We start from the raw sequence: 72,089 nt of genomic DNA, 5'->3' as shown, positions 1-72,089 counted from the left end.
TCTTCAGTTCCAAGATCAAGAATTGGTGTTGTTGGTATCTTAGCCTGGAAAATTGGAGAAGTAACAGAAGTTGGCTGTTTGGTAGTTGGAGCTTCCAGATATAGAACAGTAGGTATATTCAAATCATGAATATCTATTTCAGGACTTGTCTCTTGTTCTTCAACATTATTTGTAGCTTTGATTGGAGAGTGAGGTGGAGAAATCACAGATTCTTTTACAGGTTCTGATCTGTGGACTTCAGGAATTTCAAATTCCTGAATCAGAACTTCTTCAGGTGCTGGCAGGGCTTCAATCACAATAGGTTATGATGAGATCAGAGATTCCTGATCCCCTTCCTCAGCATCTTTAGCTTGAATTTGTGCAAGATGCACACCTACTCTTGTCGTCTTCAATTTTGATTTTCTAGATGGAGGGGTGACATGATCTGTATCAAAATATGAAGACCTCTTTCTTTTCTGAATGCTAGAAGCTTCAGCTGCTTTCTTCTTCTGAAGAGTTGACTCTTCAGCTTCTTCTGTCACAGGTTATGATGCAGGAACCTGGACATGTTCTTCCTCATCTGATTCATCTCTCAGAATCAGCCTTCTCCTTCTCCTTGGGGAAGATTGAGGAATATATTTAACTCTTGAGGTTTTGGGTCTGGAGGATGTGTCAGATTTTATAACTGGCACCTTTTGAGAAGTACCAGAGGTTGGTTTGGTTTTAGATTTGGGTCTGAACTGTGAAGTGCTGACAACAGGTGCTGAAGTTGGTGGTTGTGAGGTAGACTGTGGTTGTTGAGTAGTGTATGGTTGTGATGGTGCTACATCAGGGAATATGGTTGTGTAAGTGTTTGGGATAGTGTTGACTAAGAAATGTTTGACAGATTGGGGTATTTGGAGAGGTCTTAATACTTCCTTCTTGTTATTAGAAGATAACAAGTCAATAAATGCCCTTTTATGTAACTTAAAAGGTTCCATTAGGTCACTGAACACTTGTGGCTTATCTGAACAATAATAACTATAAATTAATTGACAGAACCTAGCAAAATATACTACATTTGCATCTTCCTTCATTCTGTCACCAATATAGCCTAACACAGCAGATGCATAATCAAAATGAATTTGATTAAGAAGTGCATACCCTATTTGTTGACTCATGATTGGAATGGCATCAAAATTTGAGCATTTGTTAGAAAAAGTCTTTATGATGTAATCAAAGAAGAAGCTCCATTCCTTCCTGATGTAAGGCCTCTTCAACTGTCCTAGCTTGGACAAGCTTTTATCATATCCCAAGCTTGCCATCATGTTCTAAAGAACATATTCTCCAGGTGCTGAGTTGTAAGTGCAATTTTCAGGCAGATGAAGAGCCTGCCTCACTGTAGTAACAGTTACCATATGCTCATCTTCTCCTGATGAGAAGATGATGCTTGGAGATCCAGTTGCACCTCCACCATCATAGATTCCAGTCTTCTAGAACTCCAGCACTTGTTTACCAGAGATTACTTGAGGTTGGGTCAGAGCATACCCAATCTCACTATGAGCCAAGAAATCCTAAACAAAGTGAAGTTCTGAAGGAGCTTCATCTATGTTCAAGATAACAGAGTAGTTGTTGGGACAAACTTAGCTCCATCAAAAATAACATCCTTTGGTGCCAATTCTGTTGAAAAATCAAGTGAAAATTTTATGTTTGCAAAGTGTTTGATAAAATGCCTGTAAGAGAACGTCATAAAATAAGAGAGTAAGAAAATAAGAGAGAGAGAGAGAATAGAGTAAAAGAGCCACTAATAAATGATTATGACTGTTTTTATCTCATCTAATTATTTTTCTGAGAAATATAACCGTTACACTAAATACAAAAAATAAGTCAAGTAAATAAATAATGCCACGTATGCATCAGGATTTGCATCAGAACTTGACTATTATCAGAATTTAACGGTCATCAGAACATGGCTTCTGTACTAAAAAAGTGAATGAGTGTTTCTGTGTTTCTTCACAAAAATACTGACTGGTTTTCTTCAGAGTTTAATCATCAGAACATAATCAGAACTTGTCCTAAGAATTTATGCAAATAATACTTAACTGTTTATCAGAAACAACTTAATCACCACAATAATTTTCATCATTTATATGGAGTGATAGTGTGTGAATGTGCAAATGATTAGATAGAGATTAAAGTCTGATAAACTTCAGTATATCCTATAAATAAGGCATAACTAAGAAAAATGCTTAAAATCTGTCTTGAATTGTGAAGTCTACTGTAGAATAAAGTTATGCAAGAATCCACCTCAACTGTTTGTGCTTATTTTATGCATCTTTTGAAATTCTTTTGACAAGGGCTTCTCAGTGTAAATGAGTTACAACTGCCATCAGAATTAATTCTGTTATTAGAATATTTCTCCAGTAATCAGAGAATGTGAAGTCACCAAGAAAAATAAATTTGCTTTTCTAATGCATATAACTTAATACCAGCAATGCACTTGGATCTTCCTTTTCACATAAATTACTCTAGATCTCAAAGGAGTACCTGATTTCAATTTTTTTCTTTTCTTTTATTTTCTTCAGATAAGTGAGGCTTATCAAGCATGTAGTTCATCCTTAAGATTTACTGACATCAAAATTTGACAGATAAGTAGCAATAATCTAGTTTGTGACTTAGTAATAAGATACAGGAAGTAATGACTAAGATCAAAATCAAAATTTGTTTGTGTTATTGATTTCCACATAAATAACTAATTCAAACATTGGATATATATTTTGTTAAAGACTACTAAGTCACCATCTAACAATATAATCCTCATTGGATTGAATAGTCACAGAACATTCAAAACACTTTCAGAGTTTATAGAATCACATCAGATAATAGGCAATGTTTAATATGTTAAAATTTAAGCACATATTATATTGAGATAAGAAAATATGTAAACACTGATCATAAAGTCTGATGTATGAGAACAAAAACTAAACAGATTTTGAGAAAGAACCTGAAACCATTCCAAGTTCATTTACCAGTCTTGTAATAGTAGCTTCACATAGTGGTTTTGTGAAGATATCTGCTAGTTGTTGATCTGTTGGAACAAAATATAATTACAGTGTACCTTCCATCACATGTTCCCTTATGAAATGGTACCTAATGCTGATGTGCTTTGTCATTGAGTGTTGAACTGGATTTTATGTCATAGCAATAGCACTGGGTATTTTAGAAAATTCTAAACCATAGTCCGGTAACTGATTCTTCATCCACAGAATATGTGCACAACAGCTTCCTGCAACAATATATTCTGCTTCTGTAGTTGATGTGGGAATTGATTTCTGTTTCTTACTAAACCAAGAAACCAATCTACCTCCAAGAAATTGGCAGCTTCCACTAGTACTTTTCCGGTCTATTTTGCATCCTGCAAAATCTGCATCTGAGTAACCTATTAGCTTAAAATCTGATTCCCTAGGATACCACAATCCTAGATCAGCTGTACCCTTGAGGTACTTGAAAATTCTTTTCACAGCTATTAGATAAGGTATCATACATAATATATGGTCTACTTACAATTAAATAGAGTAAAGAGCCAATTATACATCTGTAGTTAGTAATATATACTAATGCTCCATTATCTTTATCTAACTTGGTGGCAGTGGCCATAGGAGTTGTGCAGTAGAACTGTCTTGGATTCCAAATTTCTTGAGTAGATTTCTGGTGTACTTGAATTGACTGATAAAAGTGCCTTCTTCAGTTTGTTTGACTTGAGGTCCCAGAAAATAACTCAACTCTCCCATTATACTCATTTGATATCTTGACTGCATTAACTTGGAAAATCTTTCATAAAGTTTTGTATTTGTAGAGCCAAAGATGATATCATCAACATATATCTGTACAAAAGTAAATCCTTTCCATGGTTGAGGTAGATTAAAGTCTTGTCAATTGTGCCTATGTAAAATCCACTTTCCAGAAGGAATTGAGCCAAAGTCTCATACCATGCTCTAGGAGCTTGCTTAAGGCCATAAAGTGCTTTGTCAAGCCTGTAGACATGATTTGGAAATATTGGATCTACAAAGCCTGGAGGTTGTTCAACATATACCTCTTCTTCCAATTCTCCATTAAGAATAACACTTTTCACTTTCATTTGAAAGAATTTAAACTTCTTGTGAGCAACATAAGCCAAAAAGATTCTTATGGCTTCAAATCTAGCAACTGGAGTAAATGTTTCATCATAGTCAATACCCTCCTGGTGAGAGTAACCTTTAACAATCAGCCTTGCTTTGTTTCTTGTACTTATGCCATCACTGTCAGTTTTATTTCTGAACACCCATTTTGTACCAACCATTGATCTGTCCTTTGGTCTTGGTACTAGGGTCCAGACTTTATTTCTTTTAAATTCATTTAACTCTTCCTGCATTGCTTGCACCCAATCAGCATCTTGAAGAGCTTCTTCCACTTTCTTTGGTTCAGTTTGAGATAGAAAGGAATGATAGAGACATTCATTTGTTGTTGCTATTCTAGTTCTGACACCTGCGTCAGGATCTCCAATTATTAAGTCAGGTGTGCGTGATTTAGTCCACTTCCTTGCAGATGGAAGTTGATCTCTAGAACTGGATCCTCCCCCATGATCCATGCTATCTCCATCAGAATTTTCTAATGCTCCCCCTGAAGTTATGCTCTCTGAGATTCCAGAATTTGAGTTAGATCCTTCAGGAATTGAAGAATTAGAGTTTTCAGAATTGTCAGAATTTGGCTCATCAGAACTTGAAGAGCCAGTGACTGGTTCTGATTCTTCTTGAGAGTCTTAAGATGTGGTATGATCATCAGCTTGCTCCCCCCGAACAGGTGCATTTTCCTTTGGAGCAGTTACCAAAGTTTCAATGATATCAGAATTTAACCCGTCAAAACTTACAGGATCAGGATTTAGGTCATCAGAATTTACAAAATCAGAATTTACATCATCATTTTCAAATCTCAGCTGGTCATGATCATTGAAATCTTCAAGTCCAGTAATCTTTTTATCATCAAAAGATACATTGATCGATTCCATGACAACCATTGTTCTTAAATTGTAGACTCTGAAGGGTTTTGTGGAAAGCGGATATCCAACAAAAATTCCTTTATCAGCTTTTAGATCAAATTTTGACAGCTATTCAGGTTGAGTCTTAAGAACAAAACACTTGCATCAAAATACATGAAAGTATTTCAGATTTGGCTTCTTTTTCTTCACCATCTCATATGGTATTTTTCCATGCTTGTTTATGAGTGTAGCATTCTGTGTAAAACAAGCAGTCTGCACAGCTTCATCCGAAAAATAGGTTGGTAGCTTTGCTCCATCAAGCATAGTTCGTGCAGCTTCAATCAGAGTCATGTTCTTTCTTTCTACAACTCCATTCTGCTGTGGAGTTCCAGGTGCAGAAAATTTCTGCTTTATTCCTTGCTCTTTGCAGAATTCTTCCATGATTGAATTCTTGAACTCAGTGCCATTATCACTTCTTATTATTTTAACAGAATCTTTGACTAACTTATTCAGATGTCTGACATGATCAGTTAGAGTAGATGCAGTTTCATTCTTCTTTTGCAAAAAATACACCCAAGTGTATTTTGTGAACTCATCCACTATAACCATAGCATATTTCTTCTTTGCAATAGACATGACATTGACTGGACCAAATAGATCAACATGCAGTTAGTGATAAGGCTCAAGAATTGAGGATTCAGTTTTGCTCTTGAATGAAGATTTTCTTTGTTTTTCCTTTTGACATGAGTCATAAAGACCATCAGGAGCAAATATTGATTTTGGTAGTCCTCTCACAAGATCTTTCTTTACTAGCTCATTTATGTTGTTGAAATTTAAATGAGAGAGTCTCTTGTGCCAATTCCAGCTTTTTTCAATTGATGCTCTACTTAACAGACAGATTGCAGAACCGTCAGAATTTGTTGAAAGTCTGGCTTCATATATGTTACCATGTCTGTAACCTTTCAGAACCACTTTGCCTGTAAAATTACTTACAACTTCATAGTGTTCTTCAAAGAAATCCACATGATAACCTCTGTCACAGATTTGACTCACACTTAGCAGATTGTGTTTAAGTCCTGAGACAAGAGCTACTGTTTTAATTATGACATTCCCAAGATTGATATTTCCATATCCAAGAGTCTTTCCTATGTTTCCATCTCCAGAAGAAACTCCTGGGCCAGCTTTCTCCACAAAGTCTGATAGCAGGGCTTTATTTCCAGTCATATGTCCTGAACATCCACTGTCCAGAACCAGGATGTTTTTCCTGTTGCCCTGCAATCACAAAGACCACTATTGATTAGTTTTAAGGACCCAGACTTGCTTGGATCCTTTTGAAGGATTTTTAGCACATAAACGCAGCGAAAACGTAAATTTAATCTTAAATAAAAAAACCGAAACCCTCCGCAGGATCCATGCGAAAAATAATATTTAATTCGTAGTTCAGTATGTTTACCTTAAGAAACTTTACGTTAATGGAAAGATGGAGGTCTTTAATAGCGATCCAAGAACGATGAACAGAGATCTATAGCAGCTGCTCCTCAAGTGTGAAGCACTCCACCGGTATCCACCAAGAAAACGATGTAATGAAGAAGGAGGAGATGGAGAGAATTAGGGTTTTGTAAATCTTTTTGGTTGAGGCAAAAATAGGGTTTATAATAATATATTTATAGGCAAAATTTTCAGCTGAAAATTTTCCCATAAAATATTATTATTATTAACCCTGTATTATTCTCACTAATAATTAAAACACCTTTTAATTATTAATCCTTTTTCTAAACTCTTTAGAAATAATTCTCTCACTTGATTTAATTTCCAAAAATTAAATTCTTAATTAATAATATTAAGAACCTTTTTTTTATTAATTTATAATCAATTAAATCTCATTTAATCAATTATTAAATTTTCCAATTAATTATTTATTTCATAAATAAATAATTATTAGCCATTATTAATTAATTCCTCCACCATTAAATCATTCTCTTTTATGGTGTGACCCTGTAGGTTCAATATTAAGCCGGTAGTAGAAATAAATAATAATAAAACTATTTAATCATTATTTATATAAATTCTCTAATTCATTAAATATACTCATTCTACATCGTGAGGGATACTTCTCAGTATATCGCGTTATCCGGATAATACGAATTCACTGCTTAGAATACCAAGAACCTATTCAGTGAGTAGTTACCATACAATTAATTCCTTCTACCCTGCAATGTCATGATTAAATACAAGGCATGGAACTTGTGTCAAGCCTGTCTTATTTAATCACTTGCTTTCCCATTCACTATGCTTAGTTCTATTTAATGTAAATTAGAAACTCCTTTCTAATTTCATTCACTTTGGCCAGTGATTCCTGAACTAACATAAGTGGATCAGCATTGAACATTTTCTTCCTACACTGGAAGGGGTAGATCCTTTATTGATCATACACTATCTTCGTGTACAAATTCCTATACCCAGTAGAGCCCTTATAATTGTCCCTTGAGACTAAGAACTAAACCAAAGCATAGTTCAGTGTACACAAGATGACTATGATGACCTCAAGTCTAAGGATACTTGTACAACTATCACTATATGAACAACTGCTGACACGTGAGTGAACTCCATCAGTTGTTCAGCTCTGTGAGTCATGTTCAGTGAACTTATTCTATAATAAACACCTACATACTAGCTATAGTGTCACCACACAAATGTCTATGAGAACAGACATCCTTCATAATGAAGCAAGCATAGTATGTACTGATCTTTACGGATTATTAATTACCACTTAGCAATCCTATGACCATGAACTATTTAAGTTTAAAGTTATCATCTTTTAGGTCTCATTATTATGATCTCATCACAATCCATAAAAAGCTTTACTCTAAACTGTGGTATATCTTATTTAAACATTTAAATAGATAGAGCCCGCAATAAAACCAAAACAAGCCTTTTATTAATATCAATGAAATCAAAACAGATTACATAAAAGTTATTCCTAAATCCTCATACATGATTGGACTTAGGACATATCTATTTCAATCTCCCACTTGTACTAAAGCCAATCACTCTGATTGAAAACTAGAGTCAGTATAACCCTCTATTTTCAACTCAGATTCACCACCAAAAACAAGAAAAATGTCTTGAGTCCTTCGCAAGTACTTAAGTATGTTTTTCACTGCTTTTCAGTGGTCTTCACCTGGATTGGACTGATATCTGCTCGTCACACTAATTGAATAAGCAACATCAGGCCTTGTACACAACATCGCGTACATGATAGATCCTATTGCTAAAGTATAGGGAATCTTACTCATACGCTCTCTTTCCTCAGCTGTCTTAGGATATATTTTTTCGGAAAGGGACACTCCATGGCTCATCGGTATGAGACCTCTTTTGGAGTTTTCCATGCTAAACCTTTTAAGCACTTTCTGGATGTATGTACCCTGGGTAAGACCTATCATTCTTCAAGATCTATCTCTATAGATCTTCATACCGAGAATGTAGGATGCTTCTCCCAAGTCCTTCATGGTGAAGTTCTTTGATAGCCATACTTTGACTAATTGTAGTATCGGTATATCATTTCCTATAAGAAGTATGTCATCCACATACAATACAAGAAATGTTACCGCGCTCCCACTAACCTTCTTGTAGACACATGGTTCATCTCTATTTTTGATAAAACCAAACTCTTTGGTTGTCTCATTAAAACGGATGTTCCATCTACGAGAAGCTTGCCTTAAACCATATATGGTTCGCAGCAGCTTACACACTAGGTGTTCATTTCCCTTGGAAAGAAAACCCTCTGGCTGTGTCATATACACTTCCTCCTCAAGTTCCCCATTGAGGAAGGCCGTTTTCACGTCCATTTGCCAGATCTCATAGTCGTAGTAAGCAGCAATCGCAAGCAAAATCCGAATTGATTTTAACAGCACTACAGGCAAAAAAGTTTCATCAAAGTCAATCCCTTGGCTTTGTTTGAATCCTTTTGCCACGAGCCTGGCCTTATAGGTCTCCACCTGGCCATCTGCTCCAATCTTTCTTTTGTATACCCACTTGCACCCAATAGGCTTAACACCTTCAGGCGCCTCAACCAGAGTCCATACTTGGTTGGTATACATAGATTCCATTTTGGATTTCATGGTACTATGCCATTTCTCTGAGTCAACACTACTCATAGCCTCATTATAGGTTACAGGGTTGTCATCATCAATGATTGACAACTCCTTGTCATTCTCAATGATAAGGCCATAATACCTCTCAGGTTGGCGAGACACTCTCCCTGTCCAATGAATGGGATGTTCCACAGAAGGTTGTTCAGTCTGAACAGGTGTTTCCACTTGATCCGTAGTAGTTTGTGCTTCTTGAACTGCATCAAGTTCAATTTTGCTCCCACTATTTCCTTCAAGCATAAACTCCTTTTCCAAGAAGGTAGCATGTCTGGAGACAAACACCCGATGATCAGTGTAAAAGTAATACCCCAAAGTCTCTTTAGGATATCCCACAAAATTACATTTTATGGATCAAGATTCTAGCTTATCTGGGTCAACTTTCTTGACATAAGCTGGACATCCCCAAATCTTAACGTGTTTAAGACTCAGTTTCCTTTCTTTCCATATCTCATATGGTGTTTGAGGAACAGATTTGAAAGGCACCTTATTCAGTAAATATGCTGAGGTTTCCAATGCATAACCCCATAGGAATACTGGAAGATTTGCATAGCTCATCATGGACCGAACCATGTCTAACAAAGTTCGATTTCTCCTTTCAAATACCCCATTTAACTGTGGAGTATATGGAGGAGTCCACTGGGAGACTATACCATTTTCTTTGAGATAATCTAAAAACTCTACATTCAAGTATTCACCACCTCGATCTGATCGAAGAGTTATAATACTGTGTTTGGTTTGTTTCTCCACTTCATGTTTATATTCTTTGAACTTTTCAAAGGCTTCAGACTTGTGTTTCATCAAATACACATATCCGAATCTAGATCTATCATCTATGAAAGTAATGAAGTACGAAAATCCACCCATGGCTTACATAGACATTGGTCCACATACATCTGTATGTACCAATCATAGCAAATCTGCAGCCCTCTCTCCATGTCCACTGAATGGAGATTTGGTCATTTTACCCAATAGACAAGACTCGTATGTAGGATATGATTCAAAATCAAAGGGGTCAAGTAACCCTTCCTTATGCAATGTCCGCAGTCTATTTTCACTAATATGACCTAGCCTACAGTGCCATAAATAGGTCAGATTTTCATCATCTCATTTTCTTTTATTAGTTTGTTCAATCTGAAGTAAATCATGCTCTACGTCACATACATACAGACCATTATTTAAAATGCCACGTCCAAAAATGACATTATCTCTAAGGATAGAACATTCATTATTCTTAATAATAAATGAAAAACCATCCACATCCAACATAGGAATAAAAACAATATTCCTCACAATAGAGGGAACGTAATAACAATTATTCAAAATAATAGTCTTGCCCGTAGGCATACGTAAACTAAATGATCCTACAGATATGGCCGCAACCCTTGCTCCATTGCCCATATGTAGGATCACCTCATCTTTTTCAAGAGTCCTACTTTCCTTTAGTCCTTGCAACGAATTGCAAATATGAGAACCACAGGAGGTATCTAATACCCAAGTAGAAATTTGACCTAGGACATATTAACTTTGATCATGAACATGCCTGAATCAGAAGCGGTAGTCTCACTACCCTTCTTCTTCAATTCTGCAAAGTAAACCTTGTAGTTCCTCTTCCAGTGCCCCAACTTGTTACAGTGAAAAGAAACAGCTAAATTAGGACCAGTCAACTTGTGAGCATCAAGTATGCTCCGGAGTGATAGTGTAGAAGACATGACGAATATAGTAAATCTGAAAATGATAAACACATAACAACACCTAGGAAATATTCAATTTCATTTTAAAACACTATATGAATCGGGTCTTTATTCATAAGTGTCTCCCACTAGTTTATCTAATTTTTTTCAACCCCCTAAGTGAAAATTAAGCATTCATAATGCTAGTGGGAATATGGATCCTACATTCCATCACAGAACCTCGGCTGTGGCACGAAACGTCATGTGATGTTCAATTGACAGACAACTCTTGTCAATTACATCTTATGGTATTCCCTAATATAAGTTTAGCATCTTTAATAATTGAGTCAGGGATGTGGCACGACAAACTCAATATTCTAAGTCAAGTCTAACCCAACATTTGGTACAATTGAATCAGTCTCCAACGGCCCACGGCTGTAGCACGTACCGACCTTTAGATTCTAATTTAATGTACACATCTCTATGTAATAGAAAAGTATTTCTTATTTCGAAATCAAAGCCCTCGGCTGTAGCACGAAATGACAATGATTTAAAAATAAGAACCACTTTCTACCATGTTGGAAGGCTATGACCGACACAAGCCCGTTGTGTCATTGGCCAATTACTACTTGATATTATTTAATTTTAGAGGGATTATATTACGTTACAATCATAATCATATTATAAAGAGATTCTTCCTTTTAAATTAAATATTTCAAATCAATAATCGATAATCAGATGATTCCCAGATCGGGTGGAGCATTGTCAAGAGGCATCACTTAATAACCCTTTCTTACAGATAGAAATTTGTTGTTGACAGAATCATCCTTTCTCTCAATATTGAAAATTCATATTCAATTACGTGTTTCATAAACACAAGAATCTCATGATCGTATTCATAATATTTATTGTTAAGGAAAGAAATGATTCATATTCTAGATTTTCTAGAGCACGCCTTATATTGATTTAAGTTCACCTAAATCTATCATCGCATGGTAAACATAAACATATATCTCATATATAAAATTAAATAAACAAGTAAATGTAAAGTGCAATAAAGTAAATATGTTTGGTTATGGCCCCATCCTATGTGATCTTTATCAAGCTCATGATAAAGATCAAGGTCAATATAATATGGTGATGGAAATAAATACAACTACTTATTACATAAGTCTTCTTCTTTGTTTAGACTTCTTGTATGCCTCATCTTCTTCTTTGTATCACCTCTATTGGATAGCCTTCTTGAGTCTTCAATTACATTACATGATTGAAAGTAAAACTAATCTAATAAACCTACAAGAATAAATCGAGTTACATTCGAGATTTATGATTACAAAGATTGACGACATGCAAGTCGTATTTAAAACCAAAACCAAAACCATTACACTAAGGTCGAAAGGCCATAACCATCCACCACGCTCATACAACACATAAAAGCATGTTAAAACACATAATCTGATATTAACATATCATATTATCCATGATCTAATCATAAAAAGAAAATATGACAAAAATCAGAAAAATCAGAATCAAATCAGAAAAACAAGAATCACTGTTTACGGGCAGTAAACTACGTCAAACGACTTACAAATGAGTCGTTGATAGCTTTTGCTATCAGTTTTGTTCAGACGTTTGTTTACCTATGGAATAGGGTATTCGTTTGCGTAAATCAGACACCAGACCCAGATTTCAGCAAATCTGCAGCAGCCAATTTACAATCCGTATCTAAGATGATTCTCATAATTAGAACAAACATAAATCATGTATATATCAGTATATATACAGATTACATAATCATCTTATGATTATACAACTCACATGAATATCATATATTTAAAACCATACATATATAAGCATATTATATCAACATCAAATCATGGCGAATCACGTACATGCTCATATATCAGAAATAGTTAAACACATAAACGAATTAAAAACTTTTCGCAAGTAGCTCTGATGCCATTGGAGGGTTTTTAGCACATAAACGCAGCGAAAATGTAAATTTAATCTTAAATAAAAAAACTGAAACCCTCTGCAGGATCCATGCAAAAAATAATATTTAATTCATAGTTCAGTATGTTTACCTTAAGAAACTTTACGTTAATGGAAAGATGGAGGTCTTTAATAGAGATCCAAGAACGATGAACGGAGATCCATAGCAGCTGCTCCTCAAGTGTGAAGCACTCCACCGGTATCCACCAAGAAAACGATGTAATGAAGGAGGAGGAGATGAAGAGAATTAGGGTTTTGTAAATCTTTTTGGTTGAGGCAAAAATAGGGTTTATAATAGTATATTTATAGGAAAAAATTTCAGCTGAAAATTTTCCTATAAAATATTATTATTATTAACCCTTTATTGTTCTCACTAATAATTAAAACACCTTTTTAATTATTAATCATTTTTCTAAACGCTTTAGAAATAATTCTCTCACTTGATTTAATTTCCAAAAATTAAATTCTTAATTAATAATATTAAAAACATTTTCTTAATTAATTTATAATCAATTAAATCTCATTTAATCAATTATTCAATTTGCGAATTAATTATTTATTTCATAAATAAATAATTATCAGCCATTATTAATTAATTCCTCCACCATTAAATCATTCTCTTTTATGGTGTGACCCTGTAGGTTCAATATTAATCCGGTAGTAGAAATAAATAATAATAAAACTATTTTATCATTATTTATATAAATTCTCTAATTCATTAAATATGATTAATTAATTAATCATATTTATTCTACATCGTGAGGGATAATTCTCAGCATATCGCGACTATCCGGATAATATGAATTCACTGCTTAAAATACCAAGAACCTATTCAGTGAGTAGTTACCGTACAATTAATTCCTTCTACCCTGCAATGTCACGATTAAATACAAGGCATGGAACTTGTGCCAAGCCTATCTTATTTAATCACTTGCTTTCCCATTCACTATGCTTAGTTCTATTTAATGTAAATTAGAAACTCCTTTCTAATTTCATTCACTTTGGCCAGAGATTCCTGAACTAACATAAGTGGATCAGCATTGAACATTCTCTTCCTACACTGGAAGGGGTAGATCCTTTATTGATCATACACTATCTTCGTGTACAAATTCCTATACCCAGTAGAGCCCTTATAATTGTCCCTTGAGACTAAGAACTAAACCAAAGCATAGTTCAGTGTACACAAGATGACTATGATGACCTCAAGTCTAAGGATACTTGTACAACTATCACTATGTGAACAACTGCTGACACGTGAGTGAACTCCATCAGTTGTTCAGCTGTGTGAGTCATGTTCAGTGAACTTATTCTATAATAAGAACCTACATACTAGCTATAGTGTCACCACACAAATGTCTATGAGAACAGACATCCTTCATAATGAAGCAAGCATAGTATGTACCGATCTTTGCGGATTATTAATTACCAGTTAGTAATCCTACGACCAGGAACTATTTAAGTTTAGAGTTATCATCTTTTAGGTCTCATTATTATGATCTCATCACAATCCATAAAAAGCTTTACTCTAAATTGTGGTATATCTTATTTAAACATTTAAATAGATAGAGCCTGCAATAAAAACAAAACAAGCCTTTTATTAATATCAATGAAATCAAAACAGATTACATAAAAGTTATTCCTAAATCCTCATACATGATTGAACTTAGGACATATCTCTTTCACCTTTGGCCTTGTTAAGTTTGTTAGCATTTGCGGCAGATTTAGTTTCAGAGTTTATGCTAACATGCTTTTTATCAGACTTTATATCAGACTTCGCATCAGAATTTACACTAGAAGGAATTACACTAACTTTCTTTAAAGAAGGTTTTATTTCATAATAATCATAGTACAAACTATGATATTCCTTACAAGTATAAATAGTATGCCATAAACTACCACAATGAAAACAAGGATTTTGTGGTTTAAACCTAACATACTGACTCTTAACTCCTGATCTAGGAGGTAAAGAGTTTATATCTTTATTTTTCCTGCAAAAAAGCAAGATGGTTAGAGTTTCCACAATTATAGCATTTTTTTCTAGGAGCATTAGGAACAGGCATATAATTATTACTTTTATTCACACCTTCCTTTCCACAAATTTAACATGATTTACCTTTGGCTTTATAATCTGTTTGATAGCCTTTGGCTTAATTGGCAAAGTCTCTTTCTCACTTTTACCATCTTTATAACCTAACCCCTTCTTCCAGTTTCCACTACTTAGAATATTCTGAGTTAGTCCAAGTCCTGATGATTTCTCTTTTTTTTTCTAATTTAGTTTTTAGATAATCATTCTGTTTAAGCAATTCATTCTTAACATACACAACATTATCTCTTTCTGTCTGAATAGTGTTCATCTTGACTAACTCTTCTTCAAGTTAGCTATTTCTGTTTTTGTAATTTAGATTTTCATATTTTAATCTTTCATTCTCTAAAGTCTGATCTCTATAGCTAATATAAATGTTTTTCAGAAATAATCTCAACTCAGTAATATCTTCTATATCAAAAGCAAGAGTTGATAGAGGTACCTTTAGTTCATCAGCATCAGAACTGCTATTAGCATTTGCCATTAAGACATAGTTTACCTCTTCTTCATATTCTGAAGTGTCTACCCAGTTTTTCTTCTTTGTGATAAGTGCCTGGCCTTTATCACCTTTTCCTTTCTTGCAATCAGGAGAGATGTGGCCTCTTTCACCACAGTTGTAGCATTTGACATTTGAGTTGTCTCCTCTGTCAGACTTTCCTCCTTTGCCTTCAGTCTTTCTGAACCCTTTCTTGTCAGAACTTCCACCTTTCCTGGAAAACTTCTTACCCTTTCTGAATTTCTTGTAGGCTATCTATGTGATACCCTTCACCATAAGAGCACACAGTTGCATCATCTCTACATCAATATCCACTTCAGATAAATTTTCAGGTTATGAATTATCATCAATAGAATCTGATGACTCTGAATCAGACTGTATAATGAGAGCCTTTCCTTTTGCCTTCCTAGAGATAATTGGCTTTTCTTCAGTCTTTAAAGCAACTGTCTTAGACTTCCCTCCATGTTTCTTCTTTCTTAGCTCCATCTCAAGTTCATGAGTCTTGAGCATCCCATAGATTTCATCAAGAGACATATCAGCAAGTTCATAATTGTCTCTTATTGTAGTAGCTTTTAAATCCCACTTTTCAGGAAGAGCTAGTAGGAATTTCAGATTTGAATCTTCTTGATCATATTCCTTATCCACTAGTGACAGATCATTCAACAGCTTTGTAAATATGTCATATGTATCAGTTAGTGATTCATCAGATTTTGAGTCAAAGTGCTCATACTCTTGTGTGAGTTTTATCTTCCGGTTCTTTTTGATGGCATTGGTTCCTTGACATCTTACTTCCAATGTATCCCAGATTTCTTTTACAGTCTTGCATCCAATCACCCTATTTGACATGACATTGTCAAGTGCACTATGAAGCAAGTGCCTTACTTTTGCATCCTTGCCTAGTGAAGAGATATCTTCAGTAGTGATTTCTCTCTTTTCTTTGGGAATCATCTTCTGTGGCTCATTCCCAACTGCAACAGAAAGCTTTGTGGGCTTGTGTGGACCATCATAAATTCTGTCTAAATATTCTGGATCTGTACTTCCAGAAACATGGCCATCTTCACACTCCATACAGGGTACTCAAATACCCTGAGCAGAGGAACCCTGATGGTTTCATATCTACTGGTGTTTTGAATGGGTTGAACCTTTACAGGTTCTTGAGGTTCTTGTGTTTTTGATTGATCAGACATGATTGATTGTTTGTTTGGATCTTAACTATTTGTAAGCTTAACAGATTGGCTCTGATACCACTTGTTAGGCCTCAATGATACTATAGAAGGGGGTTGAATATAGTATCTACAATCAATTCGATTATAAACACAAGTATGTAACAAAAAACAAGTTTATTCAATATATCAAACTCTGTTACAGTAGGTTTAATCTACTCTCTCAGTGATGTATGATATCACTAAGAGCTGCTAGGGTTACAATGAATAATATTCTCGTGAATGATAACACTTATAGTGTAAACCCTAATATATGTTTATATACTACACAGTTACAAGATATCTCCTAATTGATATGATATGTTCTGTTTCCTAAAATACATCAATCAGAGATTATTTACTATAGTTCTTTAGCTGTATAACTCTCGAAGCATATCTTCTTTTATTTAATCCAGATCATCTCCTGTAAATCAGCTGCTTTTCATCCCTGAAGTGTATATGTACTTAAGTCCTGATGTAAGTCCTGATGGCTTAAGTTCTGATAACTTCCTGTCTTCAGTAAGTTCTGATTTCCAATTAAGTTCTGATAATAAGTTCTGAAACTAAACAAATCAGATTAGACATGACATTACAAATATATTTAACATACTTGTTCAAATTTATGTAGAAGATATTATATTTGGCTCTACAGATGAAAAACTTTGCAAAAAGTTTGCCAAATTGATGCAAAGTAAGTATGAAATGAGCATGATGAGAGAACTAACTTACTTTCTTGGTTTGCAAATTAAGCAAGTTAGTGAAGGAATATTCATTAGTCAAACCAAATATATTTATGATCATTTAAAGAAGTTTGATCTAATGGATTGCACATCTGCAAAAACTCCCATGGCCACTGCAACTAAACTTGAATTAAACACTGCTAAAAAGTCTGTGGATATTTCAATCTATAGAGGCATGGTTGGCTCACTTTTGTATTTAACATCTAGTAGGCCAGATATAATATTTTCTACTTGTCTTTTTGCTAGATTTCAGGCTGATCCTAGAGAGTCTCATTTAATAGCTATAAAGAGAATTTTCAGATATCTCAAGAGAACACCAAAACTTGGCATTTGGTACCCTAGAGATTCTGGTTTTGATCTAATTGGTTATTCAGATGCAGACTATGCAGGGTGCAAGATCGATAGAAAAAGCACTACAGGAACCTGCCATTTTTTTGGAAACAAGCTAGTATCCAGGTTCAGTAAAAAGCAAAATTCAGTTATACTTCTACAGCTGAAGCTGAATATATTGCTACTGGCAATTGCTGTGCATAGATTCTATCGATGAAAAACCAATTGTTGGACTATGGTCTGCAAGTTGACAGAATTCCTATTTTCTATGATAACAAAAGTGCAATTACCATCACTGAAAATCCAGTACAATATTCAATAACAAAGCACATAGATATCAAGTACCACTTCATTAGGGAACATGTGATGAATGGTACTGTGGAACTGCATTTTGTTCCAAGTGAGAAGCAGCTTGCAGATATCTTTACCAAGCCACTTGATGAATCCACCTTTACTAGGTTGGTACATGAGTTATGTATGCTTAATTATCCTTAATTATTTCTGATAATTTTGCAAGTTGTAATGCAGCCGAAAACTTAATTGATTTTTCTGTTTTAGATGAAATTTTGGCTAAGTCAAAAATTACATCTCGACGGATGTTCATTATCCATCGAATTTGATCATCCGTCAAAATAGAATAGTTTGGTAAAAATCAATTACTTTTCTAGGATTATTTTAAACCCGACGGATAATTGCTTTATTCTCATCCGTCGAATTGTCTACATCTTAGCCGTTAAAGTTCTGAACATTATCCATCGGATATACTTACAGTCTATAAGTATATCACGACGGATAATTGACAGAATTTTGACAGTTTATTTTATTTTTAAACGGCTATTTTGGGCAATTCTCATTGGGTCTTTAATTTTTACCTTTAATTTTTATCCCTTTTTTATCTGAGATACATAAAAGCCTTACTTTAAGTTTATTTTAGCTTTTATCTTTCTATATTGCAATTAACTGCTCTCTTCTTCTTCAAAGCAAAATTCTCATTCTCTCTGCAAATTTCCTTGCTTTAACAATGGCACCGGCAGTAAAGATCATGTCTCAGTCAGGATTCATACATGAGAAGAACAACTTTGTAGCACTATTGAACAAAGAGATTCCAACATCTGAGGATTATCAAAAAATGATGGATTTTGTGAAGGGATGCAAGCTTAGCTATGCCATGCTGGAATCACCCATAATCTACTGTGAAGTTGTGGAAGAGATGTAGACTACTGCTGTATATCAGTCTAATGACAAAACCATCACTCTCTCCATTAAAGGTAAAGAACATTGCATGAACAATGATATTATCAAAGCATGCTTTGAAATTCCTGATAACACTACTACTAAGCCACACACATATGCTGATATAGTTAATTTGCTTAATTCTATGGGCTATGCACTTCCTACCACTAAGTTAAGTGAAATTAGGAGGCTAGGTCTTAGGAAATAGTGGAGTTATCTTTGTGATGTAGTTACCAAGGTGTTTTCTGGTTAAATAAGTAACTTTGATTCTGTCAACACTATAATGCTTAACATGCTTTACATGTTTCTTGTTGATAAGTACTACAATTTCTGTGATGCAATCATGTTTGAGTTAGGATACAATTTAGGGGATATCAAAAAGAGATCTAAAAATGTTTATTATGCTAGATTCTTCATGATTATTCCTAACCATATTTGTGAGAATCTTGTAATTGAGAACCCAACCAACATACTGAATTGTTGGGTTCAAGAAAGAAGAGTAACTGCAGATTTAAACAAGGCTGATCATCACAAGGAAGTACCCCTTGTTTATTTGCCTATCATGGATGGCCCTCAGGTAAGTGAGGTAAATTTTTCTGTCTCTACTCCTACTACCTCCCAAATTTCTTTGTCATTGACTGTGGCTATGGAATCTGTGTCAATGACCCAACAGATGTCTACTCAAGCCACAAAATCCAAAGTTTTAAAATCAAAATCAAAGAAACCACACTCCGGTGTCTCTCAAAAGATGTCAGTTTTAAAATATACCAATACCAAAGAGGGGAGTGTGAAGGGTGGTAAAGTTGGTGAGGGACAGGGTGAACATAAAAGAAACCCTAAGTATAATAATGGAGAGGTGAGTGTACCCAAACCAAGCCACACCACACTTTTCCAACAAACTGTAGTGCTTAATAAGGAAATTAGCACATCTCTAGTTTCATCCTCCCAAAAGGATACTACTATTGAAATAAGCTCCCAACCAGGAGCACAGGCCAAAAGGGTTAGGGACACTGATTCACCCCAAACTTATACAAGAAAGAAGAAAGCTAGAAAACTTGGGGATGCACATGGATCACACACAGTGCAAACTGCAGCTAAAGGCTCAGTCACTGTACCATCTCAAATTCAGTTTGACGTGGCTCCAATAAATGTGGAGTCACAACCAAAATCTTTAACAATTGAAGCACCAAACACACAAAACTCTCCCACCAATTCTCTGGATATGGATATGATATACAAATCAATCCCTGATTCTCCTTCTTTAACTCTGTTGGAGAAGCTAAAATTTAATGCAAGTGAGCATCATCTTCTAGATGATTTGTTGGCTCACTTGCCAATTCTTTCAGGAACTGTTGAGACTTTCGTGCCTAAATTATCATCAATCTGCACAGTCCACAGTAGTTTCAAATCCCAACTCTATCATTTCCTATATTCCGGTGGATATTGTTCATCTGTCGGCTAGTTATTGTATCCCGACGGATGAGCCTAACGGCAGTCATCCGTCGGCTATCCTAACTACTACCTCGATGGATGTTCCTCATCTGTTGGTACTCTCTACACAAGCTAATTTTTCAACTACTGTTACAAGTGTAGATGAGTTAGTAGTTGTACAATCACTCCTAGGTTTGAGGGAAGAGAGTGAACAGAGTGAGAGGCTGAGTTGCTCTCAGGCAAAAGGAGAGGAAACGAGAGAAAATATGCAGGCTATTTCTTCCATCCTGGCAAAAGTGAGTGAGGGGAGTCCCCCTTAGTAGGTGAAGGTGAGGGTGTGAGGGTGGTGAGCCAGGGGGAGCCCTTGATACAAAAAGAGAGAGAAAATGAGAGAAAAGCAGGTACATGAGAGATAAGGATGAAATCCATTGCTAATGAGTCAATGAATGTCAGTGATGCAGAAAAAGAGAAACTATTTTAGCAAGAATATCAAGCTATAATAGATTCTATCTCTTTGGATGCTGAGACATTTACTCATCCTGTTACAGCATATCAAATTTTGGATGGACAAGGAAATGAGGAGGCTGAGAAGCTACTAAACTTGGTGCATACTACAGCTTCAATGCAGAGGGCTAAAGATGCCATCACATCCATGCCAACCCTAGCTAGTGATGATGTTGACTATTGAATTGGTGGTTCTGAAGATCTTTTTAGGGATGAAGATGGTGATGAAGAAGAGTTTATGGACATAGGGGGAGAAGCAGGCCCTAGCTCCAGTTCAAACACTCCATCTTGAGTGTTTTCCAAGGAATGTGATGATCAACACTTCAAGTCTACCCTCTTCCACATCATTCAACAAACACAGACAACTCTTCAAGCCACCACCCATGCAACAACCAAGAAACTTCTACAAGCACATCTCAACTCTCTCCAACTGCACAAAATCCAGTCTCTTCAACATAATAAGGATGTCAATGCCATTAAAACTGAAATAGATCAAGTCAAGCTGGCTGTTTCTGACAGATTGGATTCCAAGTTTCCAAACATAACCATGCTTGACATACAGAGACAACTCAGGAAAAATACTGATCTAACTATAGAGGTAGACTCCCTGGATACAAGATTAAAAGATGTGGAAGCTTCTCTCACTGCAATTCATTTACATTAAGCTCAACAAACTCAGTTGCTTCAAAAGATGGTGGCTGCACAGACTTCTACCTCTACTCAACTTGATGCTAACAAAAAGGGGGAGAAAGACTCAATTGTTCAAGTTAGCCAAGAGGAGCCAACAAGTGAGGGGGAGAATATGCTAAACATACAAGTCAGTCAAGTAATTGTTCCAGAAATTACTTTTACTAAGCCACCGGTCTTGGACAACATTGATCTGATCCATATAGCAACTGCTAAGTTGAATTCAAAGTCAAATTTCATAAATCTTGATGTTGCAGCAGCTGAAAAGGAATTAGATGATAAATGGAAGAAGATTGATGAAACTATTCAGAAGAAATTTGGTCCCATTGAGAAACCTAACAAGATCTTACATCACTTCTCTCAAGTCCAGCAAATTATTGTGGATGAAATAAGTCTAGGATATATGGAAAAATGGCCAACCTTCATGCATAAAGTCTCCAAAAGCCAACATGGTTTTGTAGCCCAAAAGAAATTATCTAAAGTCATTTGACAAAAATCCCTTGGATCTTATGTTTGAGACTCCAAAGCCAGATGAAAAGAAACCGGTAACAACGTCCATTGCATTCTTCAAAGATCCAACTGACTCAGTACAAAAGAAAAGAATTGCCAAAATCTACAGAAATGGGAAAGAAATTTGTGTGGTGGCTGAACACCCTCAGTTTGCAGAAGCTAAAAAGAAGGAAAAATGAAGAATCAATTAAGAAAAGAAGCAAGCTGCTTTAGAGGCTAAGAAGCTTAAACAGAAGAAAGAGCAAGCTGCTATAGTAGCCAAACTTCATGCTGTGAAAACTGCAACTGAGATTTCTGAGAAACCACCTATAGTAGCTGAAGATCATGATCAGAAAATGCACAACGAACCTTAATAGATTAGGAAGTTCAGATACAAGCTCCATTCCAAAAGAAGATTGGATTTCAATGCTGAAGAGATGAAAGATTACATTCCCAAACAGTCTACAACTTCAACTCAAACATCCAAGCCTTCAGAAGTGCAGGATGAATTTAAGGTGGATCATACAAAGAACTTTCATGGTGAGCCAATAGTTCCCAAGGATGAGCCTATAGACTGGGAAAGTTTTCCTGTACTTGAACTTAATTTACCGATCTTCAACAAGCTAAAGAAGACAAAGACAAGAGCATCAAGAAGGTCAAGCCTGTGAAACTTAAAACCAAAACCTTAACCAAAGCTAAAACAATTGTCAATAAGGGAGATCTTCTATACATCTGTGATATCAAGGAATTTTCAGACATCAATCTCTACATGGATGAATTAGAAGAAGTGAGAGAAATTGATGCTCACAAAAATCTCCCTGAAAGACTGGTGTTCAAATACAAGGGAGGGAAAGAGTTCACATGGCCCCTTCACAGAATTCTTCAAGAGAGTTGTTCTGTATTGATAAATATCTTCTCATCCTTCAAGAAAAAATTTAGATTCAATGTGATAGCCAATAAATTGGTTCTAAAGAAGATAGAAGAACTCAGGAGTAATAGAGCCTAAAATGCACTTCCAAGAACTCTATCCATTCCCTTCACATGAAATAAAGTGCACTTGAGACCTTATTGGCTGATGGAATTCATGGATGACAAAGGTGTTAGAAGATTATTCAGATTGGAGGACCAATTAAGCATCTCAAGCAATGAGACTCTGTTGGAAATGCAAGAAAAGTTGGATCTATCAAATGCTGAAGAATTTGAATTTCACAGACAACTCCAAAATCAAATAGAAAAAAACAACTGGAAGCTTGGGAAGAAATCAAGATAATCAAGGAAATAGAAAACATCTGCTCAGACTAGAGGAGCACCTTGATAATGATTGTGAGAATTCTTTGTACACTTTACTTTGTTCAATTTTCAAATAAACTATAGCACTTACTAGTTTTATCTACTATAATTCAATCTGTATATTTAGGGTGTTTTGTTATCATCAAGTTTCTCTTAATTTATGGCTACAATTCCAGTAGACATAAATTGGGGGAGATTGTTAGTAATATGTTGTAAACTTGATGATAAGTTGAACAAAACACCTTAGTATACTTAACTTAGTGTTTTTGTAGCTCTCGACGGATGTTTTAATATAGTCCCGACGGATGAACTTTATAGTCCTGACAAATGACAATTTAACATCCATCGAGAGTGTAGCTTATGTAACAATAAGTATTGTAACACATTTCTGAAAACAATAATGTATTAATTAAGCAGACACTGTAGGATTCTTTAAGTCATGTTGACTTCTAGATTGATATGCAGAATAGGTTGGCTAATTGTATATATAAGATGTCTTGTAATTCTGCATAAGTAAAATAGAATCAAGTGACAGAAAAACTCCCGACGGATGATCTACAAAGGCTTCCGACGGATAATTAACAAGGCTCCCAATGGATGATCAACATAATCCCGACGGATGATAATATTCAAATTATCAGTTGATAGTGACAACACAGTCACATGCGTCGAGTGTTTGCAAATGGAATGTGGCAGCCTAATTGCAGGATTTAGAGAACAAAGAAGCATTACCATTTCCATGCAAATATGAAGATATTCAAAGATGCTGGATAGAGTAATGTAGCAGCATGAAGTTAGACTAGATATAATTTTATTTTATTGTCTTGTCTTACTATCATGTAACTTGGTGATATATAAACCAAGAGTAACAAGTAGAACAACTAACTGAGTAAGCATTATTTTCAGAGAGATAGATGCAGCTGTTTCTGTTAAGCATTTCTCTATAATTTTGTAAGTTCTCTTGTAAGCAGCCTTGTGCTATTCAAGCATCACAGAGTTCTCAACTTTATATATATCTCTGGTGGATAAGTTCAAATCCATCAGAAATTTTTAAAGCCTTGTGTTTTATTGCTTTATGTTTTGATTTCTATTATTCTTTCATTCCGGACTACTACAAATCAAACACAGTTATATACTAAGTAAGAACATTCTTATAATCAAGAAAAAGGTGCCAGAATTACATTCAACCCCCCTTCTGTAATTCTTGTTGCATTGTTTGGGATTAACATGGCTTTTTCCGACTTAATTTCATAAGATGAAAAACGGTTAAATTTAGCTCCTTTGAGGTTATCACTAGTTGCAAGAAACTTGCTTTTAGTAAGGCAGCCTGAGACTTATGGTTTGCTTAACAGCCAGAATGCTAAGCTGCAGGAAATCACCATCGGTAGCCTCCTATAGTTCACCCCAGCACAACAACTCAAACTTAAATCCAAACACAAACTCAACCACCAAAACAATCTCAAACAGAAGCTACCTCGGGTGTATCCCAAAAGACACTTGTTGTAAAAAGAAATAAAGAATTGACTAAAAGAGCTACAAATCATGCTATAGCTAAGTCAAAAGATGAAGCATCTCCAGTTCATCATTTTTCAAAACCTTCAAAAATTGTAAAGAGGAAACTTGTACTTGCTGGATTAGAATTAGATTCAGATGAGGACAATGTTACTTTATCTTCCAGATTTCCAAACCTTTTGTCTAATTCTTCTCCAAAACTTGTTGTTCCATCAACTGAAAAAGACACAGTTGCTGATACTGGTGCAAATCCCAGACCAAAGAAAAGGAGATTGGTCAAGGCATATTACAATCAGCACTTGCTCCAGATTAAACAGAAAATTGTTGAGGAGACACAGAATATATTAAATCCAAATTCCGACATCCAGTCTACTATTGAGGCGCTTGTAGAACTATCTGACACTCCAGTCACACAATATCACAAGAGAGCGAGGGTAGTCTCTCATGAGCAAGTAGAAGCTAGTGTCAAGAGGCTATAAGGGAAAGGACTTTTTCCTAGATCAAGCACACAAGAACCTGTATCTCAAAGGGGTACATCAGCTACATCTCATGATCCAATCCCACAAGAACCTACACCTCAAAGTGGTGCAACAAGTATTGAAGAATAAGAGCCTCTAATTGAAACTGCTCAAGAGTCTATTACTGTAATTTTGGAGAAGAGTACACAAGAACCTGGTTGTCAAAGTCATCCAGCAACTCCTGATTCTCCAGCTACACAAGAACCATTGCATCAAAGTTATAATGCAAGCCTTAATCCTGATACAGTGACTCTTATTATTGATGCTGAAGGCAGAGTTCATCCGTCTTAACTGTCTACTAATATTTTGTCAGTACCACAACTGAATGTTCGCACGGAATCTGCATCTTCAGATTCACAAGGTATACATAATGTCATTACTTTATCAACATTTATTCTAAATACTGATGTAGTTCTTTCAGCATTTATTATATTTTTCATTATATAAATCATGTTGGTATGATTACTTCTAGACCTTATTTAAGGACTACCTCTAGTTGATGACCACAGATCACCCTTCTTTAGTCACCTCTTATTTCTGTAGGAAAATTTTTCTGAGATTTTTTTGTGAGATGTGTGAAAAGATTGAGAGAAAAACAAAATTTAAGAGAGGTAGGATCCTTCCTGGCAAAAGGAAAGGTAGATGAGAGATAGGATTTAGTAATCCTTGTGAGGAAGCTCTGACTATTGAAAGTTATGAGATGTGTGGTGTGAGGAGTAGTGAGACTACTTAAAAAGAATAGATAGATTAAGTTTTATTTGATATATGTTTGCAGGTGCTCAGAGTACTAATGAAACAGATGTTGAACAGCAGTCTGTTGAACATCAAGAAAATTCTGATGTACCAAGGGCTATTAATCTCCCTACAAATCTAAGTACCGATACTTTCTTGTAGTCCATACATTCTATTATTCCACCACATGAGATAATCCCTGTTTTTGTTGAAAAATAGTTCATTTACTCAACTTTTCCATCACCTGAGGAAATCCTTGTTGTTGCTGAAGATGTAGTAGCACAACAGTCCATTTATAAAGTTTCATCCATTTTAGAATCACCACAACATTCTACAAGAACTGAAGTCCTGGAACTTAATCTCAAAACTCCAATTTATTTATCTATAACAATTGAAGATGTAGAGTTAACTGCTGAAGGTGTGGAAGCTTCTGAAGCTACTGGATTACATATTGCACAAATTTCTAATTCTATTCAACATGCTGAAGCTGGTGATGAATTTCAACAATTAGTGCAAAATTCGGTTGCTATCGAAGAATCTAATGATGGTGAAGAAGCTAATGTTTCTATTGCTATTACAGATCCTGAGGATGATCTTTTGTTCCCTGAAGATATGTCTATGCTTGTGAGACAACAGAATTAGAAAAAGTTACAACGAAAGAAAAAGATTATTCTTATAATCCCTGGAATGCTCATTGGAAAGACAATACATATCCTATTTCTAGAACACAAGCTGTCACATATGGAAATAGCAGAACAGAAGATTACAAATCCTGATATACTCAATCATTTGAAAGGATCAACTTTAGTTGTCAGATCCTTACACACAGCTCATGAAGCAAATACTACTCAAATCAATCAAATTAATAAATCTTTGATTACTTCAAAGCTAACTACTCATCAGAAAATTTAGTAACAAATTTCACCAATAGTTGTCAGGCAAACTGAAATTGAAGCCAGTCAAGCTAGATTGGAAGCTAAACAAGCTCAAATGTCTGCTCAACTTACAGAAGTACAGAATTCAGTGGAGCTGATTCTTTCTCTACTGCTTGGTGATTATGCCAAAAAGGGGGAGAAAATTGTTAAATATAAATGCAAGCAGCTGACATTGAAAGTTACTGATGATGAAAATCCTGATGGATGTCATAAGAGGGGACAAAAGGATGGTAAAAGGAGAAGAGGTGAAGAGCTAGTTGGAGTTAGTGGTTCATCAAAAGTAATCACTAGATTTCAATCTAGATAAGGTAGATAAAGTAAGAGGAATGAAATAAGAGTAGAAGATTTGACTGTGACTACAAATATGCAAGATTCTTCACAAGTCATAAATGTTGCCGATGAAGACCAAGGTCATCTGGAGAGAGAAATTGGTGCTGAAGCAAGTCAATTTCTTCAAACTCTGAAAGTTAAAGGAAGAAAGACAACTTTGTTCTACAATGATCCAAAGATTCAATTATTTGACTCTGAGGTGAGTAGAAGAATATTTGCAAAAGAATTCCATGAAAACAGCAAATGCTGATATTGCTGTTATTTCTCAAGTACTTTATGAAGATGATCCTTCTAATAGACCAACCATAGGTGTAGTTATAAGGGAAATCAGCCAGGCAGAAGATCTCAGATCACAAGTTACTGTAACTGCTGACATGAAGCTTAAAGGAAAAGAGAAGATAGGAGAGAAATCAAAGTCCAAAGCCAGAGCTGTTGAGAAGAAGAAAACAGTATCTAAGGAAACTAAATCTCAAATAATAATATATCCAATCTATATAGTAGTTCAAGCTAATGATACTGAAGAAAAATGTAAAGAAGAAGAAGGAAGATTAATGAAGCATTTTGAGCTGAAGAACTGGAATTAACCTCTGACATTTCTTAAGTTAAAGAAGCAGTTCAAGATGAAGAGTAAAGTCTGATATTTACTGAAGCAAGATTGAATATGTATACTTGATTCCTGCATTTAGATAGTTATGACATCATCAATTGGAACTTGTCTGTATTTCCATAATGAACAAGTTGGGGGATATTGTTAGGAGCAATTGATGATATCAAGCAGAAACTATCGGAAGTTCATATAAGGACTTACATCGATGGATGATGATGATATCGACGGATGTTCATAATCGACGGATAAGGATATTGACGGATAATGATGTCAACGGATGATAAAATCAGTATTTGTCACATCAGTTGATCTTCGATAAGGAAAAGAAAACATGAACTCAAGGCGGTGAAAGACTTTATCTCAGAAGCATTGTATAGGTTTCCTTGTTGTTGATAGAATATGATTCCTTATACATTTTGTAGATGTGCTCTATATAAAGCACATATTAGGTTCATGTTATATGCATTGTGACATTGTTATATCTTTCACATAACCTAGCAGCTCTTAAGGATATTTGTTGATCCTTTCAAGAGAGTACGTTTGTAATAAGTTTTATCAGTTAATATAAAAACTGTTGATTTTGTTGAAGCTTTGTCGAATTGATTGTATTAACTATATTCACCCCCCTCTACATTTGATTAAGGGCCTAACAAGTTCAACTACAACAACTCCCATGGCTATTGGAACCAAGTTAGATTTAAATACTGTTTTATTAGTAGATATAACTAATTACAAAGGTATGATTGGCTCACTCCTATATTTGACTACTAGTAGACCTGATATCATGTATGATACCTGTCTCTGTGCAAGGTTCCAAGCTCATCCAAGGGAACCTCATCTATTAGCTGTGAAAAGAATTTTTAAATATCTCAAAGTCACCATGAAACTTGGATTATGGTATCCTAGAGATTCAAACTTTAAGCTAATTAGATATTCATATGCTGATTTTACAGGATGCAAAATAGACATGAAAAGCACTTCTGGGAGCTTCCAATTTCATGGTGGCATATTGGTTTCTTGGTTTAGCAGGATATAAAAGTCCATTTCCATATCAACTACAGAAGCTTAATATATTGTTGCAGGATGCTGTTGTGCTCAAATTCTATGGATGAAGAATGAGTTACTGGTTTATGGGTTAGAGTATTCTGCTATTCCTATATATTGTGATAATCAAAGTGCTATTGCAATAACGGGAAATCTAGTACACCATTCAATGACTAAACACATTAGCATTAGGTATCATTTCATAAGGGAACATGTGGAATAAGGTACAGTGGAATTGGTCTTTGTTCCAACAGATCAGCAATTAGCAGATATATTCACCAAGCCTCTCTATGAAGCTACTTTTACGAGATTGGTGAATAAATTGGGAATGATATCGGGACATTTCTCATACTCTAACAATTAAGGAATAAGTACTAATAGTCATATGTGGTATCTTATTATTATGTATCAGTACTTGCTAAATACTGATTATAGTATTACATTTTGATGCCATGAAAGCATGCAATTAGCTTCTATTGATCCCAGCCAGTAGCTGCATGTTAAACTCTGGTTATATGTATATGCTCTGATATTGGTCAATCCTGTGCTGACTGATAAATCCTGAAAGTTTTTCATTAAATACTGATAATGGTCATACTTTGATTGACTATTATAGTTTGATGATAATTTTTGAATTTATTCAAATATTATTTTAATCAATATTTTGACTACAAGTATGAAGTTATGTGCACGTGGAAAGAATATATACAACATATTACGGAGCAACTGATGTCACAGAAGAAATTGATGAAAGGTCTAATTCTAGTCTCATGAGAATTATGATATTTGAGTGGTGTTGTCTATCAAAATGTCTAACCATATAGTTATATATATATATATATGTTTCAAAAGTCTGATAATATGGAACATGGCATATTATTTGAAATTCTCCCTATTATTGTTGAAGATGTAGTAACACAATAGTCCACTCATAAAGATCTATCTACTAAAGGGTCACCACAGCACTCCATAGTTACTGAGGTTCTGGAGGTAAATTCTGAAGCTCCAGTTCATCTATCTACCATTCTTGAAGATGCATAGCTAAATGCTAATGGTATGGAAGTTTCTGAAGCAGCTGGATCACATACAACACCAATTTCTGATTTTATCTTAAATGCTGAAGCTGGAGATGAAGTTCAACAGATAATTCAAGATCTAGTTGTAAATGAAGAATCTAATGATGGTGAAGAAGCTAATAATTCAAATGCTCTTATAGATACAGAGGATGATCTATTCTTCCCTGAAGATATGCCTAAACATGTGAGACAACAGAAGTGGAAGGAGTTAGATGCTAAAAAGAAGCATGCTTATTTTGATGTTATCTGGAATGCTAAATGGAAAGATGCCGCATATCCTATTTCCAGAACCAATGCTATTGAACATATGGAAACAGCTGAATAGAGAATTCAAAATCCTGATATGCTGAACTATCTATAAGCATCTACTCTAGTAGTAAGATCCTTGCATACATCTTAGGAAGCAACTTGTAACACCCCCAGATCCGGGGTCGGGGATCCGGGTTGTCACGGTCTTTCTTTCCACAATATCACTTTACTTAATTAATAATAAATAACCTCATGCTGTGACCCCACACTAACACACACCACAACCCGTTATAGTCTCAGAGATGAAATTGAAATAAGTACAAGTCTTTGAATCCACAATTTAAAATTATTACAGCCCAAAATGATTACTTGATAATTTACAGTTAATTGCCATTATCTGCCACAAGTTATAATTATACATAATTTGATTCTCAAAAGTAGATGGTTTGAACTACAATGGATCTACCTCTGCAGCTATAGCAGCTACAACATCATCGGGAAGACGCGGGACGCTTCCCACGCGCTTGCGCTGGGTCTGCTGGAGTCTGGCCATCTCTCCTAACTGTTGTTGTGTGATGAAGAAATAAAGCAAGAGTGAGCCTTACAGCTCGCAAGATAATATGTAGTGATAACAATAATACAAGTATCTAAATGGATACTTACTAGAATCTTTATCGTGTGTAAGATAATTACTTACTAGATATAAGTAAAAACAAGGAATGAAGTTACCAATACTTCCCCACACTTATATCATTTATAAAGCTACTTGAACTATCACCGTTCAAAGTATTATAAGATTCACGAGGTCATCCCATAGATGAGACCACAAATAAAACTTGAAAATATTTGATCTTTGAAATATTTTGAAAAGAGATGAAGTTACGAGATACTTCATTCAATGGATACACCAATAAAAATGTTTGACCCTGTCAATGCTTCGGCAACCACCCATTAGTAGCCTTTCGATCAAAATGCTACGGGTAGTGTTGCAGAATTATCCAAATGGATGATGAACTCATTACGGGAGTTTACCGCGCCAGGAAGACCACTTACGATGATCAGTCGTAGTAGTACAACCCCACCATTTTCTACATGTAGAGGAGAACCTGTCGGATTTACTTGTCAACCGAACACTGAACTCCTAAGGAATGGACCGCCTTAGCGGAACTTCCAGGCCATTTGGGCCAATATAATAAGGCTGGGCCGGCGCTACTCGACCACTTACGCCACTCCTAGTTCAGATGAAATCCATGACTCTGAAACGTAAAGCTCGTTTCCCCTTTCCCCAAGTAGAAACTTGTTGATACGGCTCCAACAAGAAGTCGTATCTAGTTGGAAAGGAAAACTCACCGATATTTCCCAGGTGATGCCTGTTAATGGATTAACTTGTTCCAAGAATTTTACTTCCCGAATATTGGGTAAGTAATCAAAAACTCTTTTACCAAGACAGCAACCTTGTTGCGAATATAAAACACACCACCGAGCTGGATCCCCCATGTTTTGAGCGAGTATTTAAATCCCCTTTTTAAAAGGAAGATCTTAAATATAAAAATAGTTTTGGGATCCGCTCTAACTTTTGAAAATCATTTTAAAGACTCGAAAACACTTTAAAGAGTGTTTGGAGTAAAACTGATTTAATGAAGTAAATCAGTCCCCAGAATATTTAGAAAATGACTGAATGTTAATATTTAAATAATATTCCCATAAAGAATAATCTTTATAAAAATAATTGAAGTAGAAGTATTAAAACTTATACTTGAAACGAGTATTAAATAACCAAAGATATACTTATATGAAAGTACTATCTTTATTTGAATAATCGAAAATAAGTTTGATTATTGACACCTTATTCTTTAATAAAATAAAGAATATACCTCGACAAATAATCGGATTCATAGATCCTCAAATGAATATTCAAATAATATTCATTAAATAATATAAACTGAGTCATAAGCCTTCGAATGAATATTCAAGTAATATTCAGATAAATAAACAAAAGGAGTCATACGCCTTCGAATAATATTCGAAATAATATTCAATAATAAAATAAAGTTTAAAGTTATCGAATAAACCTTATTCGATTAATAGTTTGGAAAAACTATAACCATATATATATATATAAATATATATATATATATCCATATCCATATATACAAAAATCTACTCGGGATCCTCGACTCCCGGTTTTAGAAAATATTTTCACCTTTGGGTCCCTATACTAAGGGTATATGCAAGTTACCGCTATCCTCTAGCATAGGTATTATCAACTGAACCAACAGATATATATTTCAAGAATATGAAACAGGCATGCATATATACCATATCACATGCTACAATATATCGCAAGAATTTGCTAAATAACCAATATGCATTTATCGCAAGATCATGCATATACAAATGTATACATCACAACAACAGTATAACGGATAGAATACTTGCCTGAGCGACTTGGGGGTGAGAAAGGCTCGGGACGAGTCTGGTAACCTATAAACAACAAGTAAGTTGGAATTAAACCAAAATCACCTGTAAATCTATACTTTAACTAACTTAGACTCTAACGCTTGTTTTGCGCTCACCGATTCGCTTAAGTCACTCGGGTACCCTCGGCTCCACCATTTTTAATAATTTAACCTTTACGAGTTTTAAAGCGATTCCTTCGCGAGTGTCTTACCAACTGCCTAACACACTTACCATAAATGTTTCATACATTAATTAACCCTTTTTGGTCTTTAACCTATGTTTCAAAGTAAGGCGAGGGAAAAAGTTTCGTTCGCGAAACGCCGTTACTTGAAACGGTCGTTTCTCCTAAACCGTGCATCGGAATCGAACGAACTACATATCAAAACGAAGCTCGTAACATGAGCTATCTAAACATGGCAGTGGTCATAATCTAGCAGGGGGTTCTCTGGTCCTAATGCTATGCACAAAAACAGTCCAAAGAAAATCGGACGTTACGACGGCTATGTTTACGCGATTTCCCAATTTTAAACCATACAAAACCAACCACAAACCAACCTCAAATCCAACACACAACAAACATCCATCCTTATCACATCATAACAACCCCAACCAATTCAATTTAATCATTCATACTTATGCTTAAACTTAACTTTAATCATACTTAAGTTCCTTTAAATCAAAACCACAACAATTACCATTCCATTTCACTACCATTCCAAATCCCAAACTCTAAATCATAACAACAAACTACAATATCAACCCACTAATCAAAATCATCTTATAATATATAGGAATCTAGGGTTTGGAGATGGTATACCTTCCTTGAAGTGGTGGGTGGAGCTAGGAAGCCTTAAGAAGCTTTGAGAAGTCTTAAGAATGCTTGGATCTTCAAGAAAAACAAGAAAAAGTTCAAGTTAAAAACTTGAAAACACTATTCATTGTCTTCTTCTTTGATTAAATGAAGAAGATTGAGAAAGAATTAATGGCTTAAACTCATGATATAGTCCTAACTAAGCATGAAGATGATTAGGGAATTATCTTACCAATTTAGGAGGCTTGGATCTTGAGTTTTGAAATTCTATGCCTTTAAAAATGCTAAAAGCCGAGAGCAAATGAAGAACTCATGCCTTGGTTGCTTTTGATTTTTGATGAGAATGATTTTTACTTGGCTTGGTTGACTTGTTTTGTATTTGATTTAGTCAATTACTTTCTTGCCCTTGAAATTGTGTGGTTACAAAGCTACCACACCTCCTTCCTTCCCATGTCATGCTTATGTCATCCTCATGATGTCATCCTCCCTTCCTTGTCCTCTTTCTATTGGTTGGATGACATCATTCCCCCTAATCCCTTTGATTAACTTCCTAATCGTTTGCCTAATGACCGCTGATCTGTTATACGGTTTGCTTAACTTTCGTTCTCGTTTATCGTTTGAAGGATCATACCCGGGATCTTATTACTTAGGTTCCCTTAACCTTTCTCAATACATTATATTCCTTTTTATGATCCTCTATTATAATCCTTTAATTTAAATCCTTTTTATCCTGTTACCTTATACTCAATTCTCTCCGTATCTTGTGGATTTCCGGGAAAAACCAAAGTGTTCGGAATTGGATTCTGACGATCTTTACATACACTTATATACTTCATAGAGTACTAATAATATCCCAGAATATCCATAACAGAACCCCTACATAGTGTGGCATGAAAAGTTTCTTCATTCAGCTAAAACACTATTCACAAGGGTTACAAAAAGTTGAAAATTTTGGGGTTATTACAGTCTCCCCTCCTTAAAAGGATTCCGTCCCGGAATCAAACAAAAAATAAATGGGGGTACTTTTCTAGCATTATGCTCTCTAGTTCCCAAGTTGATTCTTCCACATTATGATTCTGCCATAGTACTCTGACTAGCTTGATCACTTTGTTCCGAAGCACCTGCCCCTTCTTATCCATAATCCTTACTGGCTTCTCCACGTAAGTTAGATCTGGCTGCATATCCACCTGCTCGTACTCCACTATGTGCCTGGCATCCCGATGATACCTCCTTAGCATTGACACATGGAACACATTATGAACTTGTTGCAAATTAGGGGGTAGGGCTAGCTCGTAAGCTAACTTTCCAATCCGTCTTAATATCTCAAAAGGTCCAATGTATCTTGGGCTTAGTTTTCCTTTCTTTCCGAACCTCATTAATCCCTCCCAAGGGGATACTTTCAACAATACTAAGTCCCCTACTTCATATTCCTTGTCCTTTCGGGCTATGTAACACCCCCAGATCCGGGGTCGAGGATCCGGGTCGTCACGGTATTTCTTTCCACAATATCACTTCACTTAATTAATAATAATAACCTTATGCTGTGACCCCACACTAACACACACCACAACCCGTTATAGTCTCAGAGATGAAATTTAAATAAGTACAAGTCTTTGAATCCACAATTTAAAAGTTATTACAACCCAAAATGATTACTTGATAAATTTACAGTTAATTGCCATTATCTGCCACAAGTTATAATTATACATAATTGATTCTCAAAAGTAGATGGTCTGATCTACAATAGATCTACCTCTGCAGCTATAGCAGCTACAACATCAACGGGAAGACGCGGGACGCTTCCCACGCGCTTGCGCTGGGTCTGCTGGAGTCTGGCCATCTTTCCTAACTGTTGTTGTGTGATGAAGAAATAAAGCAAGGGTGAGCAGCAAGCCCACCAAAATAATATGTATAATGATTTACAATATATGAGCCTACTCATAATACTCATGAAAGTCTTGGTCAAAAGAAATGAACCAAGTTTGATATCTTAATGCGATGAAGTCGCAAAATATTCAGTATATATACATATATACTTTTCAAAATATTGGAAGTCCTCTTCCATGCATAATATACACAAAGTCCCAGTGTATAACTGTATAAAAAAATATCGTTGCAAGGTGATCTCATATATCTAACCTTGTTTCAACGTTTTTCTGAAAATCTTTGTCATTCCTAAGACAATTATTAATTAGATATAAGTTTAAAAGATGAGGTTACTAAATACCCCAATATACTTATATCTTTCCCAATACTACTTGAACTACCACCGTTCAAGTTATAATTAGTTTCAAAAGTTCATCCCACTGATGAGACCACAAGATAAGACTTGAATAGATTCAATCTTTGAAATATTATTGAATGAAATAAAGTTACGAGATACTTTATTTAGTCCCGATATATATATATATATCCACATATATATCTCTTTAAACATTTCCTGGAACCTCTGTTATATAAAGTATGAACAGAGTTTGAAACATCCAATGAATTTTGGAAAGGAAAATTTTTTTGGCATAAACCAGATATCTTGCTGATCAGGAAAAGATACCCATAAGTAACCTTTTCTACTAGTAGATGGACGAATTCCCCACTGGTCATCACCCTGGCCGCATTAGGACCTATGCTGGACTGCCACTCAGCCACTTATGCATTTGATGGACTCCCACTGAGCCACTTACACTATCATGGACGCCCACTGAGCCCATGTTGCTTATGCCGACTCAATAGATGGACTTACTTCCCGAACGTTGGGTAAGTAATCAATTCATTTACCAAAACTGCAACCTTGTTGCGAATATAAAATACACCACAGAGCCGGATCCCTCAGGTTTTAAGCGAGTATTTAAATCCCCTTAAAAAGGAAGATCTTAAATATAAAAATGAGTTTTGGGATCCGCTCTAACTTTTAAAAATCATTTTGAAGACTCGAAAACACTTTATAGAGTGTTTGGAGTAAAGCTGATTTAATAAAGTAAATCAGTCCCCAGAATATTTAGAAAATGACTGAATATTATTAATTAAATAATATTCCCATAAAGAATAATCTTTATAAAAATAATTGAAGTAGAAGTAATAAAATTTATACTTGAAACGAGTATTAAATAACCAAAGATATACTTATATGAAAGTATTATCTTCATTTGAATAACCGAAAATAAGTTTGATTATCGAAACATTATTCTTTAATAAAATACAGAATATATCTCAGCAAATAATCGGAGTCATAGATCCTCAAATGAATATTCAAATAATATTCATTAAATAATATAAACTGAGTCATAAGACCTCGAATGAATATTCAAATAATATTCAAATAATAAAATAAAAGGAGTCATAAGTCCTCGAATGAATATTCGTAATAATATTCATTAAATAAAATAAAGTTTAAAGTTATCGAATAAACCTTATTCGATTAATAGTTTGGAAAACTATAACCATATATATATATATAAATATATATATATATATATCCATATCCATATATATACAAAATCTACTCGGGATCCTCGACTCCCGGTTTTAGAAAATTTTTTTCACCTTTGGGTCCCTACACTAAGGGTATATGCAAGATACCGCTATCCTCTAGCATAGGTATTATCAACTGAACCAACAGATATATATTTCAAGAATATGAAACAGGCATGCATATATACCATATCACATGCTACAATATATCGCAAGAATTGCTAATAACAATCATGCACTTATCACAAGATAATGCATATACATATATTTACATCACAACAACAGTATAACGGGTAGAAAACTTGCCTGAGCGACTGGGGGTTACGAATGGCTCGGGACGAGTCTGGTAACCTATAAGCAACAAGTAAGTTGGAATTAAACCAAAGTCACTTGTAAATCTATACTTTAACTAACTTAGACTCTAACGCTCGTTTTGCGCTCACTGATTCGCTTAAGTCACTCGGGTACCCTCGGCTCCACCATTTTTAATAATTTAACCTTTACGAGTTTTAAAGCGATTCCTTCGCGAGTGTCTTATTAACTGCCTAGCACACTTACCATAAATGTTTCATACATCAATTAGTCTTTTTGGTCTTTAACCCATGTTTCAAAGTAAGGCGAGGGGAAAAGTTTCGTTCGCGAAATGCCGTTTACTTGAAACGGTCGTTTCTCCTAAACCGTGCATCGGAATCGAACGAACTACATATCAAAACGAAGCTCGTAACATGAGCTATCTAAACATGGCAGTGGTCATAATCTAGCAGGGGGTTCTCGGGTCCTAATGTTATGCACAAAAACAGTCCAAAGAGAATCGGACGTTACGACGGCTATGTTTACGCGATTACCAATGTTTAAACCATTCAAACCCATTCCAAATCAACCTCAAATCCAACCTCAAATCCATCATACAACAAACATCCATCCTTATCTCATCATAACAACCCCAACAAATCCACATTAACCATTTATACTTATTCCTCACATGAACTAAAAGCTTTACTTAGGTTCTTTAACTAATTACCAAGATTTACAACTCCAACAATGCAACAAAACCAACTAATCTCTACAAACTCAACCAAACTTCAACCATTCAAGCATCATGCTTCACATATGCTATATCAAACACATTCAATCCTAATTACTCAAAACTAAAGCTAGGGTTTGTAGTTTATACCTTCCTTGGAGAGTGGAGAATCAAGAGAATGGCTTGGAATCACCTTTAAAGCCCTTATCCAAGCTTAATCTAAACAAAACTTCAAGAACACAAATTTTAGTTCTTGAAAACACTATTCACCATCTTCTTTCATGATTTATAGAAAAAGATTGGCTTGGAATTAGAAGCTTAAACTTATAGGAAGTATGTAACTATCCATGGGGAAGCTTAGATAATTACCTTGCTAAATAGTAAGTGGAGGAGCTTGGACTTTCATTTTTTAAGAAAACCACCCGAGAGCTTCATGAACAAGCCTTGGTTGCTTTTGATTTTTGATGAAAATGATTTTTGCTTGGCTTGGTTGCTTGGTTTTTGTGCTTGCTTTAGTCAATTACCTTCTTGCCCTTGGATTTGTGTGGTTCTCATTCAACCACACCTCCTTCCTTCCCATGTCATGCTTATATCATCCTCATGATGTCATCCTCCCTTCCTTGTCCTCTTTCTATTGGTTGGATGACATCATTCCCACTAATCCCTTTGATTAACTTCCTAATCGTTTGCCTAATGACCGCTGATCTGTTATACGGTTCGCTTAACTTTCGTTCTCGTTTATCGTTTGAAGGATCATACCCGGGATCTTATTACTTAGGTTCCCTTAACCTTTCTCAATACATTATATCCTTTTTTTATGATCCTCTATTATAATCCTTTAATTTAAATCCTTTTTATCCTGTTACCTTATACTCAATTCTCTCCGTATCTTGTGGATTTCCGGGAAAAACCAAAGTGTTCGGAATTGGATTCTGACGATCTTTACATACACTTATATACTTCATAGAGTACTAATAATATCCCAGAATATCCATAACAGAACCCCTACATAGTGTGGCATGAAAAGTTTTCTCATTCAGCAAAAACACTATTCATAAGGGTTTCAAAATTTTCCAAAAAATGGGGTTATTACAGTCTCCCCTCCTTAAAAGGATTTCGTCCCGGAATCAAATAGAGAACAAATGGGGATACTTTCTTAGCATTACACTTCCTAACTCTCGAGTCAATTTTCCCACATTGTGGTTCTACCACCAAACTCTGCCTAGTTTGATAATCCTTCTCCTAAGCACTTGTTCCTTTTCACTCTATAACCCTCCCTGGTTGCTCCATATAGGTTACGTCGGGTTGCATATCTATGCGCTCATATGCCTCTATTTATCTGGCATCCGAATTACACTTCCTTAACATTGATACGTGAAACACGCTATGAACTTACTACATGTTCGGGGGGGTAGGGCTAGCTCATATGCTAACTTCCCAAAACGTCTTAATATATCCAAGGGTCCAACAATTTGTGGACTTAGCTTTCCTTTCTTTCCGAACCTCATCAATCCTTTCCAAGGGATACCTATAACATTACTAGGTCCCCTATTTCATACTCTTTATCCTTTCGTGTCAAATCAACATACTTATCATGTCCATCTTGGGCTACTACCAGCCGTCCTCTGATTAGATCTATCATATCCTTGGTCCTTTGGACTACTGCGGGTCCGAGCATCTTACGCTCTACAACTTCATCCTAACATAAGGGAGATCGACATTATCTTCCCTCAAGAATCTCATAAGGCGACATCTCGATAATGACATATGATCTATTGTCGTAAGATAACTCAATCCGAATTAAGTTATCATTCCAAATTCTTTCAAGTCTATTGCACAGACTCTCATTATAGCTTTTATCATTAGAACTTTTGCTTCTCAATACCCATTCTTTTCCAGTTCGTAATCGCTACTACCTTTCGTTCCTAATATTATAATGGTTATACTTTTGCTCGTTAGCGTTCTATAACCTTTTAATAACCACGTCAACCTTAGTATCACGAATGTGTTCCCATTCCGCATACTACCACCACTTTATTACTCCTTTTTCAGTTGTTTCTATTTTCCAAAATTTGATCAATCAAATAGAAGTAAAGGAATTTGTTGAGAGATCACTATGATCATGAACACTTGTTATATCGCATAGTTAGTACAGAAGGTGGCCAGCCTTTAGTACTTGACAAGCAATTAAACAATAGCTGGTATCCTACTCGGCTTCTATCACACGGATAGATAGTCATTCGGCAATACCTCCCCTTCTGGAAGGGTTGTTCTTCTCAGCTTACACGAAATGAAAAGAAGAGAAAAGAACGAACTGAAGAGAATTGTATATATGAAAAAAAATATACTGCCACAAAATATCTGGCTTGGAACCTACCTCTGAACTATAGAGGTTTATCATAGAAGAACAAAACATATATGTATTTATATCAACATCAAGTATTATAGCATCGCATTTCACGTGCCTAAATATTTTCGCTATCCCGTCCATCATTCTATGGACCCATGCTCTTCCTCGAGCTTATACACAATTACCTTTGAAACTCCCTCGACATCGAAAATCGAATTTGGGATCTCATTCTATATATCACCGTTACTAGGATTCTATGCTCGCACCGCAACCTTCCTCGTATAATAATACGACTCTCTATTGATAAGAAAGAATAATTATTCACTAGGTAGATACTCTACTTAATTAGTCTATCAATGATAACTTATACACTACCACGACCCGATTAGTGGTACTCAATCTCAACACCCATTCCAATACAACTCTCATGGTTGTAATCAGCTCACTACTCGCAGAATTATTGCTGCCTTACTATGGTCCACCACTGACCCACTGTAGTCATTCATTTTCCATGAAATCTTAATAACTAACCATACGGAGTCCATACATCTCGTATCTAATTCTCCTAAGGAGTTAACATAACCACCAATCACAATTCATGAAGAACACTCCAAACTCTGACGTACCTTCATGACATGAAGCAGATAAAAGTGCAGAAGAGTTTCAATCAAAGCAACGATAGCAGGTTAATACCATTTTTAATCATATTCCTTAAATAGAAGACTTAACTCAAAGGTTCGTCTAGTCCTTTTGGAAACATGGTCCTGGCTTATCCCAAGATAGGACCTCCTAAGATAGATAGCCCGTTCATGGCGATTTCACGAATTAAACTTTTACCAACTACTATTACGGTTGGATATTGCACAGTCATCAGAAGGAATGTCAATCTTCCAAACCATAATTTAACTTTCACATTTTTAACCATCATCACTGTATTCTTTTAGCACACGCGCCTATAATTATCCTCTTACCTTTAAAGTGTCGGCCACCTCTTTGGCCTTTCCTGATAGTAAAATTTCCTTACAGTCAATGTCATTTTAACCACCTCCAAATAAATTTTCTACCTTATTTCCGATCACTGCTTGAGTGAAAATGCTTTCCTTAAAATCTGATGAGTAAAAAAAAATCACCATTTTTCCATAAGTTATTGCCTCAGTCTTTAGAGGTTAATCACTGTCGCGACTGACTCTCGATCGTACTTAGAACATCTTTTGTCTTAGGTCCTAATTGCCCTGAATAATTTCGACCTTTACTGGTTCGATTCATACCTTCTCGTGGTTCAACACGTGCCCCACTTGGCAACATTATAATTACGTCATATTTCCTTTATCAACATTTTTATTCTTGAGAATTTTGAATATTACCTTTCTCCTTGTAAAACCTCTAAGGTTATCCTTCAATCGTTCCTCCTGTATTCCCTAGATACAGGGCATATCAAAATACCATTCACTATTACTAGAACCATTGTCTATATACTTCTGAAAAATTTCTCCACTGATCCTTAAAGGTTATTGTTACCTTAATCCTTTCCAATTCATACTGTCAAAACTCATACTATCCCTATTAAGGGTGAAATGCCAACCTTTATGCATTCCCCTAGGATTCGTTTTAAGTTACCGATGTTCTATCCTTAATTCCACCTCTAAAAAGGTACATGCATCCTTCCATGGATAAATCAAGTCATATATCATTGATAGATTATCTTATTCATCATTCCCACCTCAATAGTCTATACCTAACTTCATAATAGCATCCTTATTCAAATTGAGGTCAATCCATATGGCCTCCAAAAGATAACAATGGTCATCCGCTTTTCTTTCCTGATTTGGTAATGATAACATGGATGTTCTGGAAGATATTGGTCATGTCCAACGTGAACCTCTTCTTAATAATTCCTTATTTACTTTTGTTGTTTATCTCAACAGTCATCTCAATGTTGGGATATCTCTCATACCTGGCGTCTCCCTTTCTGGGTATCGAGCCACCGATCTTACATTTCACATTATTGAAGGTCACTTCCTTCATCCAATTTTTCCTGATTTCTTACTTTCTTGTCTCCTCAGTCTATCCGTGTCTCAATATTTATCCTTCGAACTATCTCAAGGTTTCCTCGAATCCTCCCAACTTACAGGGGATAAACTATATGTATCTCTTATGCCCTCAACCATCAATTTTAACTTATGGTGAATCACCCTCATCCTGACGAATGCATACTTTTCTATTTCTATTGCTACGAGTCGTTAGGGTTTCCTCATACCCAACTCCCTTATCATACCTCAAACTCTATTGCCGTTATATTCCTTTCCACTTCAATTTCTTTTTATTTTCCTTTCTCTTATCATTATTTCACAAACCAATCTCAATATAAGCATTGATTTCAAACATCCCGTCATTCTGGATTCGTGTCCTCAGAACGAATCTTGACAACTTTTACAACTTAGATTCATAATTTATCATACTTGTCTGCCTTTGTTCTGGCTCTAAAGCTTTTACACTATCTCCTTATCTTTGGGAATTACTTTCCCGAAAACAATTGACTGGACTTAAATCAGTTTATTATAATCTCTTGCTCCGTGCCTTCCTTGGTCTTTCACCAGCGGGTGGTCTCTCTCTCAGGAGGGTAAGTGATAAAAACAGTCTTTTGAGATTCGTCAATCATTTAGAATCTCAAATGATTCCTATATTTCCTTTAGCCAGGCTCTTGCCTCGACTGGGTCAGCTTGTTCCTTGGAACTCTGAGAGCTTAGCGACTTAAAGGTCATGAAAGAATTTCCTACCGCATTGTTTCCTCAAGGTGGTGGCTGGGGATAATAGTCTAAGTTCTTTCTAGATAGGTCCATGAATTGCCGTATAGGAGTACCGTCTCGGGTCTCCTTTCCTTACTCGACTTTCTGTTTCCTTAGTATGAAATGTTTCATCCTACTCCCCATAATTGGGGTCATTTTTTTAAAATCCTCATTTTCCACTCCATTATGTCATGGGTTCCTTCTATCTTGATGGCGACCTTCCTGACTATCACGTTCAGGGTTTGCTCTAAATCTTATTCCTCAAACTAGCTTTCATCTAAGATCTCATCTTTACGCTCTTGAACTTTCGGAACCCAAATTCTATAGGAATACCTCATTATTCCCTTATCATCTTTCTCGATATTAACCTCTTATCTATTTGTTGGCTCTCTGCCTTCATTCATCACCTTTCTCTGGCACCGTATGCTCTTTTCCAATAATTCGGTCTCTATTGCAATCTCAAACAGCTTTTCGGTACCGGCTCCGGTTACCTTCACTACTATTTCCAAAATCTCTTATAAACTCTCCCAAAGACATTATCATCTTGAGTCTCTCCTTTTTACTAAGGGCATCAGCCACCACATTGGCTTTCCCCGAATGATAAAGAATCTCCCAATCATTATTCTTGATTAGCTCTAACTGCCTCCTCTGGCATATGTTGAGCTCTTTCTACGTGAAAATGTACTAGAGCACTTATGGCTTAGGTAATTCTCGCACTTCTCTCCATACAAGTAGTGCCTCCAATCTTTAGGGTAAAACTATTGCCACGAGCCTAAGCTCATGGGCGGGGATATCGAACTTCATATTACCTTAATTGTCTTGACATGTACGCGATTATCTTGTTGTGCTGTATAAGAAGCACCCTAATTCCTTATGCGAAGCGTCTCTTCCAAATCACAAAATCTCCTTTTTCCATCCGGCAACGCCAACATAGGGGCCGTCACCAACCTTTGCTTCAGTTCTTAACGGCTGTTCTCGCATTTCTCTGTCTATTCAAACTTCTCATTCTTATGAGTAAGCCGCGTCAAAGGGGCTGCGATCTTCGCAAAGTCCTGTACCAATCTACGATAGTAGCCGGCCAATCCTACCTCTGGGAGTTGCCCTAACCATGGTCATCAATTCCTCAGTGGTCCTTTATTCATTCTTGTCAGGATCCTTCACGGAATCCTCCTCAGCAACAATCCCTTCTAGGATAACATCCTCAACCGTTACATCCTCAATATCAACATCATCCGGTCCTGCGTTAGGACACTCTATCGGATCCACAATCCGATCTCCAATTAGTAATAAAATATCATCGCACTGTTGCTCCTCAACCTCAGGGTTCGGAGTCCCGCTACCATATACGATAACGAACTACGCTCCTATCACGATATTTATAAGGGTTCCCATAAGGGTTTTAACTGTCAGTACTACGTTAGGTAGCCCGACTATGAACTTGGCAAGAGTTCTTATTATCTTAGTTAACTTATTATCTTAACGTCCCATCATCTCTGAGGTTTATAACGCTTGGCTCTGATACCAGTTCTGTAACACCCCCAGATCCGGGGTCGAGGATCCGGGTCGTCACGGTCTTTCTTTCCACAATATCACTTCACTTAATTAATAATAATAACCTTATGCTGTGACCCCACACTAACACACACCACAACCCGTTATAGTCTCAGAGATGAAATTTAAATAAGTACAAGTCTTTGAATCCACAATTTAAAAGTTATTACAACCCAAAATGATTACTTGATAAATTTACAGTTAATTGCCATTATCTGCCACAAGTTATAATTATACATAATTGATTCTCAAAAGTAGATAGTCTGATCTACAATAGATCTACCTCTGCAGCTATAGCAGCTACAACATCAACGGGAAGACGCGGGACGCTTCCCACGCGCTTGCGCTGGGTCTGCTGGAGTCTGGCCATCTTTCCTAACTGTTGTTGTGTGATGAAGAAATAAAGCAAGGGTGAGCAGCAAGCCCACCAAAATAATATGTATAATGATTTACAATATATGAGCCTACTCATAATACTCATGAAAGTCTTGGTCAAAAGAAATGAACCAAGTTTGATATCTTAATGCGATGAAGTCGCAAAATATTCAGTATATATAAATATATACTTTTCAAAATATTGGAAGTCCTCTTCCATGCATAATATACACAAAGTCCCAGTGTATAACTGTATAAAAAAAATATCGTTGCAAGGTGATCTCATATATCTAACCTTGTTTCAACGTTTTTCTGAAAATCTTTGTCATTCCTAAGACAATTATTAATTAGATATAAGTTTAAAAGATGAGGTTACTAAATACCCCAATATACTTATATCTTTCCCAATACTACTTGAACTACCACCGTTCAAGTTATAATTAGTTTCAAAAGTTCATCCCACTGATGAGACCACAAGATAAGACTTGAATAGATTCAATCTTTGAAATATTATTGAATGAAATAAAGTTACGAGATACTTTATTTAGTCCCGATATATATATATATCCACATATATATCTCTTTAAACATTTCCTGGAACCTCTGTTATATAAAGTATGAACAGAGTTTGAAACATCCAATGAATTTTGGAAAGGAAAAGAATTTTGGCATAAACCAGATATCTTGCTGATCAGGCAAAGATACCCATAAGTAACCTTTTCTACTAGTAGATGGACGAATTCCCCACTGGTCATCACCCTGGCCGCATTAGGACCTATGCTGGACTGCCACTCAGCCACTTATGTATTTGATGGACTCCCACTGAGCCACTTACACTATCATGGACGCCCACTGAGCCCATGTTGCTTATGCCGACTCAATAGATGGACTTACTTCCCGAACGTTGGGTAAGTAATCAATTCATTTACCAAAACTGCAACCTTGTTACGAATATAAAATACACCACAGAGCCGGATCCCTCAGGTTTTAAGCGAGTATTTAAATCCCCTTAAAAAGGAAGATCTTAAATATAAAAATGAGTTTTGGGATCCGCTCTAACTTTTAAAAATCATTTTGAAGACTCGAAAACACTTTATAGAGTGTTTGGAGTAAAGCTGATTTAATAAAGTAAATCAGTCCCCAGAATATTTAGAAAATGACTGAATATTATTAATTAAATAATATTCCCATAAAGAATAATCTTTATAAAAATAATTGAAGTAGAAGTAATAAAATTTATACTTGAAACGAGTATTAAATAACCAAAGATATACTTATATGAAAGTATTATCTTCATTTGAATAACCGAAAATAAGTTTGATTATCGAAACATTATTCTTTAATAAAATACAGAATATATCTCAGCAAATAATCGGAGTCATAGATCCTCAAATGAATATTCAAATAATATTCATTAAATAATATAAACTGAGTCATAAGTCCTCGAATGAATATTCAAATAATATTCAAATAATAAAATAAAAGGAGTCATAAGTCCTCGAATGAATATTCGTAATAATATTCATTAAATAAAATAAAGTTTAAAGTTATCGAATAAACCTTATTCGATTAATAGTTTGGAAAACTATAACCATATATATATATAAATATATATATATATATATATATATCCATATCCATATATATACAAAATCTACTCGGGATCCTCGACTCCCGGTTTTAGAATTTTTTTTTCACCTTTGGGTCCCTACACTAAGGGTATATGCAAGATACCGCTATCCTCTAGCATAGGTATTATCAACTGAACCAACAGATATATATTTCAAGAATATGAAACAGGCATGCATATATACCATATCACATGCTACAATATATCGCAAGAATTGCTAATAACAATCATGCACTTATCACAAGATAATGCATATACATATATTTACATCACAACAACAGTATAACGGGTAGAAAACTTGCCTGAGCGACTGGGGGTTACGAATGGCTCGGGACTAGTCTGGTAACCTATAAGCAACAAGTAAGTTGGAATTAAACCAAAGTCACTTGTAAATCTATACTTTAACTAACTTAGACTCTAACGCTCGTTTTGCGCTCACTGATTCGCTTAAGTCACTCGGGTACCCTCGGCTCCACCATTTTTAATAATTTAACCTTTACGAGTTTTAAAGCGATTCCTTCGCGAGTGTCTTACTAACTGCCTAGCACACTTACCATAAATGTTTCATACATCAATTAGTCCTTTTTGGTCTTTAACCCATGTTTCAAAGTAAGGCGAGGGGAAAAGTTTCGGTCGCGAAACGCCGTTTACTTGAAACGGTCGTTTCTCCTAAACCGTGCATCGGAATCGAACGAACTACATATCAAAACGAAGCTCGTAACATGAGCTATCTAAACATGGAAGTGGTCATAATCTAGCAGGGGGTTCTCGGGTCCTAATGTTATGCACAAAAACAGTCCAAAGAAAATCAGACGTTACGACGACTATGTTTACGCGATTACCAATGTTTAAACCATTCAAACCCATTCCAAATCAACCTCAAATCCAACCTCAAATCCATCATACAACAAACATCCATCCTTATCTCATCATAACAACCCCAAAAAATCCACATTAACCATTTATACTTATTCCTCACATGAACTAAAAGCTTTACTTAGGTTCTTTAACTAATTACCAAGATTTACAACTCCAACAATGCAACAAAACCAACTAATCTCTACAAACTCAACCAAACTTCAACCATTCAAGCATCATGCTTCACATATGCTATATCAAACACATTCAATCCTAATTACTCAAAACTAAAGCTAGGGTTTGTAGTTTATACCTTCCTTGGAGAGTGGAGAATCAAGAGAATGGCTTGGAATCACCTTTAAAGCCCTTATCCAAGCTTAATCTAAACAAAACTTCAAGAACACAAATTTTAGTTCTTGAAAACACTATTCACCATCTTCTTTCATGATTTATAGAAAAAGATTGGCTTGGAATTAGAAGCTTAAACTTATAGGAAGTATGTAACTATCCATGGGGAAGCTTAGATAATTACCTTGCTAAATAGTAAGTGGAGGAGCTTGGACTTTCATTTTTTAAGAAAACCACCCGAGAGCTTCATGAACAAGCCTTGGTTGCTTTTGATTTTTGATGAAAATGATTTTTGCTTGGCTTGGTTGCTTGGTTTTTGTGCTTGCTTTAGTCAATTACCTTCTTGCCCTTGGATTTGTGTGGTTCTCATTCAACCACACCTCCTTCCTTCCCATGTCATGCTTATATCATCCTCATGATGTCATCCTCCCTTCCTTGTCCTCTTTCTATTGGTTGGATGACATCATTCCCACTAATCCCTTTGATTAACTTCCTAATCGTTTGCCTAATGACCGCTGATCTGTTATACGGTTCGCTTAACTTTCGTTCTCGTTTATCGTTTGAAGGATCATACCCGGGATCTTATTACTTAGGTTCCCTTAACCTTTCTCAATACATTATATCCTTTTTTTATGATCCTCTATTATAATCCTTTAATTTAAATCCTTTTTGTCCTGTTACCTTATACTCAATTCTCTCCGTATATTGTGGATTTCCGGGAAAAACCAAAGTGTTCGGAATTGGATTCTGACGATCTTTACATACACTTATATACTTCATAGAGTACTAATAATATCCCAGAATATCCATAACAGAACCCCTACATAGTGTGGCATGAAAAGTTTTCTCATTCAGCAAAAACACTATTCATAAGGGTTTCAAAATTTTCCAAAAATTGGGGTTATTACAGGCTAGGTCTGCGTATTTCTTTTGTCTGTCTTGGGCTGCTACAAGTCGCCCTCTGATAAGATCCACTATATCTTTGGTCCTTTGGACCACTTCGGGTCCGAGCATCTTCCGCTCTCCTACTTCATCCCAGTATAAGGGAGATCGACACCTTCTTCCGTACAGAGCCTCATAAGGCGGCATTCCGATGCTAGCATGAAAGCTATTATTATAAGAAAACTCGATCAACGGCAAGTGATCATCCCAACTTCCTTTAAAGTCTATTGCACAGACTCTCAACATATCCTCTAGTGTCTGGATGGTCCTTTCACTCTGTCCATCCGTTTGGGGATGGTACGCGGTACTCATATTTAACTTGGTCCCCGCACATTCCTGAAAGCTCCTCCAAAATCTGGAGTTGAACCTGGGGTCTCGGTCTGAGACAATGGACGCTGGGACTCCATGTCGCGTCACTATTTCCTTAAGGTAAATGTCCACCAGTCTATCGACTGTGTATCTCTCATTGATAGGAATGAAATGAGCTGACTTTGTCAGTCGGTCTATAATTACCCAAATGGCGTCGTGATTGGCTTTCGTCCTTGGCAAGCCTACAACAAAATCCATCGCTATCTGTTCCCATTTCCATTCGGGAATCTCCAGGGGTCGTAAAAGTCCACTGGGTCTCTGGTGCTCCGCCTTTACTCTTTGGCAAGTCAAACACTTGCTTACCCATTCTGCTACGTCCCTCTTCATGTTGGGCCACCAGTAATATTCCTTCAAATCCCTATACATCTTGGTACTTCCTGGGTGAATGGAATACCTTGAATTATGGCTTTCATCCAAAATCTCATCTTTAAGTTCTTGAACATTTGGAACCCAAATTCGGTAGGAGTACCTCATTATCCCTTTATCATCTTTCTCAGTATGGATCTCCTCTCCAGTCATTGACTCTCTGCCTTCATTCATTATTTTCTCCTGGCACAATCTGATCTTTTCCAATAACTCTGGCTGCATTGAGATCTCAAAAAGCTTTTCAGTTCCGGTTCCGGTTACCTTTACTTCTATTTCCATTTTCTCAAAATCCCTTACCAACTCTTCCGAAGTCGTTATCATTCTGAGTCTTTCCTTTCTACTAAGGGCATCAGCCACCATATTGGCTTTCCCTGGATGATAGAGAATCTCACAATCATAGTCCTTGATTAGTTCTAACCATCTCCTCTGGCGCATGTTGAGCTCTTTCTGCGTAAATATGTACTTGAGGCTCTTATGGTCTGTGAAAATCTCGCACTTCTCTCCATACAAGTAGTGCCTCCAAATTTTTAAAGCAAATACTATTGCCGCGAGCTCAAGGTCATGAGTAGGATATCTAACCTCGTATTCCTTCAGTTGTCTCGACGCATACGCAATAACTTTACCGTGCTGCATAAGCACACATCCTAATCCTTTGTGCGACGCGTCACTATATATCACAAAATCTCCTTTTCCGTCCGGCAATTCCAATACCGGAGCCGTTATCAACCTTTTCTTTAATTCCTGAAAACTGTTCTCGCATTCCTCCGTCCATTCAAACTTCTCTGTCTTATGAGTAAGTCGTGTCAAAGGGCTGCGATCTTCGCAAAGTCCTGTACGAATCTACGATAGTAGCCGGCCAATCCTATGAAACTCCTTACCTCTGTGGGTGTGGTTGGCCTTTCCCAATTTGAGACCGCCTCTATCTTGGAGGGGTCGACCAATACTCCTTCTTTATTGATCACATGTCCTAAAAACTGTACTTCATTCCGCCAGAATTCACACTTCGAGAATTTGGCATATAACTGCTCCTCTCTGAGTATTCCTAGAGCTATCCTCAAATGCTCTGCATGTTCTGCCTCAGTCCTTGAGTAGATCAAAATATCATCGATAAAAACTATCACACACTTGTCCAAGTACTTCTTAAATACTCTATTCATTAAATCCATGAAAGCCGCTGGGGCGTTGGTTAATCCAAAGGACATTACCAAGAACTCATAATGCCCATACCTGGTACGGAACGCTGTCTTGGAAATATCTTCGGGTTTAATCTTTAGTTGGTGATATCCAGTTCTCAGGTCGATCTTGGAAAAATAAACAGCATCCTTTAGCTGGTCGAACAGATCGTCTATTCTAGGTAATGGGTACCTGTTCTTTATGGTTAGCTTGTTCAACTCTCTATAGTCGATGCACAACCTCATGCTCCCATCTTTCTTCTTAACAAATAAAACTGGTGCTCCCCACGGAGACACACTGGGTCTTATCATACCCTTATCCAAGAGTTCCTGCAATTGGATAGCTAATTCCTTCATTTCTAACGGGGCTAACCGGTAAGGTGCTTTTGAAACTGGCGCCGTCCCTGGGGCCAACTCAATAGCAAATTCAATCACTCTATCGGGTGGTAATCCCGGAAGGTCTTGTGGGAATACATCTTCAAATTCGTTGACTACTGGAATATCTTGTAAGTTGGGCACCTCCTTCTGCGTGTCCACCACATAGGCTAGGTAAGCCTCACTTCCTTTTCGTAGCATCCTTTTGGCATGGGCCATAGTCAAAAATTTCTGCGTCTGCCTCTTTCCTCTAAATATAACTTCTTTCTTCCCTGGGACATTTAACTTAACTTTCTTCCCTTTACAGTCTATCTGAGCATCGTTGCTAGATAGCCAGTCCATTCCCAAAATCACATCAAACTCCCCTAATTTAAAAGGAATCAGATCAACACTGAAAGATTGCTCCCCTATGCCTATCTCACAGGCGGGGTGAATCTGGTTAACAGGAATAATTTCATGATTGGCTATTTCTACTTGTAAGGGTTCTATCAAGGGTTTAGCCTTAAGTCTTAACTTACGCGCAAAGTCCCTTGATATAAAAGATTTAGTTGCTCTCGAATCAAATAAAACATTTGCACTGACTGAATTTAGAGAAAGGGTACCTGCTATCACATCTGAATCTTTCATAGCATCCTGGACTGTCATGTTGAAAGTCCTCGCAGTAGGTGGCTTATTAGAAGCAGCCCTGCTTGCTCCCGAAGCTGCTGGTTTGTTCATTGGGCATTCTCTCTTCCAATGACCTGGGCGTCCGCACTGATGACAAGTGGTGGTTGGAATGACGGCAGGGGCTGACGAAGGGCATTTGTGAGAATAGTGGCCCACTTGCCCATACTTAAAGCAGGTTACTGGCTTTCCTTTACACTCCCCAGTGTGATTCCTTCCACATATGTTACAGGCTGGCAATGGGGGTCGAGACTGGTTGGAATAGGACATTCTTGACTTCTGGCCGCCCTGGCTCACACTCACACTCATTGGTCGCTTAAACCCAGTGTTCCTTCCTGGCAGGGACACTGCTCCTCGATTAAATCTAGTTGGGAAGCTCCTTCCTGCGGAACCTCCACCCATGCTCATACTTTTCCTCTTTATTCCTTTCTTCTCTCTTTCCTTCTGCATCTGTTCACTTCCGACTTCTACAATCGTTGCCTTTTGCACCAGAGTGGCATAGTCCGTAAGCTCAAGGATTGCCACCCTATTCTGAATCCATGGTTTCAGTCCCTGCTGAAACCTCCTAGCTTTCTTTTCCTCGGTGCTCACAAACTCCGGCACAAACCTTGATAACTCAGTAAATTTCGCTTCGTACTCTGCTACAGACAAGTTATTCTGCTTTAGCTCCAAGAACTTGAGCTCCATCTGGTTTTCCATAAACCTTGGGAAATACTTTCCCAGAAACAACTGACTAAATCTCTCCCAGGTTATAATAGCATCTGTCTCCATGTTTTTCTTGGCCTCCCACGAGTAGTTAGCTTCTCCTTTCAGAAGGTAGGTAGCAAATACAGTTTTCTGTGCCTCATCGATACTCAAAATCTCAAAAGATTTCTCCATCTCCTTTAACCATGCCCTTGCCTCAACTGGGTCGGCTGATCCGTGGAACTCAGGGGGCTTAAGGGACTTAAAAGCCCTGAAAGAGTTTGCCACAGCATTGTTACTTCCTTGAGGGGGTGGGTTGGGTTGACGTTCCAAATTCTGCCTTAGGAGTTGCATGAACTGGCTCATGGGATCCATGCCTGGGTTTGGTACTGGTTGCTCAACCTCGGTTTCTCCTTCTTCAGCCTCTATCTCAAATCCCTCAACATCATATGTTTCCTCTTCCTCTTCATACAGGGAGTCATCCTGTTCCACATAATCCTCATCTTCCTCTTCACTGTGTTCTTGGTTTCTATTGTCCTGATTATGGCTTCCCTGGTCCTCAGATCCAGGGTTCGCCCTAGTTCCAATCTTTCTTGGCGGCATGATTCTGATAATAATAAAAACAATCATTGGGAAAATTCAACATTAGGTCACAATCATATACAACATTGTGCCTTGCACAGCTCTTATAATGGGGAGAACGTATATCGCAATTCTATTATTTTAAGAAAGTTCTAATATGAAGTGCAGTAATAATAATGATAAAAACAGTGATCCCGTCACTATGGAACTGAACCGAAAGGAAACAAATATATACATAATGCGAGAATACATAGTTTGATCTGGTCAAAAGTACAACAGTGCTACAGTCATCTGTCCCAAAAGTGATACACAAGAGTCTATCTGTCTAGTCAGAAAAAGGGATGCTATATACAAGTCAACTATCCCGGAAAATTGGCTCTTACTAAGGCCTCGGCTAACTAGACAACTAGACTATTCCATCGTCAATCCTGAATCACACACCGGAGCGGGTCAGCTCCCAAACCCTTTCCATCGTACGACGGAAGATATAGTCGGCCTGCCGCCTGGAGATCCTACCATGCCTGTCCCCCTGGAGCGATCTGAGCCTCGCTCGGGCTGTGAGCTCTATCCCCGTAAGCTCCCTCCTCAAGGATCGGGGTATAGAAGCCCTAGTCTCATAAGCTCGGGTACGCCTACCCGCCCTCTCTGCATCCAACTCCCTCCTGGCCTCATCTAGTCGGCCCTCGGCAACAGCCACTCGGGTCCTCAATACATCCTGAACATATCCATGAGCTAACGAAGACTGCTTGTGGGCAGGGTCAAGGGGTGGTGAATCCGGAGCCGCTGAGGGTGCCTCCTCGGTCTGCCTAGGCTCGGAAGTATGGGTCTCTGAGCTGTCATCATCAGGAATCCAAGATAGTGGTGGAGGGGTAGGGGCTCTGACCACCGGAAGTGTGGGTAAAGGGATACCAGCATACACTACCATAGGTCCAACACGCTCCTCAGCTACTGGGACCTCATCCGGGTCCTCCTCATCTGGAATAGCAATAACCTCTGTCTCTGACTCCTCTGAGGGGTCCTCCTCATCTGAAACAGCAATGACCTCCATCTCAGGCTCCTCTGAGGGGTCCTCCTCATCCTCCTCCATCTCAGGCTCCTCCTGATCCTCAACATCTAGCAATGCCTCATCATGCTCACGCTCGAACATCTCAGGGTCCTCTATCTCAGGCGCCTACACATTAAACGAGCTAAGTTACTATCATGATACTTATAAGGGTTCCCGTAAGGGTTTTAACTGTCAGCACTACTTTAAGTAGTCCGACCATGAACTTGGCAAGAGTTCTTATTATCTTTGTGAGTTTGTTATTATATCGACGCATCATCTCTGAGGTTTATAACGCTTGGCTCTGATACCATTTCTGTAACACCCCCAGATCCGGGGTCGGGGATCCGGGTTGTCACGGTCTTTCTTTCCACAATATCACTTTACTTAATTAATAATAAATAACCTCATGCTGTGACCCCACACTAACACACACCACAACCCGTTATAGTCTCAGAGATGAAATTGAAATAAGTACAAGTCTTTGAATCCACAATTTAAAATTATTACAACCCAAAATGATTACTTGATAATTTACAGTTAATTGCCATTATCTGCCACAAGTTATAATTATACATAATTTGATTCTCAAAAGTAGATGGTCTGAACTACAATGGATCTACCTCTGCAGCTATAGCAGCTACAACATCATCGGGAAGACGCGGGACGCTTCCTACGCGCTTGCGCTGGGTCTGCTGGAGTCTGGCCATCTCTCCTAACTGTTGTTGTGTGATGAAGAAATAAAGCAAGAGTGAGCCTTACAGCTCGCAAGATAATATGTAGTGATAACAATAATACAAGTATCTAAATGGATACTTACTAGAATCTTTATCGTGTGTAAGATAATTACTTACTAGATATAAGTAAAAACAAGGAATGAAGTTACCAATACTTCCCCACACTTATATCATTTATAAAGCTACTTGAACTATCACCGTTCAAAGTATTATAAGATTCACGAGGTCATCCCATAGATGAGACCACAAATAAAACTTGAAAATATTTGATCTTTGAAATATTTTGAAAAGAGATGAAGTTACGAGATACTTCATTCAATGGATACACCAATAAAAATGTTTGACCCTGTCAATGCTTCGGCAACCACCCATTAGTAGCCTTTCGATCGAAATGCTACGGGTAGTGTTGCAGAATTATCCAAATGGATGATGAACTCATTACGGGAGTTTACCGCGCCAGGAAGACCACTTACGATGATCAGTCGTAGTAGTACAACCCCACCATTTTCTACATATAGAGGAGAACCTGTCGGATTTACTTGTCAACCGAACACTGAACTCCTAAGGAATGGACCGCCTTAGCGGAACTTCCAGGCCATTTGGGCCAATATAATAAGGCTGGGCCGGCGCTACTCGACCACTTACGCCACTCCTAGTTCAGATGAAATCCATGACTCTGAAACGTAAAGCTCGTTTCCCCCTTTCCCCAAGTAGAAACTTGTTGATACGGCTCCAACAAGAAGTCGTATCTAGATGGAAAGGAAAACTCACCGATATTTCCCAGGCGATGCCTGTTAATGGATTAACTTGTTCCAAGAATTTTACTTCCCGAATATTGGGTAAGTAATCAAAAACTCTTTTACCAAGACAGCAACCTTGTTGCGAATATAAAACACACCACCGAGCTGGATCCCCCATGTTTTGAGCGAGTATTTAAATCCCCTTTTTAAAAGGAAGATCTTAAATATAAAAATAGTTTTTGGATCCGCTCTAACTTTTGAAAATCATTTTAAAGACTCGAAAACACTTTAAAGAGTGTTTGGAGTAAAACTGATTTAATGAAGTAAATCAGTCCCCAGAATATTTAGAAAATGACTGAATGTTAATATTTAAATAATATTCCCATAAAGAATAATCTTTATAAAAATAATTGAAGTAGAAGTATTAAAACTTATACTTGAAACGAGTATTAAATAACCAAAGATATACTTATATGAAAGTACTATCTTTATTTGAATAATCGAAAATAAGTTTGATTATTGACACCTTATTCTTTAATAAAATAAAGAATATACCTCGACAAATAATCGGAGTCATAGATCCTCAAATGAATATTCAAATAATATTCATTAAATAATATAAACTGAGTCATAAGCCTTCGAATGAATATTCAAGTAATATTCAGATAAATAAACAAAAGGAGTCATACGCCTTCGAATAATATTCGAAATAATATTCAATAATAAAATAAAGTTTAAAGTTATCGAATAAACCTTATTCGATTAATAGTTTGGAAAAACTATAACCATATATATATATAAATATATATATATATATCCATATCCATATATACAAAAATCTACTCGGGATCCTCGACTCCCGGTTTTAGAAAATATTTTCACCTTTGGGTCCCTATACTAAGGGTATATGCAAGTTACCGCTATCCTCTAGCATAGGTATTATCAACTGAACCAACAGATATATATTTCAAGAATATGAAACAGGCATGCATATATACCATATCACATGCTACAATATATCGCAAGAATTTGCTAAATAACCAATATGCATTTATCGCAAGATCATGCATATACAAATGTATACATCACAACAACAGTATAACGGATAGAATACTTGCCTGAGCGACTTGGGGGTGAGAAAGGCTCGGGACGAGTCTGGTAACCTATAAACAACAAGTAAGTTGGAATTAAACCAAAATCACTTGTAAATCTATAATTTAACTAACTTAGACTCTAACGCTTGTTTTGCGCTCACCGATTCGCTTAAGTCACTCGGGTACCCTCGGCTCCACCATTTTTAATAATTTAACCTTTACGAGTTTTAAAGCGATTCCTTCGCGAGTGTCTTACCAACTGCCTAACACACTTACCATAAATGTTTCATACATTAATTAACCCTTTTTGGTCTTTAACCTATGTTTCAAAGTAAGGTGAGGGAAAAAGTTTCGTTCGCGAAACGCCGTTACTTGAAACGGTCGTTTCTCCTAAACCGTGCATCGGAATCGAACGGACTACATATCAAAACGAAGCTCGTAACATGAGCTATCTAAACATGGCAGTGGTAAAAATCTAGCAGGGGGTTCTCGGGTCCTAATGCTATGCACAAAAACAGTCCAAAGAAAATCGGACGTTACGACGGCTATGTTTACGCGATTTCCCAATTTTAAACCATACAAAACCAACCACAAACCAACCTCAAATCCAACACACAACAAACATCCATCCTTATCACATCATAACAACCCCAACCAATTCAATTTAATCATTCATACTTATGCTTAAACTTAACTTTAATCATACTTAAGTTCCTTTAAATCAAAACCACAACAATTACCATTCCATTTCACTACCATTCCAAATCCCAAACTCTAAATCATAACAACAAACTACAATATCAACCCACTAATCAAAATCATCTTATAATATATAGGAATCTAGGGTTTGGAGATGGTATACCTTCCTTGAAGTGGTGGGTGGAGCTAGGAAGCCTTAAGAAGCTTTGAGAAGTCTTAAGAATGCTTGGATCTTCAAGAAAAACAAGAAAAAGTTCAAGTTAAAAACTTGAAAACACTATTCATTGTCTTCTTCTTTGATTAAATGAAGAAGATTGAGAAAGAATTAATGGCTTAAACTCATGATATAGTCCTAACTAAGCATGAAGATGATTAGGGAATTATCTTACCAATTTAGGAGGCTTGGATCTTGAGTTTTGAAATTCTATGCCTTTAAAAATGCTAAAAGCCGAGAGCAAATGAAGAACTCATGCCTTGGTTGCTTTTGATTTTTGATGAGAATGATTTTTACTTGGCTTGGTTGACTTGTTTTGTATTTGATTTAGTCAATTACTTTCTTGCCCTTGAAATTGTGTGGTTACAAAGCTACCACACCTCCTTCCTTCCCATGTCATGCTTATGTCATCCTCATGATGTCATCCTCCCTTCCTTGTCCTCTTTCTATTGGTTGGATGACATCATTCCCCCTAATCCCTTTGATTAACTTCCTAATCGTTTGCCTAATGACCGCTGATCTGTTATACGGTTTGCTTAACTTTCGTTCTCGTTTATCGTTTGAAGGATCATACCCGGGATCTTATTACTTAGGTTCCCTTAACCTTTCTCAATACATTATATTCCTTTTTATGATCCTCTATTATAATCCTTTAATTTAAATCCTTTTTATCCTGTTACCTTATACTCAATTCTCTCCGTATCTTGTGGATTTCCGGGAAAAACCAAAGTGTTCGGAATTGGATTCTGACGATCTTTACATACACTTATATACTTCATAGAGTACTAATAATATCCCAGAATATCCATAACAGAACCCCTACATAGTGTGGCATGAAAAGTTTCTTCATTCAGCTAAAACACTATTCACAAGGGTTACAAAAAGTTGAAAATTTTGGGGTTATTACACAACTACTTCTCAAATCAATCAGATCAAAAAAATTCTTGATTGCTTCAAAGCTGACTACTAATCAGGAAATTCAGAAGCAGATTGCACCAATTATTTCCAGAGAGACTACAATTGAAGCGGATCAGGTTAGATTGGAAGCTAAGCAAGATCAAATGTCTGAACAACTTACAGAGTTACAGAATTCAATGGAGTTGATTCTTTCTCTACTGCTTGGTGATGATGCCAATAAGGGGGAGAAGATTGTTAAATCTAAATGCAAGCAATAGCTGATATTGACAAATGCTGATGATGAAAATCTTGATGGAGGTAATAAGGGGGGACAGAAGGATAGTGTAAGGAGAAGAGGTGAAGAGCTAATTGGGATTACTGGCTCATCAAAAGCTGTCACTAGGTCTCAATCTAGATAAGGTGGAGAAATTAGGAGAAATGAAAGAAGAGTTCAATCTAATGAACTGACTGTGATTACAACAACTCAATAAACTCTGAAAGTCACAACTGCTGATGATGACCAAGGCATTATGGAGATAGAAGCTGGTGCAGAAGCAAGTCAGTATCTTCAAACTCTGAAAGTAAAAGGTAGAAAGACAACTCTGTTCTACAAGGACCCAAAGATTCAAGAATTTTACTCTGAGGTTAGTGGAAGAATATTTGAGAAAGAAAATCTTGGAGTTGATCAAGAATAGCTAAGGAAATTGGAGGGAGAATTCAAGAATTCTATAAAGACAATAAATAATGATGCTGCCGTTATCTCTCAAGATCCATAGGAAGATGATCCTTCTAACAGGCCAATCAAATGGGTAGTCATAAGGGAGGTGAGTCAGGCATATCCAGAAAGATCTCTTAGGTCTCAAGCTATCTTAACTGCTGACAGGAGTCATAAGGTAAAAAGAAGATATGAGAGAAGTATAATATAATGACTTATATATTTTTGTATTATAAAAATATGTAATTACTGCGTAATTAATTAAATAAAAGGTGTATACTAATTCTGACAACTGTGTTTTGTTTATTATTATTTATATGTGATTGCTGGCCTGTGAGAATTATTCATATAATTGTTTGTTGAACCATATTATTTTTGTTTCACTTTTAAAAGTGGTTTTATGGCAAATTTATTTTCATAAATATTTGGATTGTCTATAAAATTGTTTTTATGATTTTTTAAATTCAATAATTATTTTTAGGATTTTATAAAATTTAGAAATCAATATTTCAATAATTATTTATCCTTAAATGATTTTCTAATTGCATTTATTTGTAAAATCAGTAATTAATTCAGAAACGCTTCAAAAATTATGAAACTCATATTTTATTAAGTTTTTAATATTATGATAATTTTAAAATAAATTTGGAAATTTTTGGGATTAAATTCACCCGCACATTAATCGTTAAATCATCAAATGCTGGTACAAATTACGTTTCAAATATAGCTTAAAAATTTTGAAAATTTAATATTATTAACTTTTGAATATTTTGAGAATTTTAAGAGTATTTTGAAATCATTCCGATGTATTTTATCCGTTAATGTATCATTCAAATAATTAAATTCGGGATAAAACCGGGCCTTGGAGCAGGAGCAGGACACGTGTTAGAATTTGGAAATCTGTCCTGATACGTGTCATAGATGAGGATTAAAAAATAACAATATCCAACCCCCACCCCCTGTTCTTTACCGGTTCCTCACAATCTCTCTTATCTCTTTGTCGAACTCTCTTTTTCTCCTTATTTCTCTGATTCTCTCTCTTTCTCCTCCATCTTCCCCATCTTCTTCCTCCCGTCTCCGTTCATCTCTTGCCATGTTGTTCCCGTCGCCATTTTTTCGGTGTGTTTTCCAGATGCTCAGTCCCTGTTTTTCCGATTTATATAAATATTCGAATGTGTGTGTATATATTTGTGTGTGTTATTTGTGTGAGTGTTGTGGTGCTGTTGTTGCTTCAGTTTGGGTGGTTCTGGTGGCTCGTGATTTGCACGCGTGACTGTGTGTTTGTGCGCAGTCTATGTGCAGAAATTTATTATTTTATTAATTAATTTTAATCCCTTTTGTACAGGAATTGTTTGATTAATATTCGTGATATTATTAATAATTCGTGCGGGAAGTATTTTCGAATAATCGGTAGAATTTATTCGGATACCCGAATATTTTCGGGCACCAATAAATTTTGCCGCCGTCCGCGATGAATTTTTAGGAGCGCACGGTGGACGGTGATGATTTTTATCCGAGTCCTAAATATTTAAAGTAAATAAAACGATTCGTATAAATTATTTTCAAAACATAAATAAATATTAGTGTGGGGAGTCGTATTGAATTATAAGTTGTGAATTTGATTTGTCGATGATGTTTCGACGGGTAGGCCTATAAATAGAGGAGTCGCTGTCCAAATTTTTTGAAAATTATTTTGAGTACGAGTCGATCATATATATTTAAATAAATACGGATCAAACCCTGATTGTTACGTGTATTATTATTACGTGTACAGTAATAAATGAATAAGTACGAGTCGGGAATCGTTATCGTTGGGTAATTTGTTTAGCGAGGATATGTCAAGCATAACTGGTCGTCTAACCTAGGATGTTTCGATTCTGTAGGTTCCAGTCAAAGGACTCGAGAGTTAAAGTCAGTGTAAAGTCGAGCGAGTGTTAGTCGTAAAGCTTCCCAAGGAAAGTATTCCTGAACCAATCTTTTATAGTTCAACATATATGAATAATTGTTGATTTAATTTACGTACTGGAACAGAACGCTTTAAGTTACGTATCTCCCGTATTTAAAAATGTTTTGTTAACTTATGTTTTGGGGGAAAATTAACTTCTAAAAAATGCTTATCTCTAGATTGTGATTAAAATTGGAAAAGTTTTGGAAAAGTGTGCTGTGGTATAATTTTTTTAAAAGATATAGGTATAAATGATTTTGGAAACTGGATAAAACAGATCTGTTATGGATAAAAAACTAAGGTTATTACTTGTTGTATTTAATACTAAGATTCGGGAGCTCAAGGCCTTTAATGGCTGCTCTCGTGTTTCGTGACTCAATCTGCCTTTACGAGATGCCTACGTATCTCTGTGAATTAGAGAATCAAGCCAAAAAACGTAGTTCTGATTGGTGAGGGTGAGACCCCTTATATAGATGTTGGGAGTCCTTGAATTGGACTTGGTATAGGAGACTTGGTGGGCAAGTCTCATAATTAGAATGGACTTTGGAGTCCTAGATAGTAGGAAACTGATTCCTTATCCTTTTAGGTCCCCTTGAGGCTAATCTCCAAAGATTTATATCCTTATCGGGACTCTTTTCAACATCTGATTTGTCCCTTATTAATTAATTACGAAATTAATTAATAATCAGGGCTTTTGGGCCTTTTTTATTCCATCAGGCCTGATCTGGTCCATCAGGCTTAACCTTTCTGGTCTGAGTATCATATATCTTTTTATTGGGCCTAGCAGCCCACAGCTTGTACAATTAATGCAGTATTTAATTATACAAGCATAATTTATTTATCCCTATCATTTGCCCCCCAACTTTTGGGAAACATTGATTAGGTTTCGCAGAAGTTAAGTCTATTCGTTCCCTTACAGGGTTTCATTTTTCCGTAAAGTGTGGAGCGACCTACACATTTACAATGAATTTTTCCTTTTATTCAGGAATTATCTTAATTTCCAGGAATTTTTTCCTTATTTCCGGGATTTTTTCCTTATTTTCTGGATTTTTCCCTAATTTTCTGGGATTTTCCCTAATTTTCTGGGATTTTTCCCTAATTTTCTGGGATTTTCCCTAATTTTCTAGGATTTTCCCTAATTTTCTGGGATTTTTCCCTAATTTTCTGGGATTTTCCCCTAATTTTCTGGGATTTTCCCTAATTTTCTGGGATTTTCCCTAATTTTCTGGGATTTTCCCTAATTTTCTGATTTCCAGCCCTTTTTCGACCAGGATCCTAGTCGAAATTTCGACCTGGATCCTAGTCGAAAATAGGGGTCAGCCTTGCCATCCTGGTCGAAAGATTTCGACTAGGATCCACGACCTGGAATTCGACCAGGATCCTAGTCGAAATTTCGACCTGGATCTAGGACCTGGAATTCGACCAGGATCCTAGTCGAAAATTCGACCTGGATCTAGGTCGAAAATTCCACCCTTTTTTTTTAGCTTCTTTCCATGAGCCTATCGACTTGGATTTCGACTAGGATTCTAGTCGATATTTCGACCTGAATCCTGTTCGAAAATTCTTTGATTTTCTTGCTTCCTGGTCGAAGGATTTCGACTAGAATTCACGACCTGGAATTCGACCAGGATCCTAGTCGAACTTCGACCTAAGTTTTTAATCCCCTTTTTTTTTTTGAAAGATGCTTGGTTTATTCGACCTCATTCCTGGTCGAAGTTTCGACCTCAATTCAGTCCCGTTATTCCAGCTTCTTGCCATGAGCCTATCGACTAGGATTTCGACTAGGATTCTAGTCGATATTTCGACCTGAATCCTGTTTGAAAATTCTTTGATTTTCTTCTTCCTGGTCGAAGGATTTCGACTAGGATTCACGACCTGGAATTCGACCTGGATTCTGGTCTTTTTTCCCGTTATTTTCGGGTGTCTGCTCGAAAGATTTCGGGCAGGATTCACGACCTGGAATTCGACCTGGATTCTGGTCTTTTTTACCCGTTATTTTCGGGTGTCTGCTCGAAAGATTTCGGGCAGGATTCACGACCTGGATTTCGACCTGGTTCCTGGTCTTCCACTAGCCTTCTTTATTTAGCTTTAATTTAAGATATTGTATTTTCCAAATCCTAATTGGATTTGGGCCTGGCCTTTTTTGTTGGGCCTTATTAAATTTTACTGAGCCTCTATTATTGGGCTTTTCCAAATCTTATTGAACCTCTTTTATTGGGCCTTTTCAAAATCTTATTGGGCCTCTTTTATTGATCTGGGCTTAATACACCCTGTTTAGAATGCTCTAGAATTCCTAGGAATATTCTGGAATATTCTTTTTCCTGGGCTTTTTCCTATGGGCTTTTGTCCTCAATGGGCTTTTCGTCCCTTCAACTTCCTTTTCCTCTTATATAAAGGAATGAGGAAAGGTAATTACTCCTCACTTTCTCATTTCTTAGTTTTCTTCTTCATCTTCCTGCTAAGATTCTCAGAGGAATAACAGCAAGTCGGAGCTCAAAGCCTTTCTCAGGAGCGCTTCTTCAGGTAAGATTCCTTCCTTTGCTTTTCGTGTCTATTTTTCCATTGTGTGCCACTTTAAGATAGCCTATTTACGTGCCCCTTACTTTTTTTCAGATGGCTGACAAAAGAATGACCCGTTTGGCCAAGATGAACGTGGCTAGAAAGTCCAACGATTTTACTATTCGATCGAGGTATACTTCCTTAATCGACATGATCAACACTCGAGGGGACGAGTATCCGTCTGATGCGCATCTGGACGCGCACGATCATATCAGTGCTTTACGGGATCCCAAGGAGCTGGAAAAGTTGAGCAGCTGCTTCAAAATCAAGGAGCCTTTTAAGCTGGTTCTTGCGGGTCCGACCGACAGGGCCTGTCAGTGGAAGAAGGACGCGCTATGCGTCTATAGGGATACTCTAAGGGCAGGTATTAGACTCCCTTTTCATCCATTCATTCCTTTGCTACTGGCTGATGTGGGCATCAGCCCTTGCCAACTTCCCCCTAATTCCTGGAGGTTGATTCTGTGCTATCTGTCGCAATGCGCCAAGCACAACGTCCCCACATCTGTTGCTGTCTTCAGGAAGATTTTTCAGTTCAAAAACAGCCCTGATAAAAGTCCGGGTTGGGTTTCTATCAACCAGCACCCCACTATCCCCCATATCGTGAATGGGAAGTCCATCCCTGACAACAACTTGGGGTGGAAGAAAGATTTTTTGTTTGTTATTTGGGAAGGTGGAGATTGGGGCTCCCTGTTTCGATCATCCTTTGGGCTGGCCGTGGACGGGAGCCCGAATGACATAACTTTGTCTGAGGAGGAGGCTAGAGGTTTCAACCTCCTTACGCAAGACAACGGCACTTCCCATTGTTGGGACCTTATCTGGGAGACCGTCCTGGTAGAACGCGGCCTTTCGTCCGTTAATAAGAAAAGTAAGTTCCCTTTCTTATCTCCTTTATTTCTTGCACTTTTATTTCATTGATTTTCAACTGACTTTGTTTGTTGTAGTGGCTGAGAAGATTGAGGAGGCTACCAAGCCGAAGGACCTGGAGATAACCAGGATGAAGAGGGCTGGGAAGGTCTTTAAAGACCCTCGACTTGGTGATCGCTTCCCTGAGTTCCTCCTTCAGGCAATGGAGCCAAGCGAGGGAGGCCCCAGCCAAGTTTTGCGCACCAAGCAGAGGCCAGGGGCCTATTTTCAACCTGCCTGGGGGATCCGGGGCAAGGACTCTATCGTGGGCAGCACGGCGCTGTCCAAGGAATGGTCTAAGCATTCCATCTCCCCGGTGGACTATCAAGATTTTGTCCTTCAACAGGACTTAGAGGGGAATGAGCTATTTGGAGCCCAGGCTCTGGCGACGGTACGTCCTTTACTTATGCTCTTCTTACTTATTTTTCCACGTTTCTTTTCTGAACTTTCGCTGTTTCTCTTGCAGGCTAACGCCCATTTCCAGGGGGCAATCCACCAAGCTAAAGCTTGGAAGGTTGGCCTGGAAGATGCCAACAAGAAGTTGGAAGAGGCCAACCAAAAAATAGAGGCCCTTGAAGCTCAACTGGCCTATTCCACTTCTGACCTAGAGACGGCCCGAGCCGAAAATGTCATTCTGAAGGCGCAGAAGGACAAAGCCTTTGATGGCTGGATGGACACCCAAGAATTCAAGGACTTGATGGTGGAGCATGATGCCCTTCTTCACCCAGTTAGCTATAAAGAGGGCTGGGATGCTGCTGTGGAGGCCATCCAGGATGAGTTTCCCGAGGTCCTTGAGCAGTCTCCGTTTCCTTGCCCTGTGCGGGTTCCAGAGATTGGAGGGGTTACTGAGAAGCTTGCTGTTATGATCAAGGACGGAGAGGAGGAAGATTCTTCCGAAGAGGAGTTCGAGCCTGTCGCTAAGAAGGCCAGGGTGGAAGAGCCTCCAAAAGCAACGCCTCAACAGCCAGCATCTCCTGCAGAGGGAACTTCTACAGGGACTTCGGAGGGGACAACCGAGACATCCGAAGGAACGACCGAGACTTTCGAGGAGACTTCAGATAGTGGTTCTGAGGAATCTCAGCCTTCCAAGGCCTAACTTTTTGTATATCTTCTATTTGAACTTCATTCATATCTAAACTTGTCACCCTTCGGGGTTATATTTCATATGTTGCTTTTCTTCTTTCTGTTTTAACTTTACAATCTTAATACGCATTTGAACTTTAAACATCCTTAGATAGAAATAATTTCAAACTCTTTAATATGAAGTCTGGTTTTCCAAAACCTTACACAGCATGGGTTCGACCCTAATCAACAATAACTAGACAATGTAAATTCTACTGGAATATAAAATCCTACGCAAGCAAAGCTTCATGGTGCTTTTAAACCTACTTGTCAATGACAAGTGATAATCGTACTTCACCTATCTTACACGTAGTAAACCTTCAGGTTTTGTGCGTGCCAGGTCCTCGGGACTTCAAAACCTTCCATAGTTTCCAGCTTGTAGGTTCCTCTACCCTGAACGCTCTTGACTCTGTACGGCCCTTCCCAATTTGGGGCAAGCTTTCCTTTCTGTCCAACACCAGAAGCCTCTATTTTTCTCAAGACTAGATCTCCTTGTTTAAAAAATCTCTCTTTAACCCTTAGGTTGTAATAGAATGAAGCCTTTTTCTGATATTCTACTATCTTGGCATGTGCCTCATCTCGCACTTCATCAATTAGATCCAGGGCTAACCTCTGCCCTTCCTCATTTTCTACATCATTGAAAGTCTGAATCCTTGGAGAGGAATGCGATATCTCCACGGAAACTACTGCTTCTGCCCCATATGCCAACATGAAAGGAGTTGCTCCTGTCGTGACTCTACAGGTAGTCCTATAGGCCCATAATATTGGAAGTATCTCATCCACCCAATTATTTCTTGACTTCTCAATCCTCTTTTTTAGTCCATCCAGGATTATCCGATTTGCTACCTCTGCTTGCCCATTGGCTTGCGGGTGAGCCACAGAGGTGAATCGTAACTCAATTTCATTTTCTTCACAATACTTCTTGAATTCCTCATTGTTGAATTGTGTTCCATTGTCAGTGACGAGGATACGGGGAATTCCATATCGGCACATAATGTTTTCCCACAGGAATTGTGCAACCTGCTTAGTTGTGATTTTGGCCAAGGGTTTGGCTTCGATCCACTTGGTGAAATAATCAATGGCTACAATAAGAAATTTCCTTTGTGCCGTGGCCATAGGAAAAGGCCCTAGAATATCCATCCCCCACATGGCAAAGGGAATAGGCGAGTTGATAGAGGTTAGCATCTCGGGGGGTTGTCTAACAACTGGTGCATGCTTTTGACAGCGATCACACTTCTTCACATATTCTTTGGCATCAGCCATCATTTCTGGCCAATAGAAGCCTAAACGAGTTATCTTATGAGCCAAGGCCCTGCCCCCCAAGTGTTGTCCACAAATACCTTCATGCACTTCTTCAAGAGCCAAGCGTGCCTCATCGGGCCTGAGACACCTCAAGTAGGGAACCACGAAAGATCTTTTGTAAAGAATCCCATCTATCAAAGAGTACCTTAGTGCCCGAACAGTTAACTTCCGTGCTTCAGTTGCATCACTTGGCAACCAACCGGTCTGAATGTGAGCCTTGATGGGATCAATCCATGACGTCCCCAAGCCTATGGGAGCCAGCAGCTTAACATCTATGCTTCGTGTCTTCAAAACACGGAAGTACACACTTCCTGAACTTTCTTCAATCTCAGACGAAGCGAACTTTGATAGCGCATCTGCCTTAACATTTTCTTCCCTTGGAATGTGTTCAACATGGCACTCATTAAATTGGGTTATCACAGCCCTTACTAGGAGGACATACTTAGCCATCGTATCATCCCTTGCCTCAAATTCTCCCTTTACCTGGGATATGATCAGCTTCGAGTCTCCACGGACCTTTAAGTTTTTGACTCTAAGTGTCCCAGCTAGACCAAGGCCAGCTATCAGGGCTTCATACTCTGCCTCATTGTTTGTGGTTGGAAAATCTAGCTTCATCGCATACTCAATTAAGAACCCATCAGGGCTTTGCAAAACCAACCCTGCTCCACTGGAATTTGTTTTTGATGCTCCATCAAAATAGAGAACCCAATATTCTTTCTCCTTGTCATTCTTCTTCCTGTCCCCATTGTCGACTCCCTTGTCTTGAGGTATGGTATCTTCCTGCCCCCCGACTTCTTGGTTGGGTATGGTACATTCCACCACGAAGTCAGCTAGTGCCTGGGCTTTTATAGCCGTACATGGCTTATACTTGAGATAAAACTCTCCCAACTCTATTGCCCACTTAATCAGTCTCCCACTTGCCTTGGGACTGTGAATGATATTTCTCAGTGGCTGATTTGTTAGCACTTCAATCTGGTGAGCTTGAAAATAAGGACGCAGCTTTCTTGAAGCCATTACCAAGGCTAAAGCAAATTTCTCTATAGTTGAATAATTCAACTCAGCACCATGCAAAATTTTGCTGACATAGTATACGGGTTTCTGGACTTTCAGTTCTTCCTTAACCAAAACCGCGCTCAAGGCGCTCTCTGAAACAGCCAAGTACAAGAATAAAATTTCACTCAGAACTGGCTTGGCCAACAACGGGGCCTGGGCCATATACTTCTTTAACTCTTCAAATGCCTTCTGGTTTTCCTCATTCCATACAAAGTCTTTGATGCTCTTTAGCGATTTGAAGAATGACAAACACTTTTCCCCCGACTTGGAGATGAATCGTCCTAGCACAGCAACCCTTCCTGTAAGCTTCTGAACATCCTTAACAGTTTTTGGTGGTTCCATGTCCAGGATCGCCTTTATCTTATCCAGGTTAGCCTCAATTCCCCTCTTTGAGACCATCAGTCCCAAGAATTTTCCAGATCCTACTCCGAAAGCACACTTCGTCGGATTCAACATCATCTTGTGGTACCTCAGGACCTCAAAAGCTTCCCTTAAATGGGCTATATGATCAGTCTTTACTAGACTCTTGACTAACATGTCATCAACATAGACTTCCATAGTCTTACCAATAAGATCCTTAAAAATTCCATTCCCCAACCTTTGATAGGTGGCTCTTGCATTCTTGAGACCAAACGCCATAACAAGATAACAATAAACACCAAAGTCAGTGATAAATGATACCTTTGGAATGTCATCCTTATGCATTTTGATCTGGTTGTATCCGCTAAACCCATCCATGAAACTCAGCATCTCATGTCCAGCGGTGGCATCAATCAAAGTATCAATTCTAGGCAGCGGAAAACAGTCTTTGGGGCATGCATCATTCAGATCGGTAAAGTCTATACACATCCTCCACTTTCCATTAGCCTTCTTCACCATTACAGGGTTTGCTAACCACTCCGGAAATTGAATCTCCTCAATGAAACCAGCCTCTAAGAGCTTTTCCACTTCCTGCTTTATAACCTCTTGTCTTTCCGGGGCAAAAATTCTTTTCTTTTGTTTCACTGTCTTCCGGCTTGGATCTACGTTTAGCTTGTGAGTAATTAACTCCGGGTCTATGCCGGGCATATCAGCTGCTGACCATGCAAACACATCACTATTTTCTTGCAAAAATTTCACTAACTTCCCTCTAAGGGGCTCCTCTAATGTGGCTCCAATGAAAGTCGTCCTCTCAGGATTCTCGGGGTCTAAAGGAACCGAAACCAATTCTTCTGCTGGCCTTCCTCTATTCTCATCATTTTCTCGAACATCCATATATTCAATAGGAAGAACCTGCCCCCCGACTCCATCTGCCCTCAAAGAGGCCACATAACAGCTTCTAGCCATTTTTTGATCTCCTCTCTCTTCTCCAATCCCGTTTCGGGTGGGAAACTTCATGACTGAATGGTAGGAAGAGGGGACTGCCTTGAAGGCATGTATCCCTGTTCTCCCCATGATAGCATTATAAGTTGAACTAGCCTTTACCACCACGAAATCCAGCATCTGCGTTGCTTGCCTTGGCTCCGTACCTATGGTGGTTGGCAATTTGATTATCCCTTCCACAGGACATTCTACTCCAGCAAATCCATATATCGGCATGTCGGTTGGTGTTAACTGGGAGTCGTTATACCCCATCCTTAGAAAGGTGTCGTGGAGCAAGATATCCACAGAAGCACCATTATCCACAAGGACCCTCTTAACTGGGCTATTTCCTATTATTGGTGTTATGACCAGCGGGTCGTCATGGGGAAACTTCACACCCTCTAGGTCGGAATCATGAAAAGCCAATGTTACTTCTGTCCTGGCCCTCTTCGGGGCTTCTCCAACAATATGCATAACCTCTCTAGTATATGCCTTTCTGGAATTTTTGGACAATCCAGCAGCAGTTGGACCTCCAAAGATCGTGTTTATCACAGGCCCTCGAGGTCTCGGCCCTCCATAAATGGTGTTTATAACTGGTCCTCTAGGCTGGGGGTTTCACCCCTGATCATCTTGGTCCCTCCTACGATCCTCAAAGTTCTTCCTTCCATTATTATTCATATCCCCTCCTTCTCCAGTGTATTTGTTCAATCTTCCTTTTCGAATGAGGAACTCAATTTCATCTTTCAATTGCCTACACTCATCGGTGTCATAGCCAACATCTTTGTGAAACCTGCAATACTTGCTCTTATCTAGCTTGGCGGGATCGGCCTTCAAGGGCTTAGGCCAGCGAACATCTCTGTCTTTCTCAATCTCCATCAAAATATGACTTCTAGGAGCATTAAGCTTAGCGTATTCAGTGAACTTTTGCCCAGGTCCTCCCTTCTTGGGGGTTGAATCAGGGTTTTGTTCGGTTCTAGGATATTTGTCCTTTGCAATATATTCTAAATCAGTTTTTCGCTTCTTGCCTCCAGTGGGCTCATTACTTACTACGGTCTTCCTCATGCTTTCTTCCACCTTGATATACTTCACTGCCCTCTCTTGGAGTTGCAACATGTTTTCAGGGGGACGTTTGGCCAAGGACATCTTGAAAAACTCATCCCTGGTTCCTTGTTATAGTGCTATCATGGCTACCTTATCATCAAGGTCCGGGACTTTTAAAGCCTCCTTTGTAAAACGATTCAGGTAATCTCTCAAGGATTCCTTAGCTCCCTGCACAAGACTCATAAGGGATGCTGAACTTTTCTCATGGACTCTTCCACTGATGAATTGCTTAATAAAAGCCTGACTTAATTCTCTGAATGATCCAATAGAATTTGGGGGCAGGCGACTGTACCATCTTTGAGCCATACCCGACAGGGTTTGAGGGAAGGCCCGACACTTTATAGAATCATTCATGGGTTGCAGCAGCAGTGCATTAGAGAATGTCCTAACATGATTTGCGGGGTCTCCCGTGCCATCATAGGCTTTGATAGTGGGCATCTTGAATTTCCTTGAGATATGGGCATTCATTATCTCTTCTGTGAAGGGTGGAGTTGGATCATCAGGATCTCCAAGGGGAAGGAGATTGCTTGGATCAGTTCTTGGGACAACAGCCCTTCTTCTTACCGGACCATCCAGGTCTATGACAGGAGGAGGATTTCTCCCCCTAGGAGGTATCTGGGGTCTGGTGGCCTGGTGAGCCTCCAAATCACGCCTCAACCTTTGGATTTCAGCCTCATGAGCCCTGATCCTTTCCTGCACTTCTTAGGGATTCGCCCCTGGGGTGCTTTGGGGGCGTTGCCTTCCATCGGCCATTGGCTCTTTTCCAGGACGCCTCCTTCTCGGGGCCACTTCATCATCCGAATATTCGGAGTCTCTCTCAGTATAAGGACCAGAAAATTCCCGATCCTCAGGAATAGGACCCAAACCTCGTATATAGGGGGGTGACTGCCCTCGTGCTTCGCCTCGCCCAGCATATCCGCTTCCTCCAACCTCAGGGCGAAGGGGCATCCCATAAGGGGGGTTAGTAGTAACAACAGTTGAATATTCATACCCGACGGGTCGAGAATTCACAGGTATATGTACTTGTTGAACTTGAGGATTCGTACCTTGAATAGTCGGGGGAGTTGTCCCTTGTGGCTGAGGTTGAGTTGCCCCTGTCTGGGCTTCCCCCTGAGTAGATGCATAAGTTGAATGGGGAGGAACCTCCACGGTTGATGAAATCACCTGGGTTGTCTCTGATGGTGTTCCTTCCTCTAGAGCTCCAATTGTTCTCCGTGTTCTCGCCATGGTTGTTGTTGCTTTTCCCACAGATGGCGCCAAATGTTATGGATAAAAAACTAAGGTTATTACTTGCTATATTTAATACTAAGATTCGGGAGCTCAAGGCCTTTAATGGCTGCTCTCGTGTTTCGTGACTCAATCTGCCTTTACGAGATGCCTACGTATCTCTGTGAATTAGAGAATCAAGCCAAAAACCGTAGTTCTGATTGGTGGGGGTGAGACCCCTTATAAAGATGTTGGGAGTCCTTGAATTGGACTTGGTATAGGAGACTTGGTGGGCAAGTCTCATAATTAGAATGGACTTTGGAGTCCTAGAT

This window comes from Apium graveolens, chromosome 4 (assembly GCF_009905375.1).
Source record: "Apium graveolens cultivar Ventura chromosome 4, ASM990537v1, whole genome shotgun sequence".
Classification (NCBI taxonomy): domain Eukaryota; kingdom Viridiplantae; phylum Streptophyta; class Magnoliopsida; order Apiales; family Apiaceae; genus Apium; species Apium graveolens.
Note: the sequence above shows the minus strand (reverse complement) of the source record.